At 44.5% G+C, this 72089-nt stretch overlaps 3 protein-coding genes, 1 long non-coding RNA gene and 1 pseudogene across 4 annotated transcripts; 4 read left to right on the top strand and 1 right to left on the bottom strand.

Annotated features, from left to right (window-relative positions):
- Window positions 1-22286: 22286 nt before the first annotated feature.
- On the bottom strand, window positions 22287-23219 carry LOC133885142 (uncharacterized). Its single transcript, XM_062324797.1, has one exon. It carries the CDS (start codon window positions 23127-23129, stop codon window positions 22497-22499), a length of 633 nt encoding a protein of 210 aa, XP_062180781.1. The 5' UTR covers window positions 23130-23219; the 3' UTR covers window positions 22287-22496.
- Window positions 23220-36070: 12851 nt separating this feature from the next.
- Window positions 36071-43544, top strand: LOC133884410 (PH, RCC1 and FYVE domains-containing protein 1-like; annotated as a pseudogene).
- Window positions 43545-43607: 63 nt separating this feature from the next.
- LOC133884411 (uncharacterized) lies at window positions 43608-45423 on the top strand. Its single transcript, XR_009903105.1, has 2 exons — window positions 43608-44272; window positions 44839-45423. It is a non-coding gene; the product is annotated as an uncharacterized LOC133884411 (long non-coding RNA).
- A 1062-nt stretch (window positions 45424-46485) lies between these two features.
- On the top strand, window positions 46486-48903 carry LOC133884409 (ABC transporter G family member 23). Its single transcript, XM_062323806.1, has one exon. It carries the CDS (start codon window positions 46734-46736, stop codon window positions 48696-48698), a length of 1965 nt encoding a protein of 654 aa, XP_062179790.1. The 5' UTR covers window positions 46486-46733; the 3' UTR covers window positions 48699-48903.
- Window positions 48904-60921: 12018 nt separating this feature from the next.
- Window positions 60922-62251, top strand: LOC133885098 (uncharacterized). The gene has a single exon (XM_062324735.1). The coding sequence runs from the start codon at window positions 61164-61166 to the stop codon at window positions 61746-61748; it is 585 nt and encodes a 194-aa protein (XP_062180719.1). The 5' UTR covers window positions 60922-61163; the 3' UTR covers window positions 61749-62251.
- Window positions 62252-72089: the final 9838 nt, after the last annotated feature.

Genomic DNA, 72089 nt, shown 5'->3' with positions numbered 1-72089 from the left:
ACACGTAACTTAGCCCACCTATTTTCCCACCCACCATAGCCAATCTAAGTTCATGGGAGCCACGTCAAGTCAAACGTTCCCTAAAAAGAAGTTTCAATCAAACGAAACATTGATACAATTTTGCTAGAGCGGTTGGTCGAAGACGCTAGTTTTAAATTCGATTTGTCGCTTTTATAGTTCAATCTCTTTGCTACCGGCCTACCGTAACAGATTCGTATTTTTAGTAGTAAGGAATGAACAATCTTTTCCTTGTAGAAGCAGATCGAACTTCCAAATTTTGCCAAAAATCAATCAGATAGCTCCCACAAACTGCGATAACAAGTCGAAATTGTTGATTGTTTGAAAAGATAAATATTCTCAACTTTGCAATTCAAAGCCAACAACCTCAAACCACATTCAACGAGACTGATGCCCATGTACCTCGATAATCGGTCGATTTGCCTGCTGCTACACAGCCAGAATTCGAGATAGCGCCTTTCATGTGACTATAAATGTAAATAACTATTACTAGAAGAAGGACCAATGATCAATTCTGTAGATCAGAGGACTCCTTTTATGTGTGTGGCAGTGTGAGAGAGATCGAGGAACTAAAGGAGCAAGGCCTCCTTTGAACGCAGAAATTTAACAGGAACAACTCCTTGATCAGTTACTGCTACTACCGGCGAGCTTTTCAGCAACAACAATTGGTCCACGCAGATGCATGTATGTGTTTAAGATTAGGTCAATTGCACGGACCTTTGTTAATATATTTGGTTTTAGCTTTCCGGAGTAAAGTGACTTCCAACTTCCTGGGTTCCTGTCGCCGGCCGGCCTCGCACTCCCGGTCAAGTCCGACGATCGATCGTGCTCGCCGCAATAACTCAGTTCGGCGAAATCTCGCGGGCACGCTGGGAGAGCGAGATCCACTCGAGATGCTCCTTTCTGGAAAGCCATGGCCATGGATTGTTCGTAATCTTTATCTGCAAGGCTGTGGAGTCTGACTGACACGGTGTAATCCATACCAATCTGGCGACTAGCTGATTGCCACTGATTAGAAGAGTATAGTGCATGATTAAGTTCATGAGATTGGATATGGACCATGGTTGACTTGGATGATGTTTGCAGGTCAACCAGTGGGCCTGTTTGGTTTGATGCGCATGAGAGTCATGTTTCTCTTATCGAAATTTGGAAACTTGGCTTAGATTTTAACCTCGTTTGGTTTGATGCTGAATCTTTTTACAAGACTGCTAGTTTATTTGGTATTATTTCATCTATACTCCCATAAAATACACAAGTTATGACAGATTTGGTCAATCTTCACCGTTCACCCGAGTTGATCAAACGGTTATCATGTAAAATTAGATTTGTTCCTCCTTTCAAAAATACATTCAATCGCCTATTATTTACTTTTCATACCTAAACATTTAATATTTATCTTTCAAACATTCCAAAAATCCATGCAATTACAATTATTTGCCTTCCATATATAGACGTTTAATATTTGTCTTCCATACATTCATCGTTGAGTTTCTCTACAGGGTGTGTTGTCTCCCGCATTGTGCCTATAACGCTATGTTTCTTCAGATGGTGCATCACCGCCCGTACTTCGCATAGAACGCTAACTTTCTAGAGAGAGTATCGCTGTCCACACGTCGCCTCTACCACCGTCTACCACGAAGGGCATCTCTGCCGCGCTATCTTTACACCAAGTTATTATATGAGAATTATTTTCATCCCTTCACAAATCTCATCATCTTGGTTCTCCTCGTAGCGTTGCTACGGACATCTAACTCTGGACGATACGATCCCTACCACCCTCCTATCTAGGTACTTGTCATTCTCCACCCTCTTTTGTTACACTATATTCTTTTACTTTTTCATATTATTATATTCTATATTAATTTCACGTGCGTGAAACACGAATACAATCGCTAGTACCAGTCAAGACCAGCTAGAACTTGGGCAACCAATGTGGCCGCAATGAATTTGGCATGCCAAAACTTGGACTGGCTTTCGTGTGCTTAATCCATTTGGTCACAAACCAAACTAACCCACTGAGTCCTGAAAAAAGAAAGAAAAAATAGAGCATCAAATTTCAAACCCAAAATGTTAATTGCTACGGTTGTAATTGCTAGGGATTTTAGCCAAGGTAATTCACTATTGACAAGAGCCTGACTACTCCTAAAGGCAATGTCCACGCTCACCTCAACGAAACACTTCTAAACATCTGTATTTATACTCCTATAAAATAGATGAGTCATAGTAGATCTAAATGATCTCCACCATACATATTACACGATCAAACGATCCACGATCAAAGTTAATCCCTGTCTCCAAAGTTGAATATCTAACTATATGGTATATACGTATAAGGAGTACACCGTATATGGACAGGGTATGCCGTGCGCATGTTTAACAACTTCGGATACTATAAAACCGAATCTGCGGCACCCGATACATCCGAAAATCTAGAAGACGAATACTAGGAAAGTCTCGATTGGTTGCACAACTTGAGAACGACTAGTATCTAAGTCAGATTCATCTGCTTTGTCTTTGTAGACAAGATGAAGAACTCCCAATCAACTATGGCTAGATATGAGGAGGTATATTAGCCCTATATAAAGCAGGGACCCAGACCCCTGGAGGGGGACAATGGAGAAATTCACGCATCTGCAACTCCACGCAAGCATCAAGACCATAGGAGATACTCGACGACATCATCCTTAGTTTAGCTTAGATCCGATCTGCTTTCTGTAATAGGTCTAGACACATTGCTTGTACTCAAGAGAATATATATACATCACCATCCTGACATAGGATATTACTCCAACCAGAGACCCAAACCTGTCTATATCACGTGTCTTGCTTCGTGTTCAATCTCTGATCTCGAAGGTACCCCTGTCAATTACTGACATATTTTTAGGAACTAATCTTTGACAATTGGCGCGTTGGGTAAGGGTCTTCTTCTGTTTTTCAGGATTGATCATGTCTTGAGTTTACATACGTGTTGATTTCTCTGACGACAGTTTCTACGACCACTTCAAGTCAATGGAAACCATCTACTCATCTCCTTCTGCCAGATCTAAGATCGTCTTCGGAGCTATGATTTTTTGATGGGACAATCAAGGTGGACTGATCCACACTGGTATTCTCAAGCCCAGCTCATTGGACGCATACCGTGAGGTGGGACATCTCGACTGGGATCCCAAGGAGCCTAACATTATCCAGTGCATAGACACCGACAGCGAACACGAGGATCAAGAGAGTGGTAATGACAACTCAGTCGATAGCTAGAGCAACCAACAAATCAATTTGTGTTCATGGCTTGAGGAGTCGGAGCCCCACCCAACGACCCGATGGCGGTAGATCAAAACACCACAAAGAACAATGGCGTTGGGATTCCTGCGGACCTAGCAATGATAGTCGCTACCCACGGTATCAGCATCGCGCAGATATACCGCTAGGAACTTCTGTGGCTAGAGCCTAGTTCGCTCCTAATACTACTAATCATCGACGAACTGCAGGAGGTCTGGTGCCCTATGGTCTTCAACGATGACTTATGGTGGGTACCCCTTCACTAGGACTGGTCCCAAGATCGAGGAACGGATACTCTTAGGACAACCATCATGAGGCTTCATCAACTCAGTCGCAGCCAAGCCTCAGCAGTGGTGTCTTTAGTACTCCAAAGGCTTACGGCCAGGGCTCTCATACGATTCTAAGATCCTTCCTCGAGTTGGATCTGATGAATCCTTTAACCCCAATGCTTAATCAAGTGAAGACTTTACTCAACACGACCTAGATCTAGGCTGCTCGAGTAAACAACCCTGGTAGCTCTAGGCACCCGAATTGGCAAGGCTCCGGTTCGAGGAGTCACAGACGCGGACATTCTTGAGACAAGGGATCACAGATGGCAAGCTCAGGAGGTCAGGGTCGAGCGCACTCCTAAGGGTCAGGTTGTAACTGCATATTCATAGGCGCAAGAACCAAGAAGACCTGAGAAACCGTATCCCTCATGATCGGCATGGTCTATGGAGAGTGATAGACAATCGTCACAAGGAACGCAGTGAGGATGACTGACGCTATAAAGAGTGTAGATCTCCAGGATGAGACAATTGACGTGACTTCCCTATTCGAAGGAACATGCGTGACAGTCCTCCTCCTTCGCCTCCTGATGAATTTGATGGGGGTTGTGAAACCTTTGCACCTGAGCTCCGATCAATGCGGTGGCCAGAGAAGTTCAAAGTGAGTCCAATCCAAAAATACGATGGAAAGCTCAACCCCAATGAGTGATTGCAAATCTATACCACTATTATTTGATAGGTGGGCAGTGATAACAAGGCGATGGCCAACTATTTGTTGACCGCGTTGGATGGACTAGCACGGTCCTGGTTGTTGAACTTGGCTCCCAACTCGATTTGATCGTGGGCCAAGCTAAAGTCTCAGTTCATCGCCAACTTTCAGGGCACGTTCGAGCGCCTAGGAACAGAGAACGATTTTTATCAACTGAACCAAGGCATAGATAAATCTCTTTGAGACTTCATCTAGAGGTTCAGCGATAGGTGTAACATGATCCCAAACATCTCCGATCAGTCAGTCATCATCGCGTTTAAGTAAGGAGTCAAGGACTTGGATCTGGTCGGGAAGTTAGCTACTAGAAAGATTTAAATGGTCAAAGAGCTCTTTGAGTTAGCCGACAAGCCTGCAAAGCATGCTAAAGCTCAGGCACATACCAAAAATCCTCAGCCTGGCAAGGACAATCCTGAATCCTTGAAGAATAGGGGGAAGAAGGGTAAACCAGGTGACAAGTGCAAGGGTCCAAACACAACTGTAGCCGTAGTCGACAAGAGAAAGTAGTGTAACACCAGGGATAACAATGGCCTGAGCCGAGGTGGTGGAAAGTGGTGTCTCATCCATCGGACCAACTAACACAACTTTGACGAATGCCACATCATTAAAAAGAAGGTCCATGATAAGCTTAAGGTTGTTGTTGCTGAGTATCACAGCAAACAAGCCAAGCCGGATGCTAAATATGATGAATCTTAATTTCGCGGGGCCGATCAGAGCTTGGCACACATCTTTGGAGGATCCGCCGCGTACAAGTGCAAGAGACAGTAGGTTGAGAGAGAGGTCAATCTGGCTCTAACAGGGCCTACTCGATACCTCAAGTGGTCACAGGTCCCGATCACCTTCAACCAAGATAATCACCCAGCTGTGGTCCCACCCCATGGTCGATACCTGGTTGTGGTCCAGCCTACTATCCTTAACATCAAGATACATCGAATATTGGTTGATGAGGGTAGTTCGCTTAATCTCATATTTGCCAAGACGTTAGACAAGATGGGAATTTAAAGGTCAAAGCTCAAGGCAGGAGCTGAGACTTTTTGTCATGTCCCAAATCCTTAATCACGTAATTAAGCATAATTATGCTTTTTAAGCATTATATTTAATTTTGCATAATTGTAATTGGGAATACTACTGCACTTCATTAAAAGTCAATTGGATGATGAAAGGAAATTCGGGAGAGAAAGGAATTGAATTCGCAGTCAAACGGACTTCTCTCTCTTGTACATGGGACCACCGGCCGGCCCCACCATCTCTCCCTCTACTTGGGCAGCAGCCCCACCTGCTCCCTCACTCCCACTCCCGTGCCTCTCTCCTCTCCCAACCAGCCTAAGCAATGAGAGCAAGAGCTCTCACTCGCCTCTCAAGCTCTCTCTCCCTTTCTCCCAAAATCCAACCTTAAGAGAAGGATCTGAGGTATGCATGTGGTACTCACACGATCCTTAGCTCATAAGCTTCCTATCCCTCCAATTTGTTTGCTCTTTTCCGAAAGATTTGGGCCGGATTTGATGTCTTTTGGTGTTTAGGGTTGAAACGTGAGGAACACCGAGTTTCTTCGTCTCCCGAGCTTTTCCCTCTATTTCCTCCTTCAATCGACGGTCCTCAAGCTCAGCAAAGCATCTTGGGTGAGTCTCCTAGGCTCCCATAGCATTAATGCACAATTTGGTTGGTCAAAATCTAAGAATTTGGAGCTAGGGTTGAAGTTCATGAGTTCTTGATATTTTGGTAGCAATAGCCAAGTTTTGGTCGATTTCAGCTTATGCGTGTGGTCCTTGCTGTAGAGAAGGTCAAGATGATGCTCTATGTCCAAATCACCACCCCCAAAGGCCACCAAAATCGCCGGAATGGTTGCTGGCGAGCTCACTAAGTTCCCCCGGCCGCATACAGTGATCTGACCGCTGTTTCAGGAGTCCGACTGCCCCTCGGGCCGATCTGACCGCCAGAACCCAAACCTCTCTATCCGCTGGAGGTCTGACCGTGATTTTCGGCGGTCTAACCGTGACCCCCGGCGGTCAACTCAGCAGAACCGTTTTCAACACAGTTTACTGTTTGTTGAAACTTGTAAAATTCATAATAAATTCTCTGTAACTCCAAAAATTATGAAACCAATTTTTGGTTTCATAATAACTTAATCTACCTATTAAAAATATCCCCAAATATTAAATAATTAATTAATTTTCTAAGATTAATTAATTAGGTTAAGGCTTCATTAATTCACCGTTAATTCTTCACAAATTCAAAATGGGTGAAACCAATTTTGCAAGTCTTCTTATTATGTGGCATATTTGATGGTAGTTCATCATGTGCATATTGTAGCATGTATTATTGCATTTTACTCATGCTTATCATTGCACGCGTTATGTTTCATAGAGCACGCCGATCCGTCGATCCCGGAGGCCGAGGGCAATCCCGACGCGCCCCACCTATTTGAGCTAGTGTATCAAGGCAAGCGTCTATCATATTGCACCTTTGTCGAATTGAATAAAATCTAAATATTGACAAACTATGCTTATGTATATGTTTGCATGTATGGGCAGTCGATGTCAAGTTTTTATGGGTAGAACCTATGTCGATTGCATAATCCCTACCTTGAATTGTTCATCTATATCCTTGTAGCCTTGGTAATGTGGTAAATATCTATGAGTCGATCGAAATGCTTAGCAATGCATAGGTCCTCGATAGAAGATGAGCAATGATTCGACCGTTGTTCGCAAGCTTAGAGCTTACTACTTGTTCACGTATATGGTTATGTGGGTGTTGGTTGGATGAGTGGTGAGTATGAGACGAGATGTGGGCGATGTTAGAGGTGACGTATGCCTCGAAGTAAAGTCCTGGGGGCAGTTCGGGAGAGGAACCCGGGCACCATAGACCGTTTGCATCGTTTAAGGTTGGTCATCGAGGTAGTTGGCTTTAGCACTTCCTTACTCACCACATGCCGATCTAATGGTAAGGCGAGTCGAATACCTTCGCAGCTGTGGCTTTGTGGGCCTAAACATCGATGGTGTGAGCGAGCGGGCTTGTAAGTGGTACTAGTTTGCTCCGGGAGTAGTTCTAGTACCGCCACATCGAGCGATGCATGATCCACATGGTTGGGGCTGGTTAGGAAAGGTTGTCACGAGTACCCCTTGTGTGCACTTTAGCGGGTGGCACAAGCCGTATGGTCCTCGTATCGTGTGGGTCCAGGAGTATCCCCTGCAGGGTATATAAACAGTTCGAACTACTGCGCTCTCGGTCATGAGCATGCTATTGTTTCATTTACACCCGGTCAAAGAGTTCTCGTTTGTGGGTAATGGTTTGGATATGTGGTTGATGGTTCGGTTATTATGGTGGTGGATGAGTTTGTTCAGTTTTCTTATATGTTCAGATACTTATGTTACATTTATGTTACAGTTTCATTTATGTTCGATTGGTTATTGCAGGGTAGAATGGCATGTTTGGTTAAGTATAGGTGCTCACACATATATGTCTAAGTTGCCTACCGCATATGTTTTACTTAACCTTATGACATGTCCTTGCTAACAGCTCAATGCATAATCCTTGGAGTCGGAATATTATATACCCATATTGTGTAAGTCTTGCGAGTAACTTCGTACTCAGGGTGCTACCCTGAAGTTGGTGTAGGTATTGCTGCTGCCGAGGAAGAGGCTGTCTTTGGCTACTTTGTGCCTGCCGATCAGGGTGGCGGGAAAGAGTAGTTCATCCTACTCTAGGGGGTTGTGCTTTTGGGACGGTGCCTAAGGGCATGTGGCACTGCTCTCTCTTTCGTTGTATAGGTTTCTTCCGCTGCGTAGATGTTGTTACCTTTTGATGTAAATTGTTGGAAATGGTTGCATGTTAAATACTTATAATATCAATGTTAATTACTTGCTCTTTCTTAAGCTATGTTGTGATGCTAAATGTTGGAAGGCATGTGTTCCGATCTTTGGTATAAAATACGTGCCGGGACTACCGAGATGATATTCTGGTTAATTATGGAGGTTATGATTATGAATAATGATCCTCATGGTGATTAATTAGAATATTATTTTGACAGTTCCTTACACTTTTCATGGTATAACCCCAAATTCATCTAATATATCCCTTGGCCAGATCGAGCTACGAGTTACGTTTGGAGAGCCTGACAACTTCCGCACAGAGAAGTTAACATTTGATGTTGCGAACTTTAAGATGACTTACAATGTGATTCTAGGCCACCCAATGCTGGACAAGTTCATGGCTATGGTGCTCTACACATATCAAACACTCAAGATCCCAAGCCCCAAAGGGGTCATAACTGTCAAAGGGGATCATCGTGTAGCAATCAAATATGATAAACAGAGCTTGGATATAGTCGAGCACTTCTGTCGGACGGCCACTACTTCTAAAGGTGCGGAGTCCAAGCACCAGAAGCATCAAGCTGTCATTGAGGTTAAGGGCTCCAAGCTCGTAAGTCTTGTTGACACTTCCAGGTCCGACAAGGCCGCCAAGGGAGATTACAACAACGATGCCAAGGACAAAAAGATTGATGGTGGTGTCAAAGCAATACCCCTCAACCAATTTGAATCAGGCAAGATGATCAAGATAGGGGTTGACCATAATCTCAGATAGGAACTTGAGCTCATCACTTTCCTCCAAGCAAACCAAGATGTGTTTGCATGACAACCCTTTGACATACCCAGGGTCCCTAGGGAGGTGATTAAGTATCGACTAGTTGTGAAACCCGACACCAAATCTGTGGTGCGGAAACAATGAAGGTTTGCCGTAGATAGGAATCAAGCTATCCATGAGTAGGTCGGCAAACTTCTAAAGGTGGGCTTCATTCGAAAGATTCGTCATCCTACGTAGCTCGCAAATCGCATCCTCATGAAGAAAACCTAATGATAGTTGGAGAATGTATGTAAACTTTACCGATGTCATGCCTGGTTTTTCAAAAGAATAACCAGGTGCATTCCACATGTATGTCAGGATCAATTTCATCATACATGCGGTGACATTATCAATAATATACAGTTCTATATCGAACAAAACAACTTTATTGAAATAAATACCAGAATTTACAAGACAGCGTTTATAAGATAGCAGCGGAAGAACACAAGAGGACTCCTTTGAATCCTCTGGGCACAACGCAGGCCATCAACTGGGGGCAACGCAACTTAGAACACTCCATCTCCAATCAACGGTCTTCAGCTTCCTTGATCTCCTTGTAGTCTTCTTCAACTGAGCAATATTTATTATTAGAAATAGCAAGTGTGAGTACATATCATACTCCATAAGTGTGGGAAAGTATGATATGAGGGTTTAAGACAAGAAATGTTTGACTTAGGTTTACTGCATCTATGCCATCCTAACCTAGGACTCAAAAAGGTATAACAGTTATATTTACTATGTATGAAGACACTAACTTCACAAGAACAGCTCATCAGATTCCATCCGACTACCAAACTCATCAAATATTCCATATCGAGCTACCAACTCATCGGGTTACCACCAACCGACTACCAAACCAACCATCCATGATCCCCACTAATCAAGAAGAAGTCCATGCTGCGCTTGACCATGAGCACAGCTGATCAATTAGTTTTATACTATGCATAATTTGCACACTTTAGTCATAAGTCGTGATTTCATCACCCGTATTACCAGGTGACAGTCTCCATGTTGCTGTTCTGATCAAGCACTTGCACACTTCCTATGGTGTGCTACTAAGAGATCACTACAAGACCATTAAAAAGCTCCCGCTGACCCATAAGCACCCACTAAGGTTTCACCACTAACAATGATTTCATCACTGCAGAGGCCCCCTCTTATGTCACTCAACCGCCCACTGGTGCCTACAGAATTGGAGGGGTGGCTAATTAATTGGCTAAGCTGTACCCATATAGGCCTCGTGGTTGCATTGTTTAACCGGGTTACAAGTTTCAAGAACTGATCCTTAAGATCCCACACAGGAACAACCAAAAACTAATTGTGCATTCCCGCACCATCATCAATCCAACCATCCTACTAGGATCCATAAACACCATGTTGCTACAAAAATTATCATTCTCGGTTCATGTTGCATAGACATTAGTCATGTTTAAATTATAACTCAACCATGATAGCAACTAGCGTATCTACCCTTTATTCTCAGGACTCAATCAACGACGACAAGGAAAATTAGACAAATTGTAGTAAACCCTAATCATATGATTTTAATTTAGACGAGCATGCATGAAGGATAAACAACTAACATAAAATTCTAAAGCAGGTGCAAGATGTTCAAGGACACTTGTCTGGATGCTACTCAGTGATATTCGTAAACTAGGTCCTAGGATATCTTCAAGTCTTGACTTTGCAGATTAATGATTCTTCTAGACACATCGTACTTAACAGAGAGCACAAATAGAGCAAAACAGGGCGATGGCCGGCAATCACTGACATTGATGCCGGGCAGTAGTGAGTTTCAACAAATTGAGGAGAGCGTGGTGTAGAACACAAGAAGGCAAGCTTGATTTTTATGGTTGTCTTGGGAGAGGAGTTCCGAGGTAGCAGCAAAATAGCGACGAACATTCTCAGGTTTGGTGGTGGCCACGCACAGACACAACGAAGAAGACGTGCATGTTCCCGATGTTTGGCTAAGAAGGAGATCGATCGGTTGGAACTTTGGTGAGATTGTGCAACGATGATGGAAGTTGGGATCGTGTTCCTGATGGTGTCACTGCAGATCCAAGGGAACCCTCATGTGGCCGAATAGAATATGTGATGTAACACACTGTGACGTAGTCGGTGAATCAAAATCACTATTGGATTGACCAGAACATGGGTGGCATTCCCGTAGCGCGCGCTAGACGAGTCCAGACATGGGGCAGCGGGCATAACAACCTCAAAATCATTGACGTCGCTACTCTTCTAGCAGAACTGCTTCTAAGGGCTGTTGAGGACAACCAGGGCACATCTCAGTGAAAGGCATCGATGATTGAAGCACCAGTTCATTGGGAACGCAGATGCGAATGTCGGCTTACGTTCTGGACGCAGCTAGAAAAGGAGCAGCGCACATGACAACGTTGATCCCGGTGTCTTCTGCGTTCCTCTCGACAATCTGCTTTGTGGAGTTGTGTGCTACAGCCAGGTGCTCACGGTGGTGAAGGGGCTCAGCGATTTGTGCACTAGATCACTGGGAACGCAAATGCCAACCAGAGGGTTACGCAGGTGGGTGTGACTGGCGGCAAGAACGACGGGCCTTGGCAGTAGCTTGGCAGCGTGGTGGAGTGGTGTGTGGCTTGCAGCTACCTAGAGGATATCTTTATAGGCCCATGGTGGAAGAAGGACAGCCATGTGAGGAGGTGAAAGGACGGTGATGGTGGAGGCCAGAGTTATGGTCATTAGAGACAAATGGAGCATCAGTTGTGATCTTGAATTAAGGGGAACAAAGAGGGGATTCATGAAGGTACAAATGCACAATCTATTTTGATAGCTAGTTGGTACCGATGTTGTTTAATTGCACACTAATGAGAGCTTGGGCGGGCGACCACGAAGTGGGGAGGGGAAACGGTCGGAGGTGGAAGATGAAACGAATAGGTGGAAGACGAAACGGATGGCTCAGGTTTGAGGATGATATCTCCACTGTCCGAACTCCAAATTGGACATTTTTGGACTCTATCTAGTAGTATTAAAAAAGATCTACAACTTTGGTATTCATGGAACTTCTGAAAATGTCATCTTAATTTCCAAAAATGCATCATAATATAAACTATTTGAATTCAGACTTATCTGCGCAGCACTAATTTCGGGGGCCATAACTCCTAGCTCTGTTATCCAAATTGGGACTCCCATAGGTGCAAATCGAAGCTCTCGATGAGACATACAACTTTGGTATCATCAAGATTAGTATTTGAGGCCGTCTTAAACTCCAAAACTACCTGAGAATATGAGGTTATGAGATGGCACCGACTAGGCACTGCTGACTGCGCTGACACAAGGTAAATGGGTGATGTGGCGGCCACGTGGAGAGAGAGAGAGAGAGAGAGAGAGAGAGAGAGAGAGGAGAATCGGTGTTGGTGGCTTGGGTTCATGGCGGGGGCGATGGAGGGGAGCGGCGCAACCGAAGGTGGGGATGACACACAGGCCCCATGTGTCAAGGAGGTAGCGGGCACGCGAAAGAAGGCGGTTCCACGACGAGCGCGGCTGGCTCGCTAGCCAAGTTGGGCTCGACCCTGATTGGAGGAGCTGAGCTATAGATAGGTTTGGGTCTGGCTAGGTTTTGGATTTTATATCAGAGAGGTATTTTTGAAAGTTTTGAACTCAAATAAAATATTTTATCACTGGAAATAATCTATTTTTTCAAAACGCCAAAAATTAGGAAAGGATTTTAAACAAATAATAAAATGATATTCTATTGTTTAAAATGTTCATATCTCAAAACTGAAATTTTGGGGTGTGACAACCAACCTCAACAAAGCATGTCCCAAGGATATTTTTCCTCTTCCTCGTATCGACCAGATCATCGACTTTGCGACAGGTTGTGCCTTGCTGTGTTTTCTAGATGCTTATTCGGGTTATCGCCAAATTAGCATGGGATAGATGATGAGGAGAAAACTGCTTTTGTTACTCCCTTTGATGTATTTTATTATGTAAAGATGCCTTTCAGTTCAAAAATGCTAGCGGTACTTACCAACGGTGTATTCAAAACTGCTTACAACCCCAAATCGAGTGCAATGTTGAAGCTTATGTCAATGATATTGTAGTCAAGTCTAGAACTGAAGATGCATTGATTAACAACCTCAAGAAGATATTTGACAACTTCAGGAAGTATCGTATAATGCTTAATCCCGATAAGTTCTCATTCAGCATTCCGTTTGGCAAGCTTCTCAGGTTTTTGGTGTCAAGTCGAGGCATCTTGATCAAATGCGGTCACCTCGAACACTGAAGTATGTTCAAAAATTAACAAGATGCATAGAAATCCTTAGTCTATTCATCTCTAGGATTGGTGAGTGAGGGATGCCTTTCTTCAAGCTGCTGAAGAAACATGATCGGTTCGAGCGGACAAAAGAGCGAAGAACGTCTTCAGGATTTAAAAAAGGTATTCATCGCCTCTGTTAATTCTAACATCGCCTAATCAAAAAGATGAGCCATTTTTGTACATTGCAGCAACCCCACAAGTTATATGAACAGTCCTGGTGGTCAAGCGGGAATGCCCCGAGAAAAAGGCCAAGGTCTAGAAACCTGTTTACTACGTGAGCGAAGTCCTACACGACACTAAGGTACAGTACCCGCAAGTGTAGAAATTACTATATGTAGTCTTCATGTCTTCTTGGAAGCTATGACACTATTTTTAGGCGCACAAGGTCACTGTTGTGACAATGTATCTGCTGAAGAATGTCATACACAATAGAGAGGCTAATAGACAAATAGCTCAATGGGCGGTCGAGCTCAATGAGTTCAACATACACTATGCACCATGAACAAGCATTAAGTCGGGAGTACTATTGGAATTTATCGTTGAATAGACAAGCGTTGAAGAAACAAGGCCATGTGTGGTCGATGACCATTGGACACTCTTCTTTGATGGATCCCTCACGCTTCAGGGCTTGGGGGCTAGCATTGTACTCAAATCTCCAATGGGCGATGAACTCAAGTACGTTGTTCAATTAAATTTTAAAGCTTTCCGCAATATTGCATAATACGAAAGACTGGTAAACAAGCTCTGCATAGCTGTGTCACTTGGAATCAAGCGATTACTCATGAAAGGGGACTCACAACTAGCCATAACCCAAGTGCAAAAAGAGTAACATTGCTCGGATGACAACATGGCGGCTTATCTGAACAAGGTGCAAAAGCTCAAAGAAAAGTTTGAATGGCTAGAAGTAGCGCACATCAGACTGAGTGATAACTCTAGTGCGGATGAACATGCCAAACTCACTTCTTCTCGAGTAGCGGTGCCTGTGGGAGTCTTTGTTGAGAAACCCCCTCAAACCATCTGTCCAAACAGTTCGGCGAATGAATGCTGCACAACTTGACCAGCAGGCTGGTCAAGTCAATGAGACAGAATTTGTAGACACGATAGCTGAACTACTCAAACACGAGCCAACTTAGATGACCCCATTCCAAGCATATATCGAAGGTCGAGAAGTCCCTAATGATGATGCGTCTACAGAGAAAATTACTCGTAAGTCCAAGTTATACGCTTTGGTAGATGACAAGCTCTACCGGAAGGGGAATAACAGAATCTTGATGAAGTGCATCACATAGGAAGAGGGCAATAAAATATTGCTTGATATCCATGGAGGCATGCATGGTAATCATACGTCTGACGACACCTTGGTCGGAAAAGCATTCTATCAAGGATTCTATTGGTCGACTGTCCTCCAAGATGCTTTCGAGCTGGTCAAAAAGTGCGAAAACTGTCAATTTTTTGGAAGGCAAACCACTCAACTATCCCAAACTCTGCAAAGAATTCCTCTTTATTGGTCTTTCTCTGTATTGGGCTTAGTTATCCTGGAACCGTTTCTAAAGGCCTATGGTGGTTATAAGTTCCTATTCGTGGCTATCGACACATTCACTAAGTGGATCGAGGTCGAAACTGTGGGAAAGATAACCGCAGAAGTGGCTAAGAAGTTTATGAGGGGCATAATTACTTGATTCAAAGTTCCACATTGAATAATTATAGACAAAGGTAGCCAGTTCAAAAGCAGGATATTTATCACGTTCTGTGAAGAATTTTTCATCAAAACTTGCTTCACTTCAGTAGCTTGCCCTCAAAGTAACAGTTAAGTTGAGCGCCCTAATGGTATAGTCTTGCAAGGTATCAAAACTTGAGTTTTCAACCACTAAAAGCCTACTCAAAACGATAGGTAAAAGAACTTGCTTCGCTACTATGGGCCATTCACACCTCGACTAACAAGGCCACTGGTGAAACTCCTTTCTTCTTATTCTATGGAGCTGAAGCAATGCTCCCGATCGAGTTGAAGTATGGATCGCCTCAAGTGGAAACTTGTTTGAAAGAAGGGAAAGAGCAATTATGAGCGGATGATATCAATTTACTTGAGAATTATTGTGATTGAGCATCCATTCGAGTGGCTAAATATCAAAAAGTGTTGAATAGATATCACAGTTAGAAAGTCTAGCCCAGGAAACTCACTCCGAGGGATCTTGTTTTACGAAAGGTGTAGAAACAAGCTAAGCGCCATAAGTTATCACTTAAGCGGGAAGGGCCCTACAGAGTAGTCGAAGTAACTCGATCTGGATTGGTACAACTATCTACTCCAAATGGTGAAATACTCAAAAACTCATAACACATCAATCAACTCTGATAGTTCCATTCATAGATAAGGTAAGTCAATTATATTTTGATCATACTAACTATCCTATTACATATTGTTAACAAAAAAGATTCGCCTAGCTCTTGCAAATTGGGAAGATCCACCACCTTCAAGAGTTCTCAAGTATGTGGACCCCTACTTTCCCTCAAATGAGTCGAAGAATCTCTTCCGTTACTCTGTGGAGTGGTAGTTGATTGTCCCGGGTATCGATCACCAACCAACGTAAGGGCCAGGGAAGGTGGAGCTACTGACTGGTGTTGACGATACCGAGTGGCTCTCCATAGCAAGCGAAGGCGATCTGGCAGTCGTCGATCGAGAAGACGACCACACTTTCTTCACCACTGGAGGCTCAAGGGCTCCATCACCGAAGACCTCGTTGGCAACCTAGTCGATGATCTCATTAAGATCGCCACCAACTTGATCTCCCTCCTGTGCGACTTGCATTGCCGACTCTTGTGCTGCTAGTTTTGAAGCGTCGGTGTCGAGGAAACATCGGAGGTGGCGAGTGAAGGGTTGATGACCTCCGACGGACAGTATGTTCCTTCTCCTCTTAGGTCTTTCGATCAATTCCTCCTCATCAGAGGAAACAATGATGACACCGGGTGGAACCATGGCAAGAGGTCTTGGGGCTAGAGGTCCTACTTCTCCTATTTCTAAACATGGATCGGGAGACGACAATGGAGCGGAAGCCATGGTTTCAAGCTCTAAGAGTTTCTACTAGGCAATGGGCAGGGAGAAAGGAAGGAGACAGGGTGAAAATAGACAGCCTCGGATGTACCTATTTGTAGCTATAGAAACAAGTCATGTTGGGGAATCGCTGCCGTCAAGATCCGATAGCATCGGGCTTGATGGCAAGGCCACCTCGGTCGCGTGGCACGTTGGGTGGTAGTCGAGGTATCGATGAGAAGCTATGATTTGTCTAATCTCTACAAAGAGGGGTGCATGGTCATTATGACACATCAAATCAAAGGCTGCGGTGAAAACCAGCACGAGCGGGAGTGGGTTTTTAATGCTCACCTACCCGACTGTTTGATTTTCACTTGATGACCATAACATAATTGCAACCATACGTTTAGGGGCTGAGGCTATCAAGCATGTGGTCAAGAAAAAGAAGTCGATGTTTATGCCCTACTCTGTTTCGATTATCACACTGAATAGAGAGTCGGGGGCTACATCACGCATTTTTTATGCTTACACTCTGCTTTCTACTCAATTAATTCATTGGGCGAAGAGTCAGGGGTCACGTTAGGTATTTTTATGCTACAACTCTACTCTATATCTTGATTATCACATCAAATAGAGAGTCGGAGGCTACATCACATACTTCCAATGCTACGGCTTTACTCTCCACTCGATCCAATCACCGAGCAAAGAGTCGAGAGCTACATCATATACTTTCGATTGTATAGGTATATTCTTTCTTACTCTCCGATTGAGTATGTTTTCTCCTTGATCAGAGAGTCGGGAGCTACATCATAATACCATATTTATTTCGTAAGGACGTATTTTTTACAAAAGTTTATCTGGCTATGCGTCAACTGCTTTGGAAAGAACCATCAGAGGCATGTGCTGGGTTGATGACGGATAACTATACCTAATAAGGCGTAATGACAAAAGAGATTGTCAGACATCTCACGCCTAACGGCTAATAAGGTTCTGAAGTTCTAGTCGATTGTATATGTGTCCTCTGTTAAGTTCATGCTCGAGCACTGGTCAAAGCGCAAGCCGGTGAAAATTTGCAAAAGATTATCATATTATTCTCGTTTCTAGTTTTATACTAGTCTTTTCCTTATTACTATGGTTGCTTTGATTTGTTACTCGAAGGCTAACACATCTAATCATCTATCTAGTTGAGTTTTCAGGCATTAACAAACAATGAATCGGCTAGTCTCGAGGATGGGCTTAACATGTGCTAATAAGTATTGCATATAATTGTGCTAACTCTATTTCATCGATAAAGAAATAGCAAGTAATAGCATACTAGTCAAGCAAAATAATTGCAGTATTGTTACAAATATCCCCAGACCATGGATTAAGTTTTGAATGTTCAGAAGTCAAACAGATCATCAACTCGAGGGACTACCCTCACTGTCATTATCGGGCAAGCTGAGCCCTAAGGACTCGACAAATTCAGGAACTAGAGGCCTAATGCTTTCAATAATGCAATGTTGCCTCCTCTATTGAACAATCAAACCCCTGTGTCAATGTTGACGTGTTGAGGTTGGGGTTGTAGTTTTTGAGGAGGCTGACCATTGTCTCAGCGCTTATGGAGGCCGATTGGTTCATGCGGTCATTCAGCTCTCGCTGTCTTCACATCATTTCTGAGCTTTTCCTGGTATTTGGAATTACCATCAATGGTCTTTATCGCATCATTGATGAGGGTCTCTTTCTATTCAAGGAGGACTCAAGAACTGGAAAGGCAAATAGAAATTGATTATCGTTAGCTGCCTAATGCTTGAATCACATACTTGTGATATGAGACTGGACTTACATTCGATTTTTTTTTCTTGGCTGGAGTTAAGCTCCTTCTAGCACTCAAAGTGGCCAATCTCCAAATATCGAGCCTTGGCAACAGCTGCTTGAGCACATGTGGCTTTGAGGAGAACCTCTGTCGCCACCCAAGGGTCATCAGTTGGAATCAATATCAAGGCCTCAGCTTTCTTTGGTTGTGGGTCTTCTTCAGGTGCGTTCGAGACAGGATCTTCCACTCAAGGAGCTGAAGGCGTTGTAACAAGAGAAGTTAGAGTCAATTGGCTAACCAATCCGCTTGCGGTCTGTTCTTTTGCTTTCTCCTGAAGTGACAACTTGAAATCGACAGGATGAGGAAGTCAAAGGAAAGTTGCTAGTCGAGGTAAAGATTGAAGTCATACCTTTTGGTAATTGGAAGACGTGAAATGATGTTTGACTTATGTTTCTTAATGGTTATTTTCCTCCACTTCACACCCGCAGCTGGCTAAGTCGAAGGGATAGCTTGGGAATCAAAAGGAATCAGCTAATTGTGATTCATCATCTTGAATCGATCGAGTGAATCCTTAAGAAGAGTGACCAGGGAAAGAACGATGACTCGATACGAGTTACCTCTTTGGTTGAGTCATCAGGCACGAAGGTTATTCGAGGAGGCAATTGAGGGGGTACACTAGTTGTTCCCTGAAAGAAGGCCACTCATACAGACCAGACGTCAATAGGCATATGCTCGATAACCAGGAATGCATATGAACAAGTAGTTATTGAAAGGCTCGATTCTAATACCAATGGACTCTTCCCCCGCGTGCGCTTGAGGGGCGGCTGGTCTGATGGTGAAAAAGATCTCTTGAATCAAAGAGACCCTTCAGCCTCTTGACCAATCAATGTATTCCCCTTGTCGTCGGCACCAGAAGGAGTGTTTTCTTGGTGGATATTTGGAATCTAAAGTCAAAAGGACAAATTAGATCAAATAAGCAATAATTAGTGCTTCTCTTTTAATTCAAGGAAATTCTTACCAATGGACGAGGATTCTTGAGAGAGTGAGGCTAAACAGTGCATTGTTGCCCTTCTTCAGAAAACAATTTGCCCAGTCGAGCATTAGTTTCCTACAGAGACAGGGCTGAAAGGAGCAAGAAGTCACTCGAAAGAGCTTGACTATGATAACAGAAGCAGCAAATTTCTGTATAAATCTTAGCTCCGACCGCATCTTTGTAGCTATCCTCGTCTCCAAAATACTCCTAGGCAAAGATATAATGTACTTTCAAATGACTCGACCTCCGACTAATGAAGTCTTTGGCCACATGCTACCCGATCAGGCCACTCTGCCTAAGCTCGTTGATCTTTTTTACGTAGTAGGTAGTATGGTCGGACTTGTGGTGCTTCTTCAACCATGATAGACTTGACTGAGGGAGGAGGCCCTTACACACTAAAGGAAAAAGGACTGGATTGGGGTTGGAGATATAAAACCAGTGATTTTTACAATCTTTCTGCCAGGAGGAGGTCAACGTGATCGGGATATAGGAATTCTTCATTCCAATCCGTAGTTGATAACTGCAACCTCCAACACACTTGTTCTATTTGTTCCTCTTTAGATGATAAAAATACTAGAACAGATTCAGACTCGGCTCGATGCCAAGAAAAGCATTGCACAGGTGGACAAAAACACTTAGCATTGTGATTGAGTTTGGATTCAGATGGTGGAGCTCAATTTGGTAGAAATCGAGTACAGCAAGAAAGAACTGAGAAAGGGAAACATTGAATCCGCAGCGGAAGAATGATTCAAAAACCATAATCTCATTATCAAATTTTATGGAAGGGAACTCCTCACCCGACACTGACCTCCAATCCGCCAGTTCGCGAGGAGGAATGATGCCTTCGTCTTCAAGTTCTTTGAGCTTCATTTCTTGCATCGATGAAATCACCCATGCTTCAGTCAGGTGCCTCATCTCGTCTATCTGCTTAGGCGAGGCATCGATGGTCTTCACGTCGGGCTGCTTCTCTGATGAGGAAGGGGCAGAGGTCTTTGCAGGGGGACCAGAATTCAGGGGTGTAAGTTTTCCGGCGGCGGCGCATGTTTGGGTGGAGACAGATAGAGGCTTGTGCAAAAAGGTTGGCGGCGAGAGCGAGGAAGGATTACTACAGTCCAGGTTTGTACAGATAAATGGCCCAAAAATTTTCACCTTTTTTGTAACCACACCCATCTCTATGACGCCTTGATCAGCAAGAAAGGTGGGATGATGGCGTTGTACGAATCTCTGCACACCCATCTGAGTGCATTAAATGCTCTTATATCCAACGGTTCAAGTTTCGAAGGTTTTTTAACTTTACTTAGAGTCGGGTGTCGATCAATCGAGGTTTAAGTCCTTTATTGAGTTTCGAGTGTGGTTAACAGTAGGGCACTCGACCCAATTACTTTTCCACTCAATACCTAGAACATGATCTGTTTTTGCTCGATTCTTTCAACTGCAAGCCTGATCCACCGTACTCGATCGGCCTTAGACTTGGCAATACTTGAGTGGGCACTTGTGAAAACCTTTCCTCCTGAGCATATTTAGGGGTCTCCTGTCGAATATCTAACTACAAGGTATATACGCATAAGGAGTACACCATATATTGACAGGATATGCCGTGCACATGTTTAACAAATCTGAATACTATGGAACCGAATATGTGGCACCTGATACACCCAAAAATCTAGAAAATGTCTACTAAGAAGGTCTTGATTGATTGCCCAACTCAAAAATGACTAGTATCCAAGTTGAATTCATCTGTTTTATCTTGGTAGACAAGATGAAGGATTACCTATTGACTACGGCTGGATAGGAGGCGATATATAAGCCCTATATACAGCGACCCAGACCACCTGAGGGGGACAATGGAGAAAAATCAAGCATCTGCAACTCAACGCAAGAACTAAGACCATAGGATATACTTGACGACATCATCCTTAGTTTAGCTTAGATCCAATCTGCTCCCTATAATAGGTCTAGACATATTGCATGTGCTCGAAAGAATACATATACGTAACAATCCATACATGGCGTAGGGTGTTACTCTAACCGAGGGCTCGAACCTGTCTACATCACATGTCTCACTTTGTGTTCAATCTCTAATCTCGAAGGTACCCCAATCAATTACGAATATATTATCAGGAACTAATCTTTGACACCCTCCCTTCTCAATTGGTTAGAAACTTTCAATCAATTTGAAAACATGTAATTAATTGGCACTATCAGTATTAAAAAGTATTAGTACGCTATTATGTTCTTCCATCTATGTCCAATAACTAAAAATAATCTATATCTTTAATAATAATTATATATCTTAAGTTGAAAAGCTTTATTGATGCATCCTCAGTTTTTGGTTTTCAATTTTTTTTGTGAATTTTTTAGCCTCATCACAATATTATTGATTTTACACGTATGTAACATGTGTGGTTACTAGTTCCTTAATATTGAGTACGATCTAGTTGCTTCAGCTTTCTCCTTATTCGCAGAAGGGAAAAACAAAGTAAAGCTTCCTTTCATCTTATTTGGGTTATTGGATGCACGCTAGTTTTAAAACTCTGAATATGTGAGATTTGGCTGAACATTAAACTTTCGTTGATCCCAATTTAATCAGGATCGTTGTGTGATGTATTGATCTAACCTAATTAAAGTTTGCCATCCTACTCCAAATCAATCTCAATTAACAACCAGTATCTGCAATTTTGAAGATCATGTGGGAAATCGACACGACAAGAGGACAATTGCAACAAATCGAAAGACTCTTGCGACCAATGGAAAGACCCACCGTACTAAATCGAAAGACCTACGGCAACAAATCGAAAGACCTACCGCAACAAATCGAAAGATTCTTGCAACAAATTGAAAAGACCTGTCGCAACAAAACTCAATTTAAAATTTGAATAGATAATATTTGGTAGACCATTAAACTTTCACTAATCCCAATATAATCAGGATTGAAGATCATGTGGAAAGTCGTCTTTCAGTTTCAATCACAATTTCATTTTTACGACGAATCAAATAAGGGTAAAGCGATCACCTGAACGAAATTCTCGATCTAATCCAGGCACGAATTTCAGATCCCAAAAGCTTGATAGCAAGTCATCTTAACAACATTTACTTACAAAGAATTAGTTATCTAATGTCATTTGTAAGATCTAGGAACTGAACTGGATTCAAAAACGAACTAATTACTTAATTACTAAGTAGTACTGCCTCATCGTAAAGTTGGATGACATGCAATTTTATTCATTCATTTGCATCCGCTTATCATCTATTGCTAGGAGAGAAAATAATGAATTAAAACTACATCAAATTTCCCTACTCATATCCTTTCTGTATCTATGTACATTGTTTTCTCTCCTCTTGTATCAAGAAGCAAAAATTAGGCTAAACTCTATCCCCGTTTGCTGATCCATGGATCCAAGCACGGCTACCTTGAAGAAGCCTTTGCCAGCCTGACCAGCCTCACCGGCGACGGCATCCTCCACCTCCCATTCCCGGCCTCCGATATCGTCTCGAGCCCCGGCGACCAAGGCCGCTCGGCCCTCGCCCCGACGAGCTGCATGTAGTGCTTCCTCAGCTCCGGCGTGCTGCACAGCTGCTCCGCCGCGGTCGCCGCGCCGCACGACGTGATCACCTTCTCGATGAACTCGGGCAGGACTCTGATGAGCGCCGCGCCGTCGCCGCCCGTGACGTACTCGAACGGGGACGCCGCGCCCCCGGCGAGGGACACCTTGGCCGGGGACGGCGAGAGCGAGGCGAGCGTCGCGGCGGTGAGCGCCTGGTTGCGGCATGAAAAGCGCGCCGCGGGGAGCACGAAGTAGGTCCGCCCCGGCAGGAGCCGCTCGCCCGGTGACAACGCCGGGACCGGGAGGCCTACGAAGAAGGAGTCCGCGGCGCAGACGAGGTGGTCGCCAGGGAGCTCCGCCGCAACGTCCCCGGCGGTGGTCGGCCGCCGGGAATCGGCCATCCTCGCCGACCCGCCCCAGAACACCAGCCGCGCCGCCGTGGCATCGCCGCGCACGGCCCCGGGGCACAGACACGGGGAGAGGCCGTTGCCCATGGCGAGGGCGAGAGCCTAGATAGAGGCTTCTAGAAGTTGCAAGGGTGCGAGATAGAAGCTTCTAGATTGCGGAAGAGGAGGCGTTGAATGCTAAGTACAAATCGTGAGGAGTCGTGGCGTGGAGATGTATATATAGGGGAGGGTTGACCACAAAGGGGTTGACTTGCCCTTTGGAATAGTCAGAGGCTGGTGTTTGATTATTTATTTTTTGTGTGTTGGCTAGAGGGTTGACCCAGACTGGTGCTCAAAATCAAAACAGTCGGCAGTAATTAATTGTTAGTGGGAGGCTTGCCATGTCAACGCATAATTTGGGCCGAGATTTGGAAGCTTCTAGTGTTTGGTTGTGTTACTTTAGAGAATGGTTCTTCCAGGCAATGTATTATTAGGCGTATAAAGACGATAGTAACACCATGTTTGATGTTGCCATAACTTTGATACGAAGGTTAACTAACAACATCTTTGAATACGTCATCACACTCCCAAGTGCTTTAGTGACTCCTCACCCCATGCAGTCATAAGGATCAACGCTGACACATCCACTCACACGTCTCATGGCATATGTCACTACCTCTGGTATTATCGTTATCTACCGACTAAATGTACAACATCCTATGTGAAAAGCCCCCAATAAGTTCAGCTTAAGGTTGGGTGTTCTTAGTTGAATGACCTTTTTTCGGTTGAAAGTCTCATTTTGTTGAAAGTCAGGGAGTTTATGTCCACGAGTCTGAATCTAGTTTGGATTTTTTATTCTTGAATTGAAATTTTTTGAATTCCTAGTTCAGAGCTCGGAAAATTCCTGTTAAAACTTCAATTTATTTTATTCTAAAGTTGATGGCTAGGCGATCTTGTATAAGTGGAAGTTTTTTTTTTAGGTAGTATAAGTGGAAGTTGAGGAAGCCAAATGGGGAAATGTGGGGTTGGGGAAGGTAGGGCACACAAGGTTACGAAAAAGAGAGTGATATCTCACGATCTCCCATCGATTAGACACGGTCAAATGTGTAAGTTAATTTGAATTTAAAGTAATCCCAAACAAGTCCTTGATGAACCAGCCTCTTTAAAAGCTGGTGTAGTATGTTATCAGCAACAAGTTAATATTTTTTATGGAGGAGACAAAGAAGAAGGACATGCTTTTCTATTGCAATTCGTAATGCCGATCAGGTCAACCGTCAAAGAGCTTCCTTAACTGCTGTATCTAGCTAGTATCTGTACAACAAGCTTAGCCGGCCGACATGCTTCAGAAATAAGAATTCCATGGTCCTACGCGATCGAGATAAGGCGAATCTCCTCATGACATGTTTTCTTATGTCATGGAAACAATAATTAATACGCATATGTCGTACTTCGGTCTGTAGATGTCGGTGTGGACTATCACATTCAAAGTGAAGTTATGTAGCTTCTTTTTTTTCTTTTCTTTAACGATGCCTTTGCCCCTCACCTCCTTTGTTCAAAGCGAAAAGAACACGAAAACTCGAGTGGATAGTTGAACTTTAGTGGCATATTTGGTTAGAAGCGATCAGATCCTCCAACTGAGATTCTGAATTTGCTAGCATTTTGGATTTAATTTCGTAATTTGTGTGAGCGAGATCTAGGCTAACTCCAGCAGTAGCTCCAAATTTACAGAATCTAGTGTTACAGTACTTTGCGGATACTGCAACGCTGAAAATCATCTCTAGCACAACCTGTATCTAGCGCTACAGTGTTGTTACAGCATTACGAGAGAGAATATGGAGTAGAAGGTAGGAAATAGAGTAGCTGCTGAAGATGAAAAAATAGAGGATACTGTAATAGTATTTTTAAGATTAAAATTTTAAATAACTGCTGAATATAGTCTAATAATATAAATTGTCTCCAGCAGCCAGCCAATTGTGTGCGTACGGGCGTACGGCTGTAACGCCAGCCTGCTGCATGCAAGCAGCCAACAGGTTGCTCTGAACCGAGCTAGGCGACGACGGTCGCCAACAGCCGTTGATTCGCCGAACCAGAGCTACGGCGAGCCATCCGCGCGCTTCGTTCACCGTATGCACTCTAGGTCGTTGGACTTGGTCGGTCGTCGTGCGTGCGTGCGATGCGTGCCCGATCCACGAGGCCACGTGTCCCTTTTGATCCGTGGTCCTTGTAGTCAATCAGCACGTGCGGTAGGTGCACCTGAGGTCACCGGTTAGCAGCACGCCGAGCCGGGTTCGATTCGATCACGTGTTTCATGTGCATGCTCTCAGCAGGGCAGGGCGTGCTTCACGGGCAGCCGAACAAAAGACTACGCGCCCCTGCCAATCCTACTAGCTCCCGCATGCACACGTGGAGTTCGAAAAGAAGGAGGTTACTAGTATTAGACGTAGGGGCTAAGTCCTGTTTGTTTTCTGTTTTTATTTTTATTTCTGCTTCTACTTCTATTACTGACAGAAGGCAGAATAAACGGAATTTTAGAGAAGTGATTTTTAGAGAAATCAGAAGAAGCCAAAAGTCTACTTCTGAGAAAAATGAACTAAAGCTGAGAAACTCGCTGAGATGTGCTTTTCTGAGAAGCTATGTGCTGAAAAGCTAAAAATTTATTGTAGAAGCCAACAGCCTATTTTCAAAAGTAGATTTTTAGATAAATCAAAAATATAGCTTTTCAAAAAAGCTCAAAAGCAGAAGCTCAAACAAACAGATCATTAAGTGTAAGGGTTTTCATCTCCCTCCTCCTCCTTCTCTATTTCATCTTTTTTTCTTATTTCCTCTTTTTTTTTCAATCAATAGTTAAACCTTTCAACCTATGTGGATCCACTCCTTAGGGCTACCGCAAGTGGCTTTAAATGCCTCGCTCCATTTCGTAATTTGAGGGTTGTTCGGGTTATTTTCAAGCTAAGTTCTTTGTGGTCTGTGTGGTTGAGATATTTGTATTTTGGAAGGGCAAAGGCCTTTCTATGGTCTAAAACATCGGTGACCCCATCTTGGTGCATGGGTATGCAATTGCATACCTAATTTTTTTGGAAAAGTCAATTATACATATAGTATATATTAGATATATATATAGTACACAGCTAATTGGATCTAAAATTCACAACCTTACCTTTCCATCGGGCATCTGTTGTCGGTCTATCCTCACTTTCATATACTCCCATCGGTCTACGGCCCACGCATCTAGTCACCCACCAGCTCAATTACCCTTCGCTACACTTCTTTACAATCTTGCATACCCAGGTTAGAATTTCTGGGTCCGCCACTGGTCTAAAACAATGTTGATTTCTATCTGCTTTAGTGCTCTTATTCGTAAAATGTTCACTAATCTTCTTGTAAAATGAAAAGGAGAGAGAAGAGGATTTGGCGGGCATCATCATCCGACAATCAATTGGGAGAAGACTTCCAGGATCCCGACGGCTGAATTAGCGCACATCTTGAAGCAAATGCACGGTTGAAAAGTTGACCTCTATATGCACCCCAGCAAGCAAGTAGCTGTATTGCATGCTCAAAGCAGAGTGGGCCATTGACTTTGGAGATTAGGCCTATTGTGGGATAGTAGATTAGGCCTATTGTGGGATAGTCCTACGTTGGGCCTCTTCACGCCACATGCTTAATGGGCTTGCTAAGGCCGTTGGACTTCACAACACTTAACAGTCAAGGCAATTTTTTTGCGAAGAACAGTCAAGAAAATCTTGGGATCTTTTTTGAACATATTTTTTATTTACTAATTTTAAACCAACAAATTGATGACCGCTTGGAAGATTACACTCCTATCATCAAATGAAACTGCGACAATACCTTTTGTCAAACCGCTTGACTGATACCGGTGTTTTCTGTTTGGGTTGGTTCATTTTCGATATTCTAATATTTCGAGTTATTACCTGTTTCTGGTTTTTCTATTTTTTATTCTATTTTTGAGAGAAAATATGAAACTAAAAACAGTTAGATTGTATAAGTTATATAATATTGTGGAGTGAACTCGCAGTATCCACGATGGCAACACATGTCTCTTCCAAGCACAAAATATATCGTCACACCCCTGCTGATTGCAGGGTTCACGAACCTTGCAAACTTATGTCATTTAGGCTATGTCATTTAGGTACGTTCTTGTGGCACAAGCAGGCTAGTGCAGAAGTAGCATGTAGTTGTTCGTGTCAGATATTATATCTTAAAAAAAATTAAAATGACGGTAAGAGAGCTGCCGAATACATTAAAGAGTAAGAGAAAAGGCAAAGTTCAAAAGAGGTTCAACTAGCTCAATATACCAGCGCTATTACATAAATAGACGACAACAACAAAATAACTTCCCTCACAACGATGCAACTAGCACCACTCAAGAGTAAAAGAAAACGTCTAAGCTAAGTGCCACACACGACATTTTTGGTCGATATCTTTTTTTATATCTTAAAATTATTGATAGATTTTTAATCGATACACTATCATATAATTAAGATTGCTTTTGGTGGTTGTTCCCTCTATATTGGAGGATTTTTTTTCCATGTAAATATGTGTATTTCGTGTCTAATTAATCCTAATAAGTAGTATTCAAGCCGAATTTAACACGAGAGTCACGAGAAAAAAAATATAGATCGGTTTTTCGTTGCGGTCAAGTTTGCCGCCGATCTGCTGGGAGGTTCCCATCTGCGCGCTCAGAGCCGTCCGGTTTCCGTCCTTCGTCGCGCTCAGAGCCGTCCGGTTTCCGTCCTTCGGCGGTGAAATTTTTCGGCGGCTTGTTTGTCTGCCTTATCGCGGCGGTTTGTCAACTGACGATTCTGCGACCTGACAACTCGCGACTCGCTCATCTCGCCGATCCACTCCTTTTCCGCGTTCATCTTCGAAGTGTGAAGTCTGGCGAGGAGTTCAAGACAGATTTGATTCCCGTGGTTGAGACGAATCCACCGGCTATCGGATCAGAGTTCGTTTGCAACATAAGGAAAAATTTATGGATAAAAATTTTTTATCGGAGGTTAGCGATAAATAAGATTATTAGATTTATCAAAATTTTATCGGCGGTAGACAAAAATTTTCGGATAAAATTTGAAAAAAAGACCCAATTTATCTAGAAAATCACATAGATTGCATCTAAATCATTTGATATAAAAAATAACACATAAATGAATTAGGATTAAAAGGGTGGTCTAGCTACCTGGAGATCGACGTTTTCTTGCTCGCTTTATTTTGGGTAGAAAAATTTTAGCAAGATCGAGTTTTGTGAACACCAATTTTGAGCAGCTTCGTGCTTGGTGCCTCTGTTCGGCACTTTTCATTTGTTACATGCAGGGTTCATGTTACCCTAAAAAACCGTGGTAACCGCGATTACAGGTCAAAAATTCAAAAAAAATCGGAGAAAATTCATTCGGCAAATTTTGAATTTTTGCGAAAAAAATCGTGTTTTTGCCCTCTCGGTAACCGCTCGGTTTTGGTCGGTTACCTAGCGGTTTGGGTCGGTTACCGAGCGATTTTCTCGCATTTTTGATTTAGTCGGTTACCGAGCGGTTTGGGTCGGTAACCGCTCGGTTTTCTCGATTTATCGAGCGGTTTTATCGAATTTCAGCGCAGTTCAACAAAAACCTAAAAAATGGTTCAATCTTATAAAATCAATAACTAATTCATCTGAGCTTCCAATCAAGTGAAACAAATTTTGTTGGCTTCCTTGTAACATGATCTACATGATAAAAGTATTTATACTCATAAAAAAGTTCAAAATTTTCTGTGAGAAATTTTATTTGTTAAACAAAGTTAAATGCATAGTTTACTCTTTGCTAATCCAAAAATCATGAAACTAATTTTGTTAGTCTTCTTATATGATCCTATATCTTTTAAAAATATATGAACTCATGAATTAGTTATTGTAACATGCATAATTGTGTAAATGTGTTGCGACTAGATTAATTCATAACTGACCCATCACACCTCAAAAATTAGTGAAACCACTTTCATTAGCTTATTTATATTATGATTTACGTAGAAAAAATAATAGTAGACATGAAAAAGTTAATTACAGTGCTGTTTCTTAACATATTCACTTTATGCTTGTGAACTTTGTAAAAATCATAAAGAATTTAATAAAACTCTAAATAAAGTGAAATCAATTTTAAAGATTCTCTTAAAATACGTTTTATACAAGAAAAATATGTGTTTGCATGTTACACTTTTCCTTAACGTGAGTTAATAATTGAGCCGCACGCTTCAATTTTTTTCATTTTTTTTTTCAAACTTTCTCCCTATAGAATATGATGCAAACGACATTATTTTTGAAAAAAAAATTTCACAGAAGGTCTTACAATTGTGTCTAGTTTTTTTTAAGATTTATTTTGAATTTGTTTTGAATTTTTTTATTTTTTCAAATTTTTTAATTCAAATTTCGGTTACCGTTCGGTTTCTGAAACCGGACCGGACCGGGAAGGTCGGTAACCGCGATTTTTGGGCGGTTACCGATGGTTTTTTAACCCTGGTTACATGCACACGAGTTTGATGAAGCCAACTACGATCATAATTGATTATTGCTCCAACCACACAAAAGACTTTCAAGAAACTCTCATAAAGTGCTTACTGCATTGGATGCTTGTTTTGGCCGGCACATCAGGTGCTCATAGAATTTATTTGGGAAATTGAACTACTTTGAAGCCTACCCGTTCCAAGTTCTAACTGTTCACATGCAAAGTTATTGCTCTCTGTCTCAGTATTACGATATGCATGCTTTACCAATTTAGCATGTTCCTATGTGCACCGAAGATTTATACCAAAGATAATATCAAGCAACCGAGCAATGTGAATTTGCATATTCTTTTATGACGGTTTGTTTTATTTCATATTCATATGATTAATTCTATTGGTTTTGAAGGAGAATATTATAACTCAAAATTATAGATAAATTTCTAATTAGATACGCTCCAAAAAAAGTTACATATAAATATAGAACTCTCATGTACATGTACTATATACCATCGTATAAATTTGTGCCTCTATTATCCAATTAATCTTAACAGTTTATATATATTGTTAACGCGAAAAGATGTCACACCAAACATTGAGTATCTCATGTGCAATATCCGGCGAGTAACACCCAAGATACCCCATCATGGCACTACATCGTTAGACCTTCGTCATCACTCACGCTCGGGGGACCCTATCGGAGTGCGGATGGTCGACGGTTTGTCCTTGGTCGTTGGGATCAAGAACAGATAGAAATATAGATTAGAATATATTGCAATCATTAGGAGCATGAGAATAAGAATTATGTCACTTACAATAAGCTCGTCTCTTTAATTCATCTAATGGTGAAATCACATGACAATAAGGCAGCTTAATCTATTTTTCTTGTAGCAACTAATCAAATATTCTATCACATTTTGCTACATCAAAAGTAAACTTAATTTCTTCTTGTTGATTCTCAGGAGGCATCGGCTTAAGAGCAGAGCAAATGAATGGTTTAGACTTAGAAGATCAAGCCCATTCGACCACACATATATCAATATCACCATCATCCGAATTTTCAAATTCATACTCAAGCATGTGCACATTAGGACGATCCTCTCTTACTCTATTATTTGATCTATGAAAATTTCTAGATTCTTTAGCCCAGTTTTCTTGAGCCAGAGCTTTTTTGATACTTGGCTAACATATAAGAAATCGTGATTCTCTAGCTTTTTCTTTAAATAAGAAGTAAACCAGAATAAGCTAAGTCGATCAAATCTCCATCAGAAATTGTCAAATTAAAACATCGATTTCTTGTATCTCTAAATATTCGAATGTATTCAGCGAATGACTCATTATGTTTTGTTTAACCAATGTTAAATGTGACAATCTAAGCTCAGTGTCCTCAGTATTAAAATACTCAAGAAATTTCTGTTCTAATTGGGGTCACGTATAAATAGAATTATGTGTGAAAGAAGTAAACTATGTAAATGCAAGGCCAGGCAATGATAAAGGAAACAATCTCAATTTTAACATGTCACTAACACTAGCTTCACCACATTGCAAGATGAAGCGATATGTTCTGTAGTAGTTTTACCATCATCCCCAGTAAACTTAATAAACTTAGCCACTCTATACCCTTAGGATACTGAATATTATCATAGAAATTTGGGTATAATTTTTGATAGACACATGCTCTACCCTTAGGTTCTACCTCAAAGTGTTCCTTCAAAATACTAGCTATTTGCGTGTCCCATAGGTTGCTCAGCCAAAGGCCGAGTAGGAATCACATTAGTTTATTGCTGCTGAACAAAAGAATGTGGTGGTGTATCATGAGAATGCGGCACAACGTGCTACGTATATGGAGTACTTTGTGGAGGCACTTTGAAACAAGCTTCTGGCAATGAACTACAAGGGATACCGGAGCCTTGTGGAGGTATAGGTGGTGTACTATATGCAACGATATTATATGGAGCTACTGACATATTAACTCGGCTGTTACTATTAACTACATGTGAAACCGAGTTAATTATACTTAATGTAGTGTTTGATAATGAAAAAATAAATGGTGTGACCTCCGGTTTAGTGACATCTAGTGAAGTAGGAGGTGGTATCACATCATTTGCCGAACCTACAACATTAGTTCGTCTATAAATTTGTTCCATCGGTATACTTTGTTGTGTAGGCATAGGTAGTATAAATTTCACCGATGAATCAAACAGATCTTGCTGAATTCTACCATCATTATTACAAGTTGAAGCATTATCATCATGTGATAGAGGCCGTTTTAGTGTATCCTTAATATTTTGCATCTCAAAAACCATACTCTAAATGGCTACTAAGTGATTAATTAAAACTCTTAACTAATGCATCAAACTTGTTACTCATAACAGCACCTACTTACTGATCAATCATCAAAGCAACTTTCTCTTCAGAAGAAGGTGCGTTACTCACAGTGAGAGTTACCTCGAGTTTGGTATAGATAGGCGTGAAATCTCCTTCCTTCTGGACGATGCCCTACCTCATTTTTGGTAGCGCGAAACAAACACCATGTTGACTCCATCTTGCGCCTTTCATATTCTTGTTGTGCCTCCTCATTTACCTCCTCGATGGCAGGCATAATAACGTTGTCGGGGTCGACTTCGGATCCGTTCGTCATGGCTAAGGTTTTAAAATTCGGCTAAAAGGCAGCTGAAAGTTTCTTTCCCAGCAGAGTCACCAAAAAGTGTGTTGACGCGAAAAGATGTCATACCAAACACCGAGCACCTCGTGTGTAATATCCGGCGAGCAACACCCATGATACCCCATCATAGCCTTGTGTCATCGGACCTTCATCGTCACTCACGTTCGAGAGGGACCCCGTCGGAGTGTGGATGGCCGACGGCTTGTCCTTGATCGTTGGGATCAAGAATATGTAGTAATATAGATTAGAAAAGAGGATGAGACTATAGAAACTAGGCAAAAGACGAAATGTAAAATACATTGATTTGGTCGATTTGTTGATTATTCTCAATCGGCCATGATCCTATCATATTTAAAGGGTGGCAGGTCTTAGCCGTACAAGATCAGAACTTCTAATCAAACTGAACATGACTTACAAATATGATACAGCTTGCCTTCCGATCTCCAAACTTTTTATAACTAACATATCTTTCCTAGTTAACCACGTGAACTCCTATATATCTACTAGAGTATTTTTTGTTACAGTTCGACCTTCACTGTTCATCTGGTCGCATGAACTATTCATTTGGTCGGAGTTACTGTTCCAATGGTCGGAGTTCATCCGGTCGCATGAATTGTTCATTTGGCCGGAGTTACTGTTCCAATGGTCGGAGTTACTGCCCACTGGTTGCAAGTACTGTTTATCTGGTTGGAGTTACTGCCCACTGGTTTTGGAGTACTGTTCATCTGATCGAAGTTACTATTTATTTGATCGTAGATACTACGCACTGGTCGTAGGTACTATTCACTAGTCAAACAAAAAATTTCACAATATACTAATTTCGATAGTCAATATATATATATATATATATATATATATATATATATATATATATATACATATGTGTGGGGGGGGGAGGGGGAACAAACAGCTCGTGCATGCATGCGAGGAGCCAACAGACAGGGTCGGTTCTGATATTTTGGTGGCTCAGGATGAGATTAAAAATAGGCTCATATTAAATATAAATTTTAAAATATTTATATAGCATAATGATTCAAAGTAATAGCGTTATATTTTTTATATGAAACAAATAGCAAAAATATACCAATGTACACAATAATATATATATATATCAATTTACTTTTAAACTGGACAGAACACATACACAATAATATATATATACATATGGGTACTTTGAGTTTTAGGCCCGGGCGGCCACCCCGCTCCCCCCAAGGGCCGGCCATGCCGACAGACAAGCCGGATAGTACATTCGGACGCGTGGTTTGCTGCTTCATGTTCACCCAGCAGCGGCGGCGGCGGCGGCGGCAGCAGCCCGCGTATGCCGGTGCAAGGCAGAGCCAGCAGGCCACCAAACCCAACCGCACGGGCACCCGTGCCCTCTCGCTTTCCAAAGGTTGCGCATCGCGTCATCCGACTGACCAAAGAGCTTGGACGTGCCGGATTGTCGCGTGTACTGACAGACAGCCTCAGCCAAAGCCACCATAGGACGGACGACAGTCGACAGAGCAGCTGCACTTACCCCATTGACCTACATGCATGGCCAAGCAGATACACAGGGCACCATCTTGACCTATGCGAAATGGTATCCGGCAGCGCTCACAGTAAAAATCATGGGGTGCAGATGGATCTATCGATCAGTTGTGACTGCTGTACGATGCCGCTGGTGTTGGTACAGAGTAGCATTGTTGCCCTGCCTCCAAAAGCTTGGAACGTAACAATTTCACGGGAAACCCCAGCGTAGGACGTGTTTGGGACGTAGGTATTTTACCGACATTTTAATTGCAGGAATCTCACGAGAAACAATTCGACTCCAGTAAGATTCTTGGAAAACCCTAGCATTATACTCCAAACGGGGTCACAGTTTTCATAGCATGGAGGAAATTTCCAGCACTCCAACCAAAGCCTGAAATGCACTGGATACATGACGCTGGGCTCTTTGCACTCGAAACATCTCTTTGCACGACTGGATACGTGACGCCGAGAAAACATCTCTTTGCACGATTGGAATCGCACCTGTACATGAGACACTGGCAGCAACAAGCGGAGGTGCTCTTTTGCTTGTAAGGTCGTTGCCACTTGCCAGCCTGCAAGAACCAGGACCAGGAGCTCGACTGACCAGTGACCACGTCCAGCAAGGGTGGTGCATCAACCAAGGGTGGTGCTAATCCACTCACGCGCAATACTTCCCAATGCACGGACGACTTTGGACAGCTAAACGGCAGCACCCCGCTGATTTGCTCTTCCATCCTCGTCTCCGTGTCCCCTGATGGCGCCCCTTCATCACCTTCCCCGCCTCCACCTCCCACCACTACGGCCGGCAGTGCCCTGCCACCTCACCGCGTCCCTGCCCTCCCGCCGTCGCGCCGTGCCACCCCACCCTCTGCTAATCCCGCCTGATCCTCGCCCCCGTTGTCGACACCGCCCACCGGCAGCACCCTCGTCGTTTGGCCTCAACCCCTCCCCTGCCTACCACCTTCGCCTCGCCGTCTACCACCCTTAACCTCCCTTTAGGTCCGTCGGGCAATGGAGCCCAACCCAACCCTGTTGGCTTGCTCTTCCACCTCTGACTCTGTCTCCCCCGACGGCGCCCCTCCGCCACCTCCCCGCCTCCGCCTCCCACCACCCACAACTTGCGGCACCCCGCTGTCTCACCGCGCCCCTATCCTCCCAACCTTCGCTAACCCGGCCCAGTCCTCACCCCTGCCGCCGCCGCCGCCCACTGACAGTCCTCCACCGCACGATCGGTGACGCCCTCGTCGCCCGGCCTCAGTCGCTCCCCGCCTGCCACCTCTGCCTCATTGGTCGCCGCCCCTGGACCTCCCCTCTAGGTCCGCCGGGCAATGGAGCCCAACCCAACCTCGAATCCTAACCTAACTGATAAACGACAGGGCCGGGTCGAACCGTGACTTATCAAATTGTGCGCGTGCATAATAGGATTTTCGCACCCATTCTACGCACGCGGCCGAGCATTCATTCCATCCTAACTTTTTTTTATCAGGGGTTGTGTGCTTAACCACTTATGTTATGAGCTATTCCATCCCAATTTGGTTATAGGGAAGTGCAAAATCGTATGGATTTGTAAATACACGGCTTATTTTAACCGTTTATTCATCTCGTCAGATACTCATCTATCTATTGATTCTTTTCACATATTTACGTTTTTTTATCTATTTCTTCAATACAAATCTCAATGTAAATGAATAATATTAATAAACCAGTGTATACAGGTGTGAAAATTTTCCTACCCCTGCAGCAGCACTGTAGCAGTACTGTTTATAGTGGCTGCATATGTATTCGAACTGTAGCATTACTGTTTACAGAGGATGATAGTAGGACCGGAGAGAAAAAAAAGTAATAAAAAGTAAGAAATATGGTAACTATTAGAGATGAAAAAAATAAATGATGCTGTAATAATAATAGATAATACTGTAATAGTATTTTTGAAAATAAAAATTTAAAATAGATGCTAAAGATGGTCTGACATCACATAGCCAAACGGCAACAACTAACTCCAGAAACAGCTCAAAAAGGCGACGAGAAATACAGCGCGTCAGCGCCTCGCCTCCCCCTCGTGTGTTTGCTCTCTCTCTCTCTCTCTCTCTCGCTCGCCTCGCCGTCTCCAAACCTCTCTCCGCGCTCCCGCTGCGAAACCCTAGCCCCCGGCCGCCGCCGAGTCGGCTTCCCCTGCGCGTCTGAGCGGCGAGGGGTCGAAGGGGACGGGGCTTGCAGCAAGGCGAGGCGAGGCGGTTCCCCGCTTCCGCTGGCGCCATGGGGCGGTGGAGGGCGAGGAGGAGGAGGAGGAGGAGGACGAGGGGCTGAGGCTGCCGTCGCGGCGATGCCGGACGCATCGTCGGATCTCGCCCGGGCCGGACCCGTGGAGCGCGACGTCGAGCAGGTGAGCCGCGCCAGATCCCCGGCCCGCTGGCCTGTGCTCGTGTTCAGTGTTCTGCTCCACTCTCCGTGGTTAGAGGCGTGGGGAATCCGTGGGTGCTCTCGTGATAAGTGTTTGTGTGGCGCTGAATTCCACTCTCTCTTTGGCCGCGGTTGTTCCCCAGAGCTTAAACGGCCCGTGGTTTGGTGGGGGTAGCTTGGGGCTTCACCTGGGTGTGCTGCGAGTAGTGTTGGGGTTTCAGCTGTTCTGGGGGTATCAATTTGGTAACGTTTGTTCGCTTGATCGAATCGGGTGCGTCATAATGGCTGCCCGTCTTTCTGGAGTTCCGCGCAGTAATCAACTATTTTTTTTTGGGTTGTCATGAATCAGCTGTGTAGAGTAAGTTGCTTTTGAGAGGATGGGCCAACAGGGGTATCAATCGATTGTATATTTTCCCATTTTGTGGGTGGTTGTTCTGCGTGCGTTCACGTCACAGTCAGGTTGAGTAATGGTTTAACTTGTGGAAAACCTATATGTGATATCGTGCTAGGAAATATTTACCTGTTGCATTGATGTTGTTTGGAGAAGATAGTATGCGTGAATGATGGCATTCTAAAGTAAATAAGGTGAAAGAATGGTGCCAAGTCCTGTTATAGCTTAAGCACTGTTGAGAACCACAGAAAACATCTCTGTTTCGAAAATGCTTCCAGAGGACTACAAAACAAGCGAAATTTTGGTATTTTGGACATAATTTCTTCCAAAAAGTTTGAAGGGTGTTTGAATTCTTGTCTGAAATTTAACAAACAAACAAATAAAACCCCCTTCTTTTAAATTTGTAGAAGGCATCATCCTAGTGGAAAAAGTGGACATTTGTGTTCATGGTTGCAGGATTGAATCACATGAGGATGATATATTTTTATTTTGCATTCATCAATTCTCCCGTGGGACCTGCATGTGAGCATGTCTGTCGTAATAAGAAGCAAAACTATGGAGACAACACTGATAATCTAACCATGGATCTCCTAAAGAAGAGCTAGATTCAGTTCCGCTGGGGTAGTGGCTCAATTGCTAGGTATACACAACTGTTGTAGTATTTTATACCAAATTTACAACTATATACTTCAGAATTTTCCGAATCTGTAAGCCGACTTAAATTTTTTGGGACGCTGCGATAGGATGAATTTCAGTGAAATTGGCAATCCTGTTTCATACATCTTAACTAATTCTTTTCGTAGTGCTATACAGAATATGTTGTTCTTTTTCCCATTTCAATATTTATTTAAGTTACAAAGCCAGGATAATTTGAGAATATCATTGTTCCATGACATGTACTCTTTCTCATTTGACATCTGAAGCTATGGCTTTTGCCCTGAGTTTTAGTAGGATAGTATTGTGGTGCTAGTCACTCTGTTACTGATGCTTGATAAAACCTTTTCACCACTGCTTCTGACTTGTGTAGGCCATCACTGCTCTCAAGAAAGAGGCATACTTACTGAAGTATGGGCATAGAGGGAAGCCAAAATTTTGTCTATTTAGGCTTTTCCAGTGTGATATTTATTCACATTTTCTTTATCATATATTTGTGAAGTCCTTTCTGTTCATCTCATCTTATTTATGAATATGTTGGGTGCTATTCTTTTTCTTTCTCAGGATGAACCTATATTGATATGGTTCTCAGGGAAAGAGAAGAAGCAGTTAAGATTGAGCCATGTCTCCAGAATAACTCCTGGACAATGAACTGTAAGTTAGCATCCTACTTTCTTGAAGAAAACTTGTATAACTATTAATGGACACTATGATAAAATGGGTTTTATCATATCATTGATCGAGTAAAGCAACTGTAAAATTTCTTTTGCTTGTTTGTTCTTGGTGTTATATCATTCGTATGCATTCATGGAACTTTCTTCAGCTTTTGTTGTAGATATTCTTCGCCTAAAAGAAATTTCCTTTTGTGCTTACTGCTTTTAAGTTGATTATTTCCATTGTGCTTGATTCCACAACTTTACCACGATTTCTTATAGTTCGAGTTTTCTAGGAGCCAGTGCTGGTAGAATTTTGTGTTATTAAGATATAGCAAGAACTGGCAGACTAACTTGCAAAGCAATAAGTGCATCATACTCCTTTAAGCTTGCTTTGGTATCACAGCGGCTTTTCGAAAGCACTTTTATTCCTTTTTTTTAATATAAAATAGCTGCTTCAAATTATCTTTCTTACAGCTAGAGTGACAAAAATGTCACTGAAATTGGTCATTCTGTGGTAACCATCTAAATATCACAGTAAAGCATGAAGCATCACTGTTCTGAAGAAACCACAACAGCGCAGGTTGGAGGATGAGAGGAGATGGCAATCAAAGGGAGTTGGAGTTCAACTAGAGTTGTCTTGGAGTTCACTCAGTCGGAGAGACCATTAATTTGCAGAGTCTCGTTGCAGTTAGGTAATTAGGGAGACTTTAGTTAAGTTAGGAAAACAGAGTCCTAGTAGACTTGTGAGTCTGTCTCAGAGTAGAATTGGCTGGTGTAAACACATTCTATATGTATGTTCTAGATCTGTATGACTGGGAACAACAACAACAACAACAAAACAAAACAACAACAACAGAGCCTTTTAGTTCCAAGCAAATTGGGGTAGGCTAGCAATAAACTTGACCGGGAGCAGTATGACCGGGAGCAAGCAATAAACTTCTACTTGCCAATTTGCTTTCCCTCCGTTCCTTTAGTTCTCTATTCCCGCGCCAGTAATCTTCTTCATCGCTAGCCACAGCATCCATGTCCCGACCTCTGGCTACTGACCGCTTGTGTAAAAGGAACCACGGCTACAACAAACTAGCCTAACTTACGATCATCCACTCGAAAGTCTAAAAGTTTAGTTGCTAGAGTATTGAACTCTTGCCACATATGATCATCTTTGGAAAGGAATTACTCACTGCCATTTTGAGATAATTCTTCTCATCATACTATTGTTATTTATCCTCTCTACATACGTATACACGATTGACACCCACTAACTACAATCAAGGCTTTTAATATCATATTATAGCATGCCACATCACCTCAAATTTCTCTTGCCATCAAATTGAAGCTTTGGTACATAGTTGGATACAACCAGCCCATCCTAGGTTCCTGTATCTCCTATCTATGCGATAACCCTTCCATCGCCACCGGACCATGTCGCCATTGTGTAGCACTTTTGATTTTGTGTTTATCTATATTGAGAACTACTTATGAATTGACATTTGAATCATGTATTTTGTTTTCTCCCTAGGCTCGGTTCAATTGCAGAATTTACAAACTACATGCATTTTAATTTATTCTAGAAAATGACTTGGTTTTTCCACTGCACTCTCTCTCTCTCCCCCCTACCCTTTTCTGTGTGCAAGTGTGTTACTCTGTTTGATGCTTAAGGTGGCTGCTTTGAATTGAACACATCCCAAGTGTTGTTGCTTCCTTTTGTAGTATAGCTACCTTAAGCGTTAAGAGACGAACACACCCGCGCACATACAGGGAAATGGAAGGAGAGATAAAGAGCAAATGCGATGAAACATTTGAGCTTTTTTTCCGGAACAGAGTAAAAGACAAGTATTTTGTAAATTCATTAGTTGAGCGGACCAGGGGGTGAACACAAATGCATGCTTTGAAAGGCGATTAGTGAATATACTCAATGGATTAATACATATAGTAATAATATAGTGTTAAATGCACTTCAAAATTAAAATATTGATTCACAAGAATACTTTCTGCTACCGTAATGACGCTTCATCAATATCCGATATGTAATCTGATACTGATATTTTCCTTAACGGGGGATCGGTGTAACTTAGGTGACCACCTGTCCATGGATAGCACTTTGTTTTTCGATTTAATATACCATGTGTAAACACACAAAGTGCTGGGAACTACTATTATCCTCTCTCTCACACGCACGCGCGCACAAATGGCACCAACTAACTACAACAAACACTTGTAATCTCATATTTAGGACGCCACATCACTCCAATTTACTCTTGATGTCAGATTGAAGCTGTGTGTTATGTTGTAGATATGTGTGAATCCAGCCCCATGCATTCGGCTCAATTATAACTTTGATTCAAATCAGTACATAGTTGGATACAACCAGCCTATCCCAGGTTCCCATCCCTCCTATATTTGCAACAAAATGCCATTGGAGCACGCTGGCATTCTGGGGCGCTTTTATGTGCATTGATATTTTGAATTGCAGTTAATACGAATGTACTACATGTGTTTATCTACATTGTGTATTAGTCATGAAGTTATCTTTGAAGCATGCATTTTGTTTTTCTCCCTGTGCTCGGTTCAACTGTAGATTTTTTTAAATAAATACATACAGTATACTTCTTTACAAAAAAAGACTTAATTTTTTTCACTGCATTCTCTCTCTCATTCTCCCCTACCCTTTTCCGTGCGCAAGTGTGTTCCTCTATTTGACGCTAAGGTGGCTGCATTGAATCGAACGCATCCCAAGTGGTGTTGCTTCCTTTTGTAGTATTGCTACCTTAGCGTTAAGAGACGAACACACTTACACATAGGAAAGGAGAGATAGCAGATGCAGTGAAAAAATGGGGCTCCTTTTTGTAATGAAATAAAAGACTGGTATTATTGTGTAAATTCTTCAGTTGAGCCGCTGAGCACAGGGAGAAAACTAAATGCATGCTTCAAAAGCCGATTCGTGAGTAGTATTCAAAATAGATAAACAAGTATAGTATATAAATGCTAAATGCACTTCACAGTATTGATGAACATGAATACTTGTGGATACCATATGTCCATATCATGCTATATCCGTATTCGATATGTATTGCTAATTTTCTATCCTGGTATATTTCCTTAGAGAAGTATCGGTGTAACCTAGGTGACCACATGTCCACTGATATAATTTTGTTGTCCATAGAAAAGTGACCATGTGTAATCATGCAAAGTGCATGAAAATACTATTGCCAAAAATCGTAACACAATTCTAACCTACTGTTCATTACTACACCATCCCATTTATTCAAACTTCAATGTATGACAATGCATGCCACATATTCCTGCAGCAATAGGGTATCTTACTAGTTGCATTATTATGCCCGTTCTGTTGCTAGGAGAGCAATATATACCAGGGACATTTCATTATTTTTAAGGGCTGTAAAGCTGTCCTATTAAGGTCATCTTTTCTTTTTCTCAATCCAGGCAATTTTTCAAAGGTATCCACGGCCTGAGAAGGAATGCCAATCATTTTCTCTAATATCTCATGATAGATCATTGGACATTGTAAGTGATTTGTCATATTCACGTGTGATGTTTATTCTGTTTTTCTGTTAACTCCACTGTATATTACGTTTCTTTTTCATATAATATCTCTAGCTAGACAGTTTTGTTTATTTTGTCATGAATGTCAGATATGCAATGATAAAGATGAAGCTGAAGTATAGTTTACTGGGCTAAAAACACTGATATCACGTAATCATCAAAGAAAATGGAGAACAGAATCAAGAAGTGATATGCTATCATCTGGTACAACTGGTCCAAGAACTTACACAAGGAAGAGTTCCCCCCTCACAAGCTCTCCTTTCATCAGCAATGACAGTGTCCACAAGGTACCCTCCACCCAACCTGGCTCCCTGCTGCCCTCTTTCTTGTAATGGACACCTCTTCACAGAGCAACCCCACGCTCTTCCTGCTTCACGTGTTTGGATCTAAATTTCCCTTTCATTTTTGGTTTTATCCAACTAATTTAAGATCAGAAAAGAAATATCCATATCATATCCATATGTATGGCATTATTTTGGTACTATATGGTCAAAATAGTCTTGTATCAATGGTATTAATGGGTTCACACCTTAAAAGAACAGTAAAATATGAAACAGTTTCTGTTTTTAAAAATATTGCCTGATTTTCCTTTTTTTTGCGTTCTCAGTTCTGGTGTCTACTTCAGTTAGTACAAAACAATAAATTCTTTACAATTGCTTTACAACAGGATGGTACTGAGAATTACCAACTCCGTAGCCCATACGGGAGTCCAGCAAAGGTTATCCTGGAGAAGGCCTTATCTGATGTTGTATCATATGCAGCTGCACCCAAGGCCTTCTTCCCATTGGTTCCTAATGCTGGATCAGTCCATTCTGTGTCTTCTGGGCACTCGGATAACACAAATGGTCACCTAGGGGGCAATCCAATGGACGCTTTCCTGGTTAGTTTATCAAGCGCTGTTAGTTCATTAAGTCATGGTTCCGGTCATGATGATGGTGATGCTCAGGTAATGTTTTCATATGGGGAGAGGGAACTGGGGAAGGAATTCTTGGTGGTGGCAGTTTGAGAGTTGGAGACTCTTCCTGTGCAAAGATGGACTGTCATGTACCAAAGCCATTGGAATTTGCTGTAAGACTTGATGTACAAAACATTTCTTGTGGAGTAAGGCATGCTGCACTAGTCACGAAGCAAGGAGAGATATACTCCTGGGGTGAGGAATCAGGTGGACACCTTGGCCATGGTGTAGATTGTGATGTGCCTCAGCCAAAGCTCATCAATGCTCTTACTCATATGGACGCTGAGCTGGTAGCATTCGGTGAGTACCACACTTGTGCAGTCACACTCTCTGGAGATATGTACATATGGGGAGATAGTACTTCCAGTTTAGGGCATGCATGTTTCTTCGATTTCATGTGGACCTTGGCATACAGCTGTAGTAACTTCTGCAGGGCAGCTATTTGCATATGGAGATGGTTCCTTTGGAGTTCTTGGACATGGATGTCGCCAAAGTCTTTCAGTTCCTAGGGAGGTGAAATCTTTCAGAGGGCTACAGACTGTGCAAACAGCTTGTGGTGTTTGGCACACTGCTGCTGCTATTGAAGTTATGGTTAGGAATTAAGTTCCAGTAACTGTTCGTCTGGCAAGATATTTACATGGGGTGATGGTGATAAGGGTCGTTTAGGACATGGTGACAAAGAACCCAGACTTGCCCCAACATGTCCACCCTCAACTTAGAGCCCAGCCCATAGGACTACCCCAAGTTAATAACCTACAAGTCCATCTGTTCGTGAGCTAAATATTTGAGTCCATCGGTCCGCCACTCACTAACTCAGCGCGCTACCAGCTAGCCCACACCGAGCTCAACGGCGCCACTAGCCGTTTGCTCAATTTTTAGTGGGGACGGGTTCCCCCTCGGGTCCCTATTCCCTGCGCAGGGATAGGGATGGGTAGAAAATAGTCACTACGAGCAGGAACAGGGATGGGGACATGGATTTTTCCTTCGTTCGGGGACGGGGATGAGGAGCCGTTCCCCGACAGGGAATTCCCCATTGACATCCCATAAGTTTGAATGGGTTGAGCAAGATGAACCAGGGATTTACATCACTTTACTGCACTACTTGGAGGTGCTCGAGATCTCAAGCGGGTCCGGTTTAGGTATTTGTCTTAGGGATGTCAATGGGGACCTGATCCCCGATTTTCCGCGGGGAATTCCCCTATTAGGGGATGGGGATGGGGAGATTTTGTCCTCCGCGAACTCATATGGGGATGGGGTCAGGAATACGCTCCCTGCTATATTCCCCATATCACACATATATATATATATACACGTTTTTCTTTAGTATATAAATGTACAAACATTACATTACGTAGAGTAAATAATAAATTACTCTTATTCTTTTTTGTCTAACCTACGATATTTAATCATTTTTTATTAATTACCCTCGTATGCATCAATAAATTACTTATTTATACAACATACACATTGTTAATATATAGAAATAATCAAATATAATTCAATTTTACCTCCTCATTGGGGACCCGATCCCCGCAAAATTCCCCGCGGGGATGGGGATGGGAGAAATCTTCCCGCCGATAGCTAAATGAGGACGAGGATGGGGAAGCATTCCCCGGTGGGGATTGGTCTCGTTGCCATCCCTAATTTGTCTTCAACCACCATTCAAAATGCATCTCATAAATTCGCAAATTCTTGACGTTTTGGACAAAAGCCGGTCAAACATGTGAAAGTTTGACTAACAAGAACTTTTAAATATTTTGTTTAGAAATCTGAAAAATCATATGTGTAGATTTGTTTTGAAAAATGCTTTTTTATCTCATAAATTTATTGAATTTTATAAATTTATTGAAGTAGAAAATAGTGGTCAAAATTATTCGTTGGAGACCGTGTCATATTCAAAACGTCAAGTATTATTGAACGGAGGGAGTATTAGTCAGCACAAAACTTGTATACTGGCCATTTCTGGACATAGTACGGATTCGTTTCATTCAGTTTATGGCATTTTCTGTATTTGATTTAGAATGCAGTGCAACAAATTCAAAGAACCTGATCTGCTCTACAATATTTTGTTTGATAATTTGGAAAGAACATGCTGTTTAACCTGGTTTAGCCATGTAGAACTGAAACTTTGTTAGACATCCATTGTTAACTAACTCTGAAGATAAGGATTCGTGTTTGTATTTTCCATAGGCATTAATCTCCCTGGGATATATTAGCTAGTGGGGGTGAATGTCACCTAGCCAACCAGGTTCGATTCTCACTTCCCACGTATTTAAGCTAGGGTGGACGTCTCTCCCTCTAGTCGAGTTTTTATTTTCCATAGGCTTTAATCTGAAATATTCACTTTCTAGATGAAGCAGACTGAGAATTCAAAGAAAACTACTGTCATCTGATATGTTTAACTTTCTATAGTTCTAACTTCTACTATGTAAAAGCGGGAAATTCTTGTTGAGATTGATGTTCTTCAAACTGCTCATGTAGTTTCATTTTCTTTCCCCTGGTACAATTTTTCCCTCATTCTTTTTTCCTGCGTGCAGCCGAAAGCGTTTCAGTGAGAAGCAAGCAGAACAATGGTGGCAAGAGAATCGGACGAGGGTATATGCACAGTATAATGTTCGTGTGGTCGAGAAATCAAATGGCAGTATTGATAACGATGCACCTCATTGACAAAAGGAATTGACTTGCCCGGTCATGAGAACGCTCTCGCTGGTCATGCATGGCTGGTCGGTGACGTGGCTATTATTATATTAATTATGCCCGAAATTGGAGGGGCCTGCTGTTTGGGAAACTAGCAGGTCTCCCTGATCATTGATGGTTGACATTATCTACGAACAGCGAATCAAACGGCTGACGTTTCTTTAGATGATGTGGCAAAGCCAGAGATAAGCGATAGTAATTGCGGCTAGTTGGAACTTAGAATATATATAGATTGGGGGTTTGCATTTTTTCTCTCTACCTCTTCCTCGTGTGTGAAAAGTAGAGTGCTTAAGGAGAGGTATTGTAAATGCTTAGTGGCAGCTGCCTGATCTGTCTTGTATATGCACGAGGAAGCGCATTATTTTTAGAATATGTTCTTCCTACTTTTCGATTGGTTTTCAAATATAGGTCCAAATTCGAAGTGACCATTGTGCAGGAGATTTGATGCAAAGTGTATATTGTGATGCAAAGTAGTCCAGCAAAATTTTATGCTTTATTCCACTTGATCGAAGTGTGTGGAGTGTTTGTTAAAATTCTGCCTGCCAACATAAGTGAGATCGTCTGATGCGAGGCTGTTCGTCTGATGCTTCTTCTGGTCTCTTAGATCATCTTTAACAGATATTTTAAAAATTTATTTTCTATAATACTATTATAGTATCTTTTAACACTATTATAACATCTTTTATTTTTTTTTATCTTCAGCGGCTATTCTATTTTCTGCATTCTATTACTTTTAATCTCTCCTCGAATCCACGGTCATCTGTTGTACATAGTAATACAACCTTCTCCTACAAAAATATGGTCTCTCTCTCCTCTCCCGCTTTCCTGTAGCAGGCGAAACAAATGCCACTGGAGATCGATACAGATCGGCTTTGCCGATCCTGCTGGAGGTAGTCTTACGCCTGCTGACTACGACTCGGATCAAGTTGGATGCAAAATTGTTCTGCTGAAGATTTGTTTGGTAAAGTTTTAGCTTTAAATTTTTTTAAAATAGGATATTCCTAGCTCTAAATTTTTAGAGTAGAAGTTGATGACGTTTAATTGAGTCAAACGTTGTTTGCATTTTATGCTAAACATAAGGAAATACTTTTTTTAGATGTCTGATTTTTATTTTATTTTTCATGCGATGGCTCACAACGGACTTCAACCTCACGCCGCCCGTGCCCAACTCCAGCTCGCTCTCCTGCCTTCTCCAATTTTTTACAATCACCAGCGATGAGAACACAGCTGCTGAATGCAACGTACACACGCCGGCCGATCGTCTTGCCAAGTAACCACGACGGGGGTAGCTAAGCTGCACGGCAAGACCAGATCCGGCCAGACGCCACGAAACGCGAGCCCGCGGGTCAGATCGGCTAGCTAACCCCAGTTAGGTACTTAGGTCCAACCGCCAGGACGCAGGAAATGCCCGTTAGGTCGCTCGCTCACCCAAACGAGACCATTCCCCCTCCCCTCACTCTTCGCTTAGTGCTGACTTGCGGTTAACCGAGTGGGTTTTCTGCTCACCATTTGGTCACCCAACACGAAGTGCGTTCTCCGATCCTCACTCTGTCTGAGTTGCGTGATGGGGCAGAGCGGATCTTGCAGTGCGCCATTGGCAAGTTAGTGGTGGTGTGCCGTGAGGATGCATGCATGGGGTGCATAACACGTTCAAGAAAGGCTGTTGGTGAGCTAGTATTTGTTGAGCTGCTTCGCGCCCTCCTCTTCTGCTCAGCTCAGAGGCGCAGGGAGAGCCATGGAGGACCTGTCGTCGGAGCTGGACCCGGCGCTGCTCATGTCGACGTCGACGTCCTCCTCGTCGCCGCCGGACTCGTCCTCGCCGTCCCTCTCCTTCTACCACCCGTCCCCTCCCCACTACACCCTCGCCGTCAGAAACCTCTCCTGCCCCGCCCCTCGCCGCGCATCCACGTGCACCGCCCTCCTACCGTTCTTGTCCTCTGCTTCACCGGCCCCCGCCGACGATGCCAGCGTGGGCCTACTCAAATCCGTGTCCTTCACGGCCTCCAGCTCCAACATCCTTGCCGTCGTTGGACCCAGCGGCGCGGGCAAGTCGACGCTCCTCCGCATCCTCTCCGGCCGCGGCACGGGCTCCGAGATCGCCAAGCCGGGCACGGTGTCCATCAACGGCCGCACCGTCACCTCCCGTGCGCAGCTGCGCCGGCTGTGCGGGTTCGTCACGCAGGACGACAACCTCCTCCCGCTGCTCACCGTCCGCGAGACCATCCTCTTCGCCGCACGGTTCAGGCTCCGCGGCGCCGCGAACGCCGAGGATCGCAGCGAGCGCGTGGAGGCGCTCATGCGGGATCTGCGCCTGTCCGAGGTGGCGGACAGCTACGTCGGCGGCGGCGACGGGTGCGGGGCGTCGGCGGCCCGCGGGGTGTCCGGCGGCGAGAGGAAGCGGGTCTCCATCGCGGTGGACATCGTGCACAACCCACCGGTGCTGCTGCTGGACGAGCCCACGTCGGGGCTGGACAGCCGGTCGGCCATGGACGTCCTGCAGCTGCTGCACGACGTGTCCAGCGCGCGGCGGCAGGTGGTGGTGCTCAGCATTCACCAGCCCAGCTACCGCATGCTCGGTTACATCTCCTCGCTGCTGCTTCTCTCCCGCGGCGCCGTCGCGCACTTCGGCACGCTCAAGTCGCTCGAGGACGCCGTGGCGCGCCTGGGCCACAAGATCCCTATGCAGCTCAACCCTCTCGAGCTCGCCATGGAGGTCACCGGCGAGCTCAAGGAGGACCACGCCAGGTTTGCCGCGCACAATGATCATCACGACGAGGAGGAGGAGGTAAGCCTTGTCAACGGCAGACGCGGCGGCCTCGACGTCCCAGATCACGGTTACTGCAGCCGCTTCACGGAGGTGTCAGCGCTGACCGTGCGCTGCTGGCGCACCATGTACCGCACGCGCGAGCTCTTCGCAGCCCGCGCGGCGCAGGCCGTGGTGGGTGGCCTCGGCCTGGGCAGCGTCTACTTCCGCCTCAGCCCGGACAACCCCGACGGCGTGGCGCTCCGACTGGGCCTCTTCGCCTTCACCCTCAGCTTCCTCCTCTCGTCCACCGTGGAGGCCCTGCCCATCCTCCTCCACGAGCGCCGCGTGCTCATGCGGGAGGCCTCCCGCCGCGCGTACCGCCTCTCCTCCTACGTGGTCGCCAACGCGCTCGTCTTCGCGCCGTGCCTCCTCGCCGTGTCCGTTCTCTTCTCGGTGCCCCTCTACTGGCTCGCCGGCCTCCGCGCGACGCCACTCGTCGCCTTCGCCTTCTTCGTTCTCGCCGTCTGGCTCATCATGCTCATGGCCAGCTCCCTGGTGCTCTTCCTCAGCGCGTTGTCACCGGACTTCGTTCTTGGGAACGCCCTCATCTGCGTGTTCCTGGGCGTGTTCTTCCTCTTCTCCGGCTACTTCATCCCGAAGGCTAGCATCCCGAGGTACTGGGCGTTCATGTACTACGTGTCCATGTACAGGTACCCGCTGGACTTGCTGCTCATCAATGAGTACGGGGGCAGCGCCAGGGACAAATGCGTGGCATGGATGGGAGGAAACGCCATGGGCGTGTGCTTGAGGACCGGCGGCGACGTGCTCAGGGACAGAGGGATCAACGAGGGGATGAAATGGGTCAACGTCGGGGTCATGCTGGGGTTCTTCCTGCTGTACAGGGTCATGTGCTGGGTTGTGCTCGTCAGGAGGGCCTCCAAGACCACCCTCTGACAGCAAACATGTCTTCTATTTGGAGGGGACGAGATGGTTCATTAAATTGGTTCATGTGATATGTATGACCTGTTGTATTTTTTCATTTCATTTTGGGCTTTTTAGTGGTGTTAATGTAGGAATGTAACTATAATTTGCGCTCTATGTGAAATATGTATGTTTCTTCTGTAACAAACCTCTTTTCATCGGTAATGATATGTTCGAGTTTGACTCTTAATCTCGTCATGTTATTTATCTACTAAGGTTATATTTGTTTTTGCTTTGGATTGTCACAATCTGAATTCTACAGAGAAACTTGTTCCTATTCAGATTGTAGATTGTGTGATTTTATAGTACAACTTGGTTTATGGATTGTGAGAATCAATTTTTAGAATGTGGTCATTTGTTTTTGTTTTTGTTTTTGGGGATAAAATATATAGTCAGAATAAAAAATAAATATGGCCTCAGACTGTGCATCTCTAAATCAACTACAAACTAAAATGATGGCCTCTCTCAAACTAGTAAGCTTGAATGTGTAACACTCGTGTAATAAATAATGTTGTAACAAGAGTATGTACATGAAATCAGTAACATTATAATATGAGTCAAAATTTTAAACTCAAACTATGATGAATAAATTTTCAGTCACTTATTATATTATTTAAGCAAACTACAATATGGAAGTTTATGATCAACTATTACAATTGCACATAGCTGAAGTTAAATAACCGATATCATTATGCATTGTTTCGTAAGCTAACACATGCTTAGATGGTTTTAAAATATATAAAAAAGAAAAATAAACGATACAATAATTATAAAAAAAAAATAATAACACAATTAATCTCTCGTTCCGAACCATGCACTATCTAAAACTTGCAATAGTCTGCAAAGCTCAAGGAGAAGATCGGGAAGATGCTTATAGGTGTCTGAAACTGTTATTCAACTGTTCCATAAAATATTGTATTGTCATAAAGACGATGTTTTTTTTTAATTTCATATTCACCACTTTAGCTGTTAAATAAAATATTGATGGATGGACATGTCTTATGCACGATATGTAGGAACTGTGTAAGATAAGAAATAGACAACAAGTGAAACACGAGATATTGATAGGTACGATAAATAAGATGAGACAGGCATCTATGTTTCAAACAATAATTGTGAATTTTATCATGAATAACTTCAAAGTCAAAACAGTAAAATAGAGAGAAAATAATTACGAATTTTGTCTTTTCTTTCGGTTCACACAACTATTAGTTGGCTTTAGTTAGCATGGTTCTATAAAAAGACTGTTTTTCCTATTGGATGAATAGGTGATACTGATAGATCAATTTCAACACCGATTATTGTGCTTCCATCTTCCATAATTTCAGATACAAATGATGCATATTGTATCCCCTATTTATTCAATAAATGATGTTTCATTAATAAACATTATCTATGAACATTTAAAAAGAGAGAAGTTACGCAACGCACCTCACATGAAACATATTTGTTAATAAGTATAATAATAGGCAAAATAATAGTTTTTTGTTTTAACCAGAGACTTGATTTCGTATTCCCTCCGGTCATAAATACTTGTCGACCAAGATCTGGCCAAACTTTAAAAACTTCGACCGTCAATAGCTTAAAAAATATTTAGTTTGAAAATATAAAAATCACACGTGCATATTTATCTTGAAAAATACTTTTATAATATTATATTTTTATTAGCTATTATAACTATATTCTAATAAAAAAATATGGTCAAAGTTGCATGTTGAAGACTGTAAAAAATCAAAAGCGACAAATATTTATGACCGAAGGGAATACCTTGTTTTGCTCTTCTTTTGGTTACTCCTCCTTGTTGGCTGCTTTTGAGCAATTTGTATTCGTGCTTTGCATGAGAAAAGCATAGAAGAATCAACAAACAAAAAATAATTTTCATTTGCTAAAAGAAATTTTAAAGTAGATAATCAATTTATCCTTGTAAAGAAACATGATAGAGGTGCGCGTCCGTGAAATGGTGCGTGGTGCGTTGCCGTGCCTGTTGATAGGAGTAGCGATGGGTCCAATGTGTTAGTACAGAATGTAACACTTTCGGTTAAAAAAAATATAATACTCATCGATAACCATATTACTGTGAAACATTTTCTCAATTTAATTTGATCCAAACATTTAGGGAAACAAAAAATAAGGGCATACTAAGAAGTGCACCTCTCAACATCTCTATCAGCTAACTTTGACTATACCGGCTGTACATATCATTTAGAAACAAAAATTGATATATAGTATTTTACTCAATGTATTACTTCATGGATTTTGTCTATTTAGCTATAAAAATCGCTGGTTGTCAACCTTATTTTATTCAACTAAAAGTAGCAAGTCTAAAAGCATTGATCAATAGAATTAGGAACAGTACACACAAACAGTTAAAATTAAGTAAGTTGTACGCAAAGCAGGAGAAAATGGATTAATGATAAGAACGAACAAATAGATCACCCAAGTGACAGTCTCATTTTCTAGATTGTGGATACAGATACACCTTGTTCCAGGTATGCACCGGGCATTTTGGAACGTGCCATTATATTGAAAGACAATTGTAGGATGCTACTGTCAGGACCCCGACTGGGGTTCCCCTCCTTTATTAGTTTCTGATCAAGTAGCTGATACACATATAATTTAATAGAACAATATTAAATACATACTTTGAATAAAATAATTACCTGAAAGGGATGAAAGATGATCTCGTGAACAAGGATCCACGATGAGCCAGCTAGGAAAAAGAGCCTATAGCGGAGCGGGACGAAACAAATAGTGCAACCTAATGTCACAAGCAACTCGGGTGTGAACGCGACCTTAGACTTCTTCTCTTTAACTTCATCTAGGTTGATGTTAATCTCCATCTAAACAGTTTGAAAGCAACAAAACTGAGTACGAAAGGTACCCAATAAGTCATATACTACTTCAAGGTGTTGATAGATACATAATGGATGATTCAAGGATAGGGCTTTACGATATAGTTTTAAGCATAAAACAGTATTTTTAGGTATTCAATTAGGTTCTTTACTGTTAAATTTTCAAATAGTTTGAATAAGAAAAATCAAGTAATAAGTATTTCTGGGGGTTTCAGTCCTTGGAGGGGCTACACATCACTCTGTAGTTCCTATTATCACATATGGTGTACCTTTAGTGCCATGCATATCCTGTTGTATTTAGCTAGCAACCTTATCACACGGATATCTAGTCTACATACTCACTCATCAAGATACACGTACCTAGAGTCTAATCCAGCGTGACCATACCTTCGCATGTCCATGACCATGGATATGTCTATTTGAATAGTTTTACACTTTGTAGAGATTGTACATTGTACCCATGCGATATGCTCAGCCTCTAACTGTTGCAAGCGAAGGAGCGAATCACACCGAAACACTTAAATCACCTTTTCTGTTGGGCTTTTCTACAAGATTTACCCCATGTAATAAAGATCTTGTGTTGAATATCAGGTTCCATTTTTAAGCACTTGTAATACGAGGGCCAGATAGTCACTTGACTGCTCGTTGCTCTCAGTCTCCTAGTATGATATCAAACCCAGTCCAGTGAAAGAAAAGTCAAGTCCTGCTCATACAGAATGCATGGTTGCACGGGAGTGGCTCAGCATGATGATGCAAGATTCGGTGCTTAAACGGCTAGGGTAAGTATCTTCTAGCAATGAATACCACAAAGGTAACTCAAGCCCCCAAGAGCATCCTCGATCGGAGGACTACTTTACTTGCCCATGCCAAAACAGTTCTCACATATTTTTACACATTTGCTGCCATATCCCACATATCATTAAGGATTTCACAACGATCACAGAATTCACAACCATCAAGAATCCATGGTATATGGGTTAATTTGATAAATAGTGAATCGATATCTCCGAAGAGATGCATTTCAAGGCGACGTCTTCGAGAAGACGTATTCAATCCTATCAAGGCATCGTCTGATGTTAATATAGATAACAATGGATAATTCTTAGGGTTCTATGTACTCTAGATGATAATATTTTAGGCATGATAATTATTTGATAGAATTAACTACTACAAGCAGTTCGGAAAAGTACAATACATATCATATACGATAATAAATCTAGTTTTAGTTGATCATGTAGATTATTTAAAATTATAGGTTAAATATGATCAAGGAGATAGGACTTGCTTTCACGAAGGTCTTGATTTGTCTTGTCATTTGAGTTTACCAGGTTCTTCATCATCAGGCCTCGCCTTCAGTTCCTTCCTCGTGTTCTTGCTTAGATCCTCGACTTTGAGCATACGCATATTAACGACAAAAAAGCGCACAATGACTAAGCAAATGAACACCAGAATAAAACCAAAGGAAACTCCAAAGCTAAAGAAAGAGCGACCGAGAAAAACGACGAAAGCTAATCTAGCGGAAAGACAATCGGCAATTCTAAGCTAAGCGAAACTGACATACAGGGACCATCGAGGTTATCTAGTGAAGTGAGGCTAAGTTGTTAATTTATTTGTTTCATTAACTTAAGAGAAAGCTTAAACAATTAGGGTGTCTACATGTATGAGAGTGCACGTGTACTGATATAAACGTATGCGTGATACTTATATTTATATGTATGTGAGCATGTGTACATACATACGTAAGTATAACTCTAGGTGATTATATGTGCTTAAGGGTCAAGATTAATTATTCTAATCTATAACACTATTATGATGTTATCAAGTAATTAATCTTAATTACCTAGTGTTGTTTAATTGCCACACTAATTAAGCTATAAACTATTATTATGGTAAAAGTGTTTATGTAATTAATTTAACTAGGTTAAACTATTCTTTAAAACTAGTTAATTAATTATTAAAAGGGTATTAGTTAATTAATTACTAATGTTAATTATTCTATTATAATCTAATGACTAATATTTATTCATTTATCAGCTACACTGGTTAATATTATTACATTAATTAAACCAAGATTAAATCCTATGGATTAAAGCATGAATTATCAAACTATTCTAAGTATTAAATAAAAGATTAATTCTTTAGTTTATTCTAAAAAATATTCTTTAATTAACATGGTGATTAAACCTATACTTATGCTAGATATCATAGGTGACTAAGATATGATTACAACCTAAACATGGTTATTGAATTATCTAAACTCATTAATTAGAAGACGAAACTAATTCTAGTTAAACGCCATGACATGAAAATAAAAACCAAACGAGAAAATAAACAAACTCAAAAAATTACAAGACTTGGCAGGGAGATAGATTATGATTTTAGAAGAATATTGGTGAAAGAATCGCCAAAATCGAAGTTGAAAGGATGAGTCATGTCTGTCGAAAGATTTGCCGGAATAGGAATCCTAAAAAAAAGGGGCACTATTCCATGACTTGGTCTATGGGCTGTGAGCTGGAGGGAGCTACGAGGGAGTCCATGGTGCACCAGATTTGGTGGACCTAGTCTGTGGCCTGGTGGACTGAGGAGAGTTTGAGTGCGTGGACCATCGTGGACCATGGCTGGTAGACAGGGGCTTGGTTAGGCCGGCTAGTGAGCCCACCTGTCGGTGAAGGGGAGGAGAGGCCAAGAGATAAGGCTGGGTGGTTTTGCCCGTGCGCACAGTGCAGAGAAGAAGCGGAGGAGAGGGAGGGGCGATCGGAGAGAAGAGGGGTGCCGAAGAGAGAGGAGCCGGCCAAGGCAATTTCAGAGGGGTTTGCCAACGGCGGGACAGTCAGCACGGGCTGGCTGCATAGGGGATCAATGATTTAGAGGAGTTACCGACTGACTGAAGCAAGAGGATGTGGCAAGAGAGAGAGGCGCGCTGGAGGGGAGATGGCTGAAGAGCGATCGGTGGAGAGAACTCGGCGAGAGGAGGCCAGAGAGGAAGCTCGATGGCGGGAAGAGAGAGATGGCCGACCGGGGCTTCTCGACCGAGCGACGGGTGGGCAGGGAAGGCCAGACTGTTGGAGTAGTGCGGCGGGATGCGATGTGCACGAGCGATGCGGAGAGACGGTGTGTGGGTGGCGCTTGCTGGCAGCGCGTGTGGCTTAACACAGAGGAGCAGAGGGGCTATGGGGAGAGGGAGGCTCACCATGAAGACTCGGGCGTGAGGGGGGGGGGGTGGTCGTGCTTGTGTTGCGATGGTCAGCAACACAAAGGATGCACGGGCGTGGCTGGTGAGCAGCAGCATGCATAGAACGGCGTGTCGGGGCATGGGACAACGCAGCTTGTGGGTGATTGGCTGCATGCGCGGCGGAGGAACGGTGTGTCATGCTCGGCTGCTGTGCTACAGTTGAGGCCAGGTGACTCACTGAGGGGCTGCGGCATAACTGGCTAACGGCACAACTGGCTGACGGCGGATGAACAACGGCGCGGAGGTTAAGCTGAGCTGCTATTGTGTGTGTATGCTCATATGTGTATGCTTGTGTGTATGGGGTGGATTGTTTGCAGGTGAAGGGAGAGTGGAGGAGAGGAAATTGGTTTTAGCTGCCGGTGAAAAGGTCAGCAAGAGATGATGCCAGTATTGTTCTAGTGTGAATGCGACCAGCGTTGGTGGTGGCGCGAGAAAGATTAGGGAGAGGAGCAGATGGATTTGCCTGGTGCTGTGTGAGAGATACAGAGAGAGAAGGGTTTGAATGTCAATTCAAAAGAATGTAATTGAATTGAAATGAATTTGTAATAATTCAAATTGAAATGAATTTGAATTGGATTGGATTTGGATGATTCAAATTGAATGACTTGAATTTGAAATGTGATCAAACAGGAATGAAACGAATATATCTCTTCAAATTTGTATTCGAATACGAAATTAGCGACGATTTGAAGGAATTCAGCTTTGGATATGATTTGGTAGTAATTCAAATAGGTTTATTTGAATTAGGTTTTGGATTTGAGATTGATTCAAAAAGAATAATTGAAGTTGGATTTGAAATGGAGTTTGGCATTAATACAAATTAGGGTATTTAAATTGAGAAAAAGATTTGAACTGGAAGCCTTGGGATTTGAGAGATGTTTGAATTCAAAAGAAATGAATTAAATTTGGATTTCAGCTAAATTGAATCTAAGAAATAGATTTGAATTTGAGAGAGATTCAAATTCAAATCTCCACTCAAAGAACCATAAAAGCAATTAAATCAAAATGCATATGGTCAATCTAATGCAGGGATCAAATTAGAATTAATTTAGTGATCTCTGGAATACTTAGTCAAAATAATATATTTGAATATATACATACGAGTATATATACATAAAATATATATATTCCCTTGATTTTATACCGGTTTAATAGTTAGAAATTTTTTAAATAAGGGTGAATTTAGCTATATTTCTAAATGTTAAAATTTAGGATGTTACAGCTACATTCACATGAAGCAGAAATAATATTTTTGGAAAGGCAAGTAAAGCTAACTGCACCATTTTATTTGATAGTGCATTCACATGAAGTAAAGACAATATTATAAGAAATGCGAGCAGACCTTATTTTTAGAAACGGTTGCCAAGTCTGGTATCCAAATATGTTAGGTTAAAAGGTTAGGTACTTCAGGAAAAACATCTCTTCATATCTCAATAATGCATAGCCAAAAAAATCAAACTATGTGGAATAAATAAATAAAATTCAGTTTTAAACATGACATATGTTCCATTATAAAGACAATGCTTCAGGGCATTTGACCTCAACCGAAAATGATTGAGCCCCATTTTTGCTGTATAGGTTAACCTGCAGTAACTAAAAATGGAAACATCAAACATACAAACAACTTCTAGCCTTCAATATCATAACTGCGAATTGTTGAACTGAAATATCAGTTTATTCACAGAACTCTAAGTATTTTAGCACAACACAAAAAAGTACAATAATAGCACCAATATATAAACATAACCCTCAAGCATTGATCAACCATCATGTCAATGGAACTTAAAATACTTAACACTTCCATCACCCCGATTAACATCACCAAACAAAAACACCTCAATACATGACAAAATAAGCTAAAATCCATCATCATTCACCAACTATTTGCAGATGATCCTAAATCTTATTCTACTATATAGGATTCCAAATCAATCCAAAAGTTACTGCATTTTAATGACTGAATGGCTGCAATTAGTTGTTCCTAAGGCCACATGCATATCTAATGTACCTAAAAAAATTAGATCCTCAATCACCAAAAGATCTTGCTTGTGCTGTATTTTAGATGCATGATAAATAGGCAGATATATTTTAGATGTGTCGGTCTTGCATCCTTATACGCTGAAGGGATCGGTGACGTCCTAAAGAGGGAGGGAGGGGTGAATTAGGACACTTAGAACTATATCAGTTAAAAAAACACACAAGATAAACGTATATCAATTTCTATCTAAATGTACTCTAGGTTTATCTAGTGTGTCTACTCTATCGATCAAAGTACTTGCAACATATCAAAGAAGGTAAATTGCAAGAATGTAAATGCAGAAACATAAATACGGTAGAGAGAGTAAACTCGGCACAAGAGATTTTTTCCTGTGGAATCGATAGCATAAATGTCACCCCTAGTCCACGTTAGAGCTCCACAAAGGATTTGCTTCCAGTCGGCACCCGGCCACGGCTCTTGAGCCATCAAGTCACAAAGATAAGGCCTCCACCCGGATGAGTCACCAAGCCACCAAGGCAAGGTCTTACCACTAGCCTTTCTTCTGGTTCCTTACCGCCGTGATCACTTCGGATCTTGAGCCACCAAGCCAAGGGTCTCTATATCCCCATAAAATTACCTTACCATCGCTCTACACCAAGTCGGAGGGTCAACAAGCTTGCCAGCAAGTCACCAAGACTCTAATATGCTGGCGTACCACTTGGTACAAGGTTGGATCACTTTTTAATCCACTCTCTAGGCAGCAATCACCTAGCAACACTCTCTATAGACCTATAAGCACTAAACACTCTCTAATCTTGTGCTTAATCGCCTTGAATGATCACTTTAAGCACTTTGGTAGCTTGAATATCTTCTTCGGTGTATATGAACTTCTCTGGACTCCAGTACCTTCAAATAGCCGAGTGGGTGGGAATTTATAGCCTCAAACTCGAGTACTAGCCATTAACCCAACAACTCTGAAAAGTTGTTAACACCAGATGATCTGGTGAGAATAATAGTACTAACATCGAATCATCCGGTGAGTACGCTCTCACAAACTAGCCGCTGGAACCCCACTCAAACACTCCATCACCATCACCGGACTATACGATGAGTTATCCTAAGCCATCTGAGTCTTTCCTTTATTTCTGTGTAAATTGCTACAGTGTATTCATCCTGTGCACATCACTCTATCACCGGACTATCTGGTGAGTTGACTTCAGCCAACCGAGCCAATGCAACCTTCTCTGGAAATAATGCTCCGCTGTGCACAACCTTCATCACCGGACCATCCGTTGTGTTGAACTTCATTATGCCTCTTTGCACCGTTCATTGTTGAACCTTTGATCTTCAGCGGTTGCATCCTTCTCTGGTAATAATGCTTCGGTGAATTCATCTTTTTCAACACCGGACCATCCGGTGGCTTGAGCCTTCTCTTCTTTTCTCTGGAAATGCTCCAGTGCAACTCTCACTGATCACCGGACTATCCGGCGAGGCATATTCTTCAGCACAGCACCTTCTCTAGAAGAATTGCTCCGGTGAGCACTCTACTCAAACACTGGACCTTCTAGTGAGGTCTCCAGACCTCTCTCATTTGACAAATATACTCTGGTGAGTTCAAACACCTGGAGCACCGAATCAGCCGGTGAGGCAAATCTTCCTGAGACTTCTCCAATTCAGTCCAACTTTGTGCTGACTACGGTGACTTCTTCATGTATTGCATCCATAAGACCTACTAATATATATTCTTTATAGACATGTTAGTCCTATTGACTATATTGTCATTAATCACTAAAATCACAATCATGACCTAATATAGCCATTTTTGCTACATATGCATATATGGTTCTAGCAAGGTTGTATGGTCGCAGATGCAATGTCTTATACCTTTGTATATTAGAAGCTACTTCTCAACTCTGGTTCCCCAATTATCCTTATATTCATGGAAAAATTTCAATTAAAATCAGGAAAGAAAGTGCTATTTTACCTCATATCTCTCTCATCCCTACGTGTGTGCTACTTGCCAGGCTCCACCACAGGTGTCATTGAACATCGACCCAGCATCAAGCTCCTGCTCCTCTTGGGGGAGCTAGCCCCGGCGATGTCCCGTGGATCAGCACGGGTTGACGGAGCAACAAGCCGTCAATGATCTCCTGCGAAGGGGTGAAGGCATGTATCAGAGTTGTCGATGATCTTCTGCTCGTCCCCGATCTATTCTTCTTTCCTAGCTAGGCACGACTGCATGCCCATGTCACCCCACATGAAACCGCACGACGCGGATAATTGCTAATCCTAGAAAAATTATTACTGGCGTACTCAGTGGAAGGTCAATCAGACGGGCGATTGAATGGGGATCTCACTCAGCGATTGGAAGGGAGAAGGGGAATTACAGATTGGTGATCTCACTCAGTGGACCTTTGATAAGAGAATCGATTCAAAAGGAGAAGGGCGCTGCGGGTTCGATTGGAAGAGGGAACAGAGACCATCAGCAGACCATCAACGAAAGCTTCATTGACTTAAGAGCGGCGATAGTGATGAGGACGATAGCAGCGGTGGCAGAGTTTGAGAGGAGCGAGGCTTGGTGTCGTGGTCGGCTCAGGCAACGACAGAGCGTGGCCGTGCAGCATGGTGCAGTGAGGGCCGAGAGGGGCCATGGCAACAGACTGATTGCGGGAGGGCCGGGAGGGACGCCTAGTGTGTTGAATTACTAGACGAAAGGAGGAAGGAGGCGCATATTATGGCAGGGAATTAATGGGTGATTGATATTATTTTTTGAATGATAATAGGGTCCAACTTTGCATGTAAGCTGTTAGATCAGATCAGATGAATGATAGAGATCATTCGAATTTATCATAACTGATAAATTATATAGGAGCATAGATATAGATACGAGTCTCTAGTGAACAAATCCTCATACCAACTTTTCTTAGATGGAAAATCCTCATACATCTTACCAAATTGGAAAACGCCATAATATAGAAACTGCTTCTAAAGCCGAAGGACAATTGTCCAGCTCACATCTAATTGCTTCCGTCCTAAGAATCCTCCAGCATTCTTTTACCTTTTCACAATTCATAAAAGAGATGTGCACCATCCTCATCCTGCCAATGACGTAACAGTAGATCTTGGCATTCAAGGAATATGCTATCCCGTTAAGACAATTATTGGGGATTGCTTAAAAAAACAAGACCATTGTTGGGGAGAAAATTCAATATGTTGTTTATGTAGCTTATCTATTGATTATTCAAATGAACTCATGCAAGTAAATTTAAAAAACCTTCCATGACGCTTTTAGAACTATAATGATCTTACAAATCTAACTTCAACTTCCACATATATTATATGTTGTGGCAGAACCATAGAACAAAAAATTGCATCCAAAGTTCCAAACCACTACATTCGAAGTCAATGCTGCCAAACCACAAAAGTAAAATTAAGCATCTTCCTTTTTTTAACAAAGCTTACATTAGTCTGTTACTTGTAAATCCCAACCACATCATAATAAAAACAAACAAAAGACAGTCCTTTTAGAAAAAGTAGAAAAAAAATCTTCCCATCATGTTCGAGATCGAGCTGTGGCTCGGATGGCTAGCGACAGCAGTGGCCATGCAGCCCACACGAGTTTGATCCCAGGGATGGAACCCTGTGTCTCACTGGAGATTTATTCTCTGTTCTCTAGATAGAGCTATGTTAGATCTCATCACATGCTAGGTACTGGTATCTAAAATTATCTTTTCAGGACAGACGTGTAGGTGTAAGTATAGATTGTAGATCTTAGCTCGCGTATAGAGATGTGTGGGTAATTGCGTAGGTGCGGTGAGTTTGTGTGAGTTTAAATAATACAACTTGCTTTGAAGAAGATACCTTCTCTAAGAAAAACCCTTCTCATCATGTTCCAATGTAAACCCAACCATCCTTCGATCACATGTTCTCTCGCATATACCTTCCTCCATTACAGGCCGATCCATTCCTTTCAAGCTCGCATTTTTGACGAGAAAACGATTGCGTTGTTCCTCTGCTGTCTGCTCCAACATGCACTTGTGGCGCGAAAGCGAAAGCGAAGCCGCCACGGCGACACCGTGTCCAAGCAAGCGCAAGCTGTGTGCCCAATAATAGCGCAGCGAAATCCCCAAAGAAATAAATATCGGGATTGATACCGAATTAGTAGTTGGGTTGCGTTGCTCGTCTCGCTCGCTCCCCCTCGTTCCCCTCCTGCTCCAATCTTCCCCACTCATTGATCGAAGCAGCATCGCTTCCATCGCCCGGCGCCGGAGGGGGCAGATTAGGCGGCCGTGGGTTGTTGGTTAATCAATCGACCGCGGCCAGCGCTCGTCGCAGTTGCGGCAGTTCTTGATCGGCGGGGTGTTCTTGGCGGTTGCATGTATGCGGGAGGGGAGAGCCAGCCCAATGGTGGGGGCGGGGGTGGAGGGGGATGGGGATGGGGAGACGAGCTCCGGCGGCGGAGGCAGCCCGGTCCGCCCCACTCCTCCAGCTTGGGGGCCGCGTCCTCTTCTTCGTCTGGTGGGAGAGAGGATGAGGAGGAGCGAGGAGGCAAGAAGCAGGGGAGGCGCAAGAAACAGGGGAGGCGCGAGGCGGTTGCCAGGGCGATCCGGGGCGGCCTTCCGGCCGCCGTGGCGTCCTGCTGGGGCGGCGGCATCTCGGTGGTCCAGGAGACTGGCGGGAGGAGGACGGGGAGTAGGTGGAGCCAGCGGGAGAGGCTGGCCGATGGCGGCGGAGAGGCCGGCGAGGATGGTTCAGGCCCGGGCGGTACGGCAACGGACACGGCAGGGCCGGCGGCAGCGTGGTGCTGCGTGTGCCCGGGCGGGGACTGCTCGCTGGAGCCCAACCCGAGCGCCAACGGCAAGGAGGACCCCGGCGTCCGGCCCCTCCTGGAGCGCAACGACTTCTTCTCCGCCGACTGCAACCCGCACGCCGACGTCCTCCCCGCCGCCGCCTCCTGGTAGCAGGCCTGGCGCCGATTCCGGTTAGGTGCTATTCATCCACCATCACCGCACATTGCCGCACACAATTTTACAAACAACACAAAGAGGAAATTCTTTCCGCCCCCTGGTGGGTCATTGAATCTTGATTCCTTTCTTGGGTTGTTCCTGTGCTTCTTTACATCATTGTACTTGTACCTGTCGTGATTGAGAGCAATGGATTGAAACAGAGTGATGGGCAATCCGGTCTGGCATGGCGCCTTGTCTCGTAACCATTTGCAGCTTTCTCCCAGACTGCGTCGCAGCTTTGACTGCATGCATAGTTGCCTCCGCCTATCTGCCATCGATGTCGCGCAGCATTGGAATGCAGGCTCGGCAGGACCAGCTCAGGTGTGGTGACAATGGAGGAGAGCGGGCTCACAGGTCAGAGCTCACGGCTGCTGCAATAACTGAACACTTCGTACGCGTTGTTACTTGCACGAAGTTGGCAAAGCGACTTGCAAAGCCAATAGATGATGTATTGTGTACTCACTGACTCACGGTGATTTGCTTGAAGCTCAAAAGGATCAAAATGATAACTTAAGATCAAGAATATTTAATTATCATTATAAACTATTTTTTTTATATATTTTAAAATAAAATTGTTAGTTACAATAATATAATTATTATTAATCACCGAAACACTTATCACTTATCTAAGATCCTAGATGCTATAATCTTTTTTTTAATGATAACACAAATGAAGATTTTAAGATATAAATTGATGTACACTATCATACTAGATAAAGACAACATATATCAATTAAGCAAGAGAACATTTAGCACTATAACAACCTATCATATTAGGAGAACAAGAATTAAACACCCATGAAAAAACACAATATGATGACAAATGAAACACATCAATAAAGAGAACCAAATAGTCTGTCATTTCATCAAAATCTATAAGATCCAACAAGCCGAACCTAACTGTCTAAAAGCCTAAACTCCATCTGAAACAAAAGCTCTCTAGCCACTCAAGCTAAGACTCTCTCTCCCAACTCCTCCTAACACTACTCTCTCCCCCCTTTGGCATCTAGGCACCAAAAAGAGAACCTACTAAGTACATGAGGTTGGAGGAGATGGAGGAGCCGACACTGTCAAAAAAGGTTGCATCACGAACTGAGAAGCGTCGGACTTGGAGTTGGAAGAGTCGTGCTTGGCTGCAACAACGTCAATGATAGGAGAGAGGGACCATGCTGAAGGCTGAACAGATGCAAAAGGAGCAGGAACCTCTGTCGACCCTGCGTCAGGATAGGGATCGGAACTAGAAGTATCGACACCATGAGCTGTTGTTTTCTGAAGAGTGGCCGCAAGCTCGTCAAAAGCTGAATGCACAACAGAAGGAGGCACGACTGAGGAGTGCTGAACAAGGACAGTCAACTGCGAAGAATCCTCGAAGCTAAGAGGCCTAGTGGTCAAAGGTGACGTCAACGAATGGAGCACTGGCCTCTGAGAAGTCCCAGCAGGTAGAGAGAAGACTTTGGTGGTGAAAAGTGCTGAAAATGGGAAGCCTGACGCCGGAGTACTCAAGAGATCACCAACACTACTTAGGAGAGGACTCAGGGCTATATCTGGTGATGGAGATGTAGCTGGCAACTGAAGACCTGTATGCTAAAAGAGGAATGAGAACATCTATGAGTTGTTCTCACTATCTGTCTGAAGCGCTGCAAACATGGTCTGCTGCTGCTAGAGTGATTACATGAGCATTGTCTGCTGCTTCTGCTAGCGAAGCATATCAGCCTGAAGTTTCGCTTGCATCTCTGCCTGGGCTGCCATCTATTGTTTCATCATCATCTGCTGGAGAAAGATGGTAATCTCTGAAGGTGGTGCAGCAGGAGATACAGAAGGTGTCATCTCAGGTGCTTAAGAGAGTGGAATTGAGGTCTGCGGTGTATCCTAAGAAGAGCCTCCTACCTCGGTGTCGTGAGACCTGGCGACTGGAGGAAAGTACTCAACGTCCTCTAAGTTTGAGTCATTGTCGCTATCAAAGATGGCATAAGGAAGCTTTGTCTTGGCCTCTGCTAGTGCTTGATCCTCAGCTACTGCTCTCTCCCTCTCCCCAACTGGGATCTGCTCTTGAGCGTGAACCATGGCACGCTGACCATGATCTGTCTGTAGGAGCATTGGGGATATACTCTTGGAACTGAGTAGGAGAATCCTCATAGGTCTCGAGGAACTCATGATACCTGATCGCGTGAACCAACATATGTGAAATAAAGTGTGCATATAGTTGCTGTCTGGTTAGAGACATCCCCTCTGCTTAGGTATCCTCAATCTCACAAAAAATCATATCCACTATATCAAAACACTGGTGAGTGAGGATAGAGAGGATCAACTACTGCTGCAAACTGGTGATAGCCTCTCCGTAGCCAATCCTTGGTAACAAACTACATCTCAAGGCCAAGTGGATAGCCTTTGCCTCAGGCGTCAACATGTCTGGCAGTCTCGGTGAACCTAGAGCGAACGGCTACCTAAACAGTGGTCTGATCTCCTCATTAGTGGGAAAGACACACCAGTGAGAGGACGACAAGGGGGCTTGACGTTCGTATGAACGACGTTGTGAAGAAACTTGGAACTCGCCTGAACCCCTAGAGCCTCAAGTATCATGTTCCTGTATAATCTGATCTGCTCTCCCATGAACTCGATGAAGTTCCTCCCTGGTGCAATTCACACTGTGACGTAGAAGACTCTGACCCACTCCTTAACTTATATGTCCACACCTGTGAGTAGAGCTATAAGATCAGGGATGGTGTCAAAGTGCTGCCTCATGTCCACTCCCCCTACATCCAACTGCATGTAGTTCCAGTTGAGCGTTCTGTGCTAACTCAACTTGACCTTCTTCCTAAGATAAAAGTGGAAGAAGCTCTCCTGCAGAATGGTGTAGAACTTGTGATCTACCCCCTCATCTCTGATCGGGGGAAAACCACTCATTGATTATCACAAACCTCAGTTTCTTGATCTTTGGTGACTTGTAAGAGGTCAAGTCACGCAAATGGATCTCTACCTAGGACCGAGGCTGCTCTGTTTGCTCTGACTCAAACTGCTGCTCCTCCTCCTCCTCCTTTGGCTTTGGCTCCTGACGAACCCTCGACTGCCTGACTAGCCAAAACGCGTCGAGCCCAACCCTGTGGCAGGATGGGTGCAAGTGGACTAGCGAGGAGGTGAAGTGATGTCTCTGATCTCAAAACCTCGTTAAGCGTCTGCTGCATCTACCACTGCAATGGCACGATCAATCTCTTTATGAGCCTTTGTCTTCTTCTTCTACGGCTGTTCAATGGGCATGCCCTTGCCCTTATCACTGCACTCACGACCCATCTGACAAGTAGAAAAATGAAAACGAATGAGGGAGCGCTTCGGGTTTTAAGGATTTGAAATGAAATTTATCTGAGATTGAATCCTAAGCATGAGAATGATACGAAATTGAGATGAGCATGTTATGGATTTGAGCTTGTGATAACAGATATTGATCAATATCAGAGAATTTGACTAGGGTTTGAACAAATTGATCAAATTTGGCATGAATTTAAGACAAAACTGCTCGGATTTGAAAGAATTTAGCAATTAAAGTACAAAAATTTGATTAACATGCCCTCATTTCATGACAATTGATTGGAATTGCAACATATTGTAGCAAATATGCACTTAATTGATCGAAATTTAATGAAATTTGAGGCAAATTTGCTAGAGAATTGTTCTAGGGTTTGCAAAACTTGAGGAACTGGTAGAATTTGTGCTCACCACTGTGAAAAAGAGATTGAAGTCGACGGTGAGGGACGAGCTTGACGACCAACGACGCTAGACAGTGGCGGAGGCGGCTCTGGCACGACTACGGTGACACAGGGTGTGTCTACAGTGGCTCAAGGCAGCGCGACTGCTGTAGTGGAGCGTCAGAGCAGGGTGGCAACCGGTGGAGCTGGGCGGCGGGCCTCATTGATGGTGGGAGGCACGACGATGATGAGGCAGGTAGAGGCGAGAGGGTACGACGACAGTGAGGAGGGAGGGAGGGGGAGAGAGAGAGAGAGAGAGAGAGAGAGAGAGAGAGAGAGAGAGAGAGAGAGAGAGAGAGAGAGTCAGCCGAATGAAAGCTTATATGATAGGTGGGTCCCGCTAAAATTTCAAACACCGGAAGGTCTAGTGACACTTAGGTATAGCACCCAACAAATATTTGCAGAAAGCATGTCAAACTTTAGCTAAAACCAAACGTATGCACCGGATGCTTCGGTGATAATATATTGAACACCGGATAGACCTACCAAACAAACTCTCAGGGAATTTCCAAATCTGAACACCAGATTCTTCACTGATTCTAAACTGAGCACCGGACACATGCATTGGACCTTTATCAGAGATAAGCTAAACTTACTGCCAGAAGCACTGAGCACCGGATGATCTGATGAGGAGAAAGAGAGGATGACCGAACTATTCGGTGAGAAGAGAAAGAAACTACTGAACTAAAATCTCTTACTGAGTCCAAACTTTGAACAAACACACAACAAAAACACATGTTTGTACTAGTTTAAGTGAAATACTTACCCTCTCAAACACTCATTTGCAAATAGTTGCCAAAGCGGCTATAGCATACATAATTTTTAAAAGGAAATAAGAACCAAATAAAAGGATGAAGAAAACTCCAAAGAAATGTATGAGCCATATTGCCTATGAACTTAAAGATTAAGACTTTAAATTCGTTAGAACATGGCTCAATAGGCATTAAGCACTTATGTCTTTCTAATCACACTTATAGAGGTGTAAGTTCACATTGAAAGCGAACAACATTCTCAAAGAGTGATATCATCCTTTGTGATCTCTCTACCGCTAATACACATGCAATGCATAACAAGTGCATGAAAGTAAATATGAGTGCAAGCTATATGACATGTGAATGCATAGCATAAAATAAATCTATCTTGTCATATTACTTCCCTTCTCAAGCTTCTTTATAGTGAACGCATCAACATACCTTGAGTAAAACTGGGGGGTCACCAACTCAAGCAAAACCCATATTCACCACTATCTTGAGAAGGTTAGACAAGCACCTATCATGAAATGCATCTATATAACAAGGCATCACATGACATTTGAAGCATCTATCATGTTCAACTCACTTCACAATCTACAAAATATGGTTTCATCTAGAGATTTTGTAAAGATATCCGCCAATTGATCTTCCGACCTTATGCCACTAAGAGACATATCATTTCTAGCCACATGATCTCTAAGGAGGTGATGATGAATATCAATGTGCTTTGTGCGAGAGTGTTGAATAGGATTGTTTGCAATTTTTATAGCACTCTCATTGTCACAAAGGAGTAGAACCTTCTTGTCAGAGGATGAACTCCTGTCGCAGGGATCCCGAGAGACCCCTTTTTAAAGATTCGGCTGGGGGGATGATCCTGAACGAGCTCGTTGGGGAAATAAATGGAAACGGAAATAAATGCAACGGCCGGTGGTGGGGGATGATCAACCTAGTGCAAAAATGAAATAATTGCACCGGGGTTTAGACAGGTTCGGGCCGCACGGGGGCGTAATACCCTACTCCTGTGTGGATGCAATATCCTTCCTTGAAGGGAATTCTTCAAGGACGTGTCTGGTTACAAGGGTGTATTGTCTAACAGAGAGCTTGAGGCTCCCTTGTTCTAGCTCTACTCGAGCTTGCTTGTGGTGTTCTTCGAGGTTTCTTGTGAGGATTCTGAGTCCTTCGGGCGTGTCTTCGAGAGTTCTTTGAGAGTGTCGGGTTGGTGTTCAGGTCTTCAAGCATGTGTTACTTGTTACTTGATCTTGGATCAAGCTAGGTCTGCTTTCCTGTGTTATCCATCCCTTCCTTTTATACACACGCCGACCTCGACTTACCCCGAATGGGAAAGAGGGGGCGCGAGTGCCAAGACGCCACGGAGAAAGGCGTCATCATTCCGTACGGGCGAAGTGACAGGGGCGGTGGAAAAATGCGGCTCGCATCCGACCACCCGCTACTGTGGACGTCCCGGCGCCGTTGAGAGGGCCCACCGGGCGGCCACAGAGGCACCCGGCGCGCCCACCCTGTCTTGTTCTTCTGTCAGGGCAGGGTGGCAGGCGGAACGCTTTGATCCTGGCAACGTTATCCCGAGGTACCCCGGATGATACGGGACGGGACCCGTGCAATTAATGGACCCACGCCCCCCTGCCAAAGCTTGGCAGGGACTGACACTATGGCGTGGGCAGTTGAGAATGTCAGGATGTCAGGATGTCAGGCCGCGCATGCCCATTAAATGCGGCTTCGGACCTTTGACTGGCTAACACCCCGCCGACGGGTCCTTCTGGGTCGTCGGGGCGTCGGGCGATCTTGCGCGAACCTTCGGGGAACCGAGTCCTCGGGGACTGCCACGTGCAGCCCCGAGCACTCTCTCCCGGGCACTTCTGTAGGACCTTCGGGGAACCGAGTCCTCGGGGGCTGCCACGTGCAGCCCCGAGCACTCTCTCCCGAGCACTACTGTAGAACCTTCGGGGAACCGAGTCCTCGGGGGCTGCCACGTGCAGCCCCGAGCACTCTCTCCCGAGCACTCCTGTAGAACCTTCGGGGAACCGAGTCCTCGGGGGCTGCCACGTGCAGCCCCGAGCACTCTCTCCCGAGCACTACTGTAGAACCTTCGGGGAACCAAGTCCTCGGGGGCTGCCACGTGCAGCCCCGAGCACTCTCTCCCGAGCACTCCTGTAGAACCTTCGGGGAACCGAGTCCTCGGGGGCTGCCACGTGCAGCCCCGAGCACTCTCTCCCGAGCACTCCTGTAGAACCTTCGGGGAACCGAGTCCTCGGGGGCTGCCACGTGCAGCCCTGAGCACTCTCTCCCAAGCACTTGAGCAGATCCTTCGGGGAACCGAGTCCTCGGGGGCTGCCACGTGCAGCCCCGAGCACTCTCTCCCGAGCACTTGGCTGTTCGGCCCATCGGGGGACTATGGTACTCGGGGGCGAGCGGGCACCCTTTCGAGCACTTTCTTCCCGGTACTTGGACTCTGCGGGTCATCGGGGAACTGGGGTGCTCGGGAACCAGAGGCTGTGGCCTCGAGCACCTTCTCCCGGAACTTAGATTTTCCTCATCCTGCAGGGGGGACCTCGCGGGATGGTGACTCGTGGCGGACGGCCGGCCTGGTCTCAGGACTCAGGGACCCCTGGTTCCTGATTCACCGACAGTAGCCCCCGGGCCCATTGGTAGGCGATGGCACGGAGACTGCGGATGGGCCCTTCGTCGTGGCCGAGGCCGAGGCTGGTGTGGACGCCACATGGTGAGCTTTCGAGAGGTGGCCTTTCTAGACCCGGGCCTCGGGTACGACCCAGCGGGGAAATGAGTAGACGCGTGTCCACACAACTCCTGAAGGGTATGACAACCGTACGGGCGACACGCGCGGCCGCCGCGCAGATCGAGAAAAATACGCCTGGCAGCTGCTGACACCGTACGATCGGCGGGAGATTCGCCTGGCGGTTGCGTCGATCGAGGCGGCGCTTCGCCGAGCGAATCGTTGGGCGGCAACATTTGAACTTTGAGATATAAAAGGGGGAGGGGATCGGTCCGTCCCCCTCTTTACGCCTTCTTGCACTCCTGCTCTTGCCTTCTTCGTGCTCCGAAGCCCTTAGGAAATTTTCAGGCGACCGGAGCACTTCTCCTTCCCTTTCTCCATCACCAAAACACCTCCACTCTTGCCGAGATGCCGAGGGTCGGAGGAGGCCGTCGGGACAAGGCTCCGGACAGCATTCTACCGGAGTCTCGTCTGAGGAACGAAGAGGCGGCGGCCAAGATCAGGAAGTTGTTGGTGCTCGAGGGGCAAGAGGGAGCTGTGGTGGCGACGCCGGCGAGCCTGACGCCGGCGACGACCGTTCCCGGGCAGATCGTTCTCTTCACCTCTTTCGTGGCAGCGGGGTTGGTGCCGCCGTTCTCCACTTTCTTCCTTCAAGTGCTCGAGACCTACGGCATCCAACTGGTGCACCTGAGCCCCAACTCCGTCGTGGTGTTGGCAGTCTTCGCGCACCTCTGCGAGATGTTCGTGGGGGTGGTGCCTTTGGCGACGCTGCTACGACACTTCTTTGTCCTTCGGCCGGTAGGGAAGAAGAGAGGGCACTCCACGGCGGATGTCTCGGGGTGCTGCAACCTTCGGCTACGGGACGGCCTGGGGGAGCACTACATCCCCCAGGTACTACGCAGCAAGTGGGAGGAATGGCGACAGGACTGGTTCTTCGTCGACGTCGACCCCCACGAGCGCCTTGATCTACCAGAAGCAGCGACGGAACCTCGGAGGTCGACGTGGGAGGTGCCGCCGCCAGAAGATGCGAGGTTGGAGCCGGTGTTGGAGCGCATCCAGCTCCTGCGCGACTCCGGGCTGACTTCCGTCATGGTGGTGGTGGACTTCCTGCGCCGTCATCTGGCGCCTCTGCGGGAGCGGGCCGGGCCGTGTTGGTTCTACACCGGGCCGGAGGACATCACCTGGACCCAAATCGGCGCAAGCTGGGACCTGGGCCCGGCGGAGCTGAGGGGCATGACTCGGGTGATCACCGGAGTAGAAGACATGAGCCGGGCGGAACTCCCGTGGCCGGAGATGGCGCTCTGCGCCAATCCCGATCGGGTGGCGATCATGGCGCAGCTGCCGGAGTTCGATGCCCAGGGGCCCGTGGACCGGCCGAGGAGCCGGAGCCCCGAGGCCTCCGAGCTCCCTGGGTTGGACGAGCTGCTCGGCGAGGAGGCTACGAACAGCTCGGCGCGGGCTGGCGACGGGGCCGCTGCGGGCAGCAGCCGCCGCGGTAGAGAGGAGGGCGCCTCTGACACTGCAGTGGTGGTGGCGCCGGGGGATCGGGGACAGCGTCCCCGAGTCCTCATCTCGGTGCCGGATTCTCCGCCGTCGCCTTCGGCAGCAGCGGCATTCCCGGTCCTGGAGCCGCGACTCGTGCGGATGGGGCCTGGGCCGGCGCCCAAGAGCCGCGCGGCGGCCCCGCCGAGCCCCCAGCGGAAGAGGCGACGGGAGGACTCCGGGCCGGCACCGCCGGACCCGGAGTTTAGGCTTCCGGCGGCCAAATGGCAGTATCGGGGGACGACGACCGGGTAAGTTTCCTTCTTTGCTCTTTCTTGGGCGCTCCTTGCCCGAAATGAGCTTCGATTTTGATCTTCGCCTATCTCCCGCAGGCCGACCGCAGGCGCTACCGCGATTGAAGGGGCGCGGGTGCCGAGGCCAGAGCCGAGCCCGCCGACCGCGTCGACGCAGGCCGACGCAGCGACGGCGGGGGCGCCAACGATCGTGGCGGCCACCGGGAGGGCGGCGGAGGCGGCGGCTGAGAGGAGGACAGAGCAGCCGTCCGAGCCCTCGGCGCTGGCGGAACCTACCCCGGGCATGCAGAGCCCGGGGCGGATGACGGTGGAGGCAGCGGCCTTGCCGGGGCCGGCAGACGCGGCGGCCGACGCAGGAATGCGGCCGCCGTCCGAGTCTTCGGCACCGGCGGAACCTACCCCGGGCAGGCAGAGCCCGGGGCGGATGGTGGTGTGGTATCCCGTGGAGACCTCGGACCCCCCAGAGGCGTTCTACGGGGAGGCCGACGCCCCACCGGCGCCCGGCCAGCCCGCCGACCCCTTCCTGGCCGCGATCGAAGGCGTCCAGGTGGCGGTCGGGCGGGTGGGTGCGGCAGTGGGCGTAAAGGAGGAGCAGCTCGAAGCTGAGCGCGCCCGCCTGGCTTCGGAGAGGGCGCAGCTCGCGAGCGCCCAGGAGGAGGCCCGCGCGGCGGCCGCGCGGGAGCAGAAGCTCCGGGAAGATACCCGCGCGGAGGTCGGGCGGGAACAAGAAATTTTGAAGGCCACGCGGGTGGAAGCCGTGCGGGAGCGAGAATACGCCTGCCTGGCTGAGGCATCGAGGCAGCAGGCTGCCGAGGCCCTTGCCAGGATGGGGCAGGCGCAGGAGAAGGAGGCAGCGGTCGCAGTCCGCGAGAAGGCGGCGGAGGAGCTGCGGGCTGTCGGAGAGTGAACGGGCGGGTGCCTGAGGAGAGCATGTGCTGCAAGCAGCGCGCTCCCTGGGCTGGCCTTGCTGAAAGCGAGCCTGCGCCGAGGCGGCACCCGACGTGGTCCAGAGGCGGACCTGGCGGCCGGGGTCCCGACCACCTGCTGGGGGTCGGAAAGTACGTCGGCAGCGGCGGCGGCGCTGATGGGCCCAGCGCCTTGATCCCCTTGGGCGGGAAAGACCGCGCGCGTGGATGGCGGCTGCCGCGGGCACGCAGCAGCGACGGGGCTTTCTCGGTCGTGGGGCAGCGCTCCGTCACTGGAAGTGGAGCCGGAACGCTGGAGACGGTGCCCACCGGCCATCTTGTCCTGTGAAAAAA

The sequence above is a fragment of the Phragmites australis genome, chromosome 11 (genome assembly GCF_958298935.1).
Source record: "Phragmites australis chromosome 11, lpPhrAust1.1, whole genome shotgun sequence".
NCBI lineage: Eukaryota > Viridiplantae > Streptophyta > Magnoliopsida > Poales > Poaceae > Phragmites > Phragmites australis.
The sequence above is the reverse complement of the archived record's forward strand: the minus strand, read 5'-3'. Positions and strand labels throughout refer to the sequence as shown.

Bases quoted from the DNA above. Each gene is read 5' to 3' on its own strand.
- LOC133885142 (XM_062324797.1), bottom strand. From the start codon at position 23,129: ATGGGCAACGGCCTCTCCCCGTGTCTGTGCCCCGGGGCCGTGCGCGGC.
- LOC133884409 (XM_062323806.1), top strand. From the start codon at position 46,734: ATGGAGGACCTGTCGTCGGAGCTGGACCCGGCGCTGCTCATGTCGACG.
- LOC133885098 (XM_062324735.1), top strand. From the start codon at position 61,164: ATGTATGCGGGAGGGGAGAGCCAGCCCAATGGTGGGGGCGGGGGTGGA.